This window comes from Biomphalaria glabrata, chromosome 7 (genome assembly GCF_947242115.1).
Source record: "Biomphalaria glabrata chromosome 7, xgBioGlab47.1, whole genome shotgun sequence".
Taxonomy (NCBI): domain Eukaryota; kingdom Metazoa; phylum Mollusca; class Gastropoda; family Planorbidae; genus Biomphalaria; species Biomphalaria glabrata.
The window spans coordinates 18,037,382-18,109,470 of NC_074717.1; the positions used below are offsets into that span (position 1 = coordinate 18,037,382).

The window sequence follows — 72,089 nt, forward strand, 5'->3', positions numbered from 1 at the left end:
GTAAAGAAAAGAAAGTGTGTTTTAGTAAAGAAAAAAGAGTGTTTTAGTAAAGAAAAAAAAGTGTGTTTTAGTAAAGAAAAGAGAGTGTGTTTTAGTAAAAAAAAAAGAGTGTTTTAGTAAAGAAAAAAAAGTGTGTTTTAGTAAAGAAAAGAAAGTGTGTTTTAGTAAACGAAAAACGACAGAGAGTCATTTTGTTTCATGTCTGTCTTTTAACCTAAAAGTTCGTATAGAATCATTTCATTAGAACTAAACAGTGTATATGTATTTACACTCAACGATATTAGTTAATGTGTGTGTGTATGTTTTTGCACGACTGATTGTATTTTGTCGGTAACTTTCTCATCAATCTACTTGCAATGCTACTATTAGTGCTATAGTAACTGTGTTTATTGTTTTCTTATGGCCAAGTAACCTTTGTGAAGAGAATTAGCTGCTACCATACTTTGGAGTTGTACAAGTGGATACATCTCTTGTCTCTCTGGAATTAATGAAAGGAAATAGATTGTGTTTTACATTAACATTTGATTCCATTCATTGTATCCCAATAAAATACATTTCTGATTTCTTCCGCTATTGGTTTTCTTTCTCTGTTTGATAGTAAATATTTTGTGCTGATCTCTTTGTAATCATAAAGAACTGTCTTGCATAAAGATTCAACTGGTACATTGTACTGACAGTTCAACATTTTACATTTAGTTGATCAGACAGTGGGTGGATAGTACCAACACTCATTCATTCGAGTGAAAAAAATGTACTAATATTTCTAATATGTAAAACTTGTGTGTTGTGCATCAGGTGACCGACAACTTGTGTGTTCTGCATCAGGTGACCGACAACTTGTGTGTTGTGCATCAGGTGACCGACAACTTGTGTGTTGTGCATCAGGTGACCGACAACTTGTGTGTTGTGCATCAGGTGACCGACAACTTGTGTGTTGTGCATCAGGTGACCGACAACTTGTGTGTTGTGCATCAGGTGACCGACAACTTGTGTGTTGTGCATCATGTGACCGACAACTTGTGTGTTGTGCATCAGGTGACCGACAACTTTTTGAAAAACAAAGACGAAGTACAAGGGATGCACACAATGCCGGATCTACGAGAGTGACAAACCTCACCCTATTTTATACTTTTATTTGCTTCCATTTGTTAACACACAAGGGAATGTCTAGTCTATATTATATTTCTAAGTAATGCCTAGTCTATATTATATTCCTAAGAAATGTCTAGTCTATATTATATTCCTAAGCGTCCTGATCATGGGCGTAGCCAGGGTTTTTTTGGGGGGTTCAACCCCCCTCCTCGAAATGAAATCTCCCTTTTGTTTTCATTTTATTTATTTTAGGTGAGATTTTAATACTAAATCATCACTTACCACAGCACAGTCGAGGGTGTTTTGAGTTAAAAACCCTCTACCAGGGGGTTTTGAGTTTAAAATTCCCCTACAGAGCGTTTTGAGTTGGAAACCTCTCTCTTCAATATTATTTTAAAGCAAACTACAGTCACCAAATTCTATGATCGTCGCTAAATGGGGTTTTGAATTTTAAAAAAAAAAAAAAAAAAACTCCAAAGATTTTTTAGTTTAAAACCCCTCAACAGATGATTTTGACGATAAAACTTTCCTTTTCGATATAAAATCTAAAGCGAAATACAGGAATGTAATTCCAAGAGTGTATTCAAGAGAGGTTACACATTTCTTCCAGTGGCGGAGCTCCATTAACAAACTGCAGTGAATAGTCATCTGCCAAATTGAAAAACACTAAATATGGCTCAACAAAGATGGCTAAGACAGATTTTAGGAGTCAGTCATAGAGATCGGGTCTAAATCAAATAAATCATTTGCCAAACTGAAAGTCGAACCCTTAGTAAGATTGTGACAGAGCGTCGCATGAGGTTTTGCGGGACATGTTCTCCGACAAAATGAATCCTATACTCTTAAGCGAGCAATTCTTGTATGTATGTATGTATGTATATATATTTATATATATATAAATTTTATTTCGAAAACGGCTCTAACGATTTTCTTTAAAAGTTCACGGTATGTGCATAATAGTGAGAAAAAAATTCTCAACTCATTGGCCACATCGGGAAAACTCGAGGTCGACCGTTATATTGGTTTGAAAATGCCTCATTATCGAAAAATTAATTTTGGCTAGAATGTTTTATGAATGAAAATTTTCCTTGACGTGAACGGGAAAAACGCTGCCTACGTCACTAGGCTTACCGCAGTACACTAAAATATTTCTTTGCAAACAAGAACGAGTTCTCAAGGATCAATAGACCTAATTAAACATTTGCACACCATCTTACTGTAGATTGATTTATTATAGAACTATGAAAGAGAAGTAATGAAATTAAATGTGCCAATGTACGATTAGTTACTGTGTTTTGAAGGCTTTAAAATTGATAACACTTGAATTGCCTAGAGCGGTGTAGATACCTTGTACTTTGTTGTTTATTTTGCTGGTGACCTTCAGCTGTTCTATTTCAGCTAAAGCAAGTTGGCGCCTAAACTGGCCTTTTAAGCGTTTCGGTATTACGTCGTCCACTTTTTTAGCTCACCAAAAAAAGACTGCCTTTGGCATGTGTTCGTCTGAGATTGGTCTTCCATACAGGATACCGCTCTGTCCAGCGTAACTGACGGACTTAAAGAATTACCTCTATTCAAAGCCCCGGATACACATTTGAGACCAAAGAAAATCTGCTGCCGAGAACAGAGGCAGACGCGAAAAGAAAATCTTAATCGACCACTGTTTGACAATGGTTATGCTTGCCCTGGATGTGGCAAAATTTGTAGGTCACAGCAGGGGCTGCGTAGCCACGGGAAATACTGCAATCCTCATTAATCTTAGGAATCGAAGACAAGCCTTATTATTATTTTTTTTGCTGTTGAATTATTACCATAAGTTCGTGCTTTGTGTCTACTGTCCCGTACCAAAACAAAGGAAATGATCATAACAAAGCTTCTCTACGCCTGACGTGCTCACACTGAACATGATATCTAGCCAGCGGCCAACGAGTTTGCGTACGCTGCAGCCTCTTTTTATTTAACTATACACCTCGGTAAAAAGCTTGGGGTTAGGGCTTGGAGATGGAAGGCCCAGTTGAGATCTGAATGGAGGGATGTGTATAAGCAGGCTATATCCCTCCACGGGCTGTAGCACCACTGGGATGGATGGATGGTATGAACTTCTTATAGTCCAACAGTCAGGCTGGGCAGGGCACGTATCCCGTATGGGTAACGAGCATATTGTTTGGCGTAACAGAGGTGTCCCATGGAAACGTTTCTTTAGAAAACTAATGCAATGATTTAAGTCTATTAAGAAAAAATGCGCCATTTTACTTTGTCACAAAGTGCCTGTTTTACCCTATAACGTAGAGATTTGCGTCACTTGATGTTTCGTACTAAAGACATAATGAATATACTAGGGGTGCACCGGATAGTACTTTTTGATATCCGGCCGGAGCCGGATATAACCGGATAGTACAATTAGATATTCGGCCGGAGCCGGAGCCGGATACCTACATGACTCAAACAGCTCGTTTTACTGAAGTTTTTGCAAATCTTCTATATAACATACATATTATTTTGTTATTTACTTTCTTACTTTAAACTCTATCACTGATTGATAAATTAAAATGAACAGCATTTTTTTTTACAGATATGCTTATCATAAACTAATCTTTGTAACATGAGATGGTGTGTGCGTATGTATTGTAAAGTAGAATGTGGGATAACTCATGCAGAATATATAAACATATATGTAACTAATGTAAATCTTTCAAAGGTAAAGTTCACTCTTGGTTTTATAGCGTAAATCTTTCTTAAGTACAATCTAAGTTGTATAGTGGGTAGATGTTTGTGTTCATGTATTTGACACCATCAACTTGTCATTAGGCTCGTGTTTTAAAGGCCACAAACCGCTTCTTGTTTGTATCTAATACTGATAATGGCTTAGTAAATATCTTAAGTACAGCAAATTTGCAGCCGTATGCTGGCCATTAAATTTTGTACAATGCAAAACATAGCTGCTTCGGTCAAATGACTCATTCAAATGACTAAACAAACAAAAGGAGGTGGGGGTGCTCATCTCTACCTCTGGAGATATACTCGCACATCTAGACAGATTATCAGCGTGACGTAGTTAAGGAATATTACGTGTTTACAAGACCACTCAAAGGTCAAGACAAGCTTTTAAAATGTGCCAGACATCGCTGCTACGTATGTAATACGAATTTATAATGTAAAGTCTAGTCCACCCCCCACCCAATAACAAACCTAGTTCCCTCGTGTGACCTCTAGAGAGTGCTTACGTCCATCGTATCTGACTTGGGGTCACCTGTCAATCAATGAACTCAATGTGATAGGCTAAACAAATAAAAGGGGAAGGGAGTTGTTCATCTAGAAATATACCTGGTTACATTAGAGGTGTGGCTCTTGTAGTCCAGCCCCCCCCCCCAATAAAGATTAACTACTAAGTAAACAAACTCAGTTCCCTCGAAAGGTGTGACCACTAGAGAGTGTCAATACGCTGACATTAAACCTACGTCCATCGTATTTAACTTGTGGTTACCCACCCATAAAAAACTCAATGTGATGGACTAAACAAATAAAAGGGGATGGGAGTTGTTCATCTCTACCTCTGGAGATATACCCGCACAGCTAGACAGACGTCTGGTCAGCATGACGTAGTCAAGGAATGTAGCATTTTAACATGTTAACTAACTTACTCAAAGGTCAAGACAAATTGAAAAAAGTGCCAGCCATTGCTGCTCTGTATGTAAAGCGCATTTATGATGTAAAGTTTCATCTCTATTTATATTAAGTTATTAACACGCCTTGTCTTTATAATAAACGAAGTTTGGTGCATATTCATAATGGCTCTATTTTTAAGCACATTATTTTGTTTTCATATAAGCATTAATACATTCTATAACAGACAGTAATGGAACGAGGTCCACTTTATGCATATTAAATAGGTGTATTTTTTACTATCCGGTTTACTATCCGGTAGTGATATCCGACCGGAGCCGAAGGCACCGGATAGTAAAAAATGCCGGATATTCGGCAGAAGCCGGAGCCGAGGGACTATCCGGTGCACCCCTAGAATATACTAATTCCATAATTAAATGTTTGAACGCAACCATCTAAGAAGTAACACTGCAAAGACTTTCTTCTAAGCCAATAATAGTAGACCTACAATAGTTTTACACAAAAAATGGATTGTAAAACTATAAGACGAATGTGAGCTGTGGTTTGTCTAGACTATAGAAGGACTTAAGAGACTTTATATTTAATCGCCATGTTTAATTACATTTAGAACTAACAGAACACTAAATGTAACTCTTCAGATTAGTAGTATTTATATGATCGTTCATTTTCGTAATTACAAAAATATTCCCAAAATGACTTAGGAAATTATTTAACCGAGCTAGGATCGGTCATCCAGGTACTTACGCATAATAAGAGTTGCGGAAAATGCGCCGTACGGCACGAGAGAGGTCTAAGCCAGTAAGAAAAGCACACTAGGTTTTTGAAATAAAACTTTTTAATAGCAAGATAATGCACTGTAGATACCTCAGAATATGCATTTTGTTGGCTTTCAATACCAGAAATAGTGCTCGGCGGCGGGGCTTCGCCCCGCGCTGGGCAAGCTCTCAGCGCTCCCCCAGACCCCCCTGCTAGCAAGGACGGGGAGTCTACAAGTTTTCCATTAATTCCAGGAAGAACCTATTCTAGGGTACAATAAACGTCTTCCGAAAGGGTCAGAATGTAATAAAGATTAATTATGTACACACATATATAAATATATAAATTTTTCCGCAGGTGCCCCCCCCCCCGAAAAAAATCCTGAAGGAGGCCATAGAATTACTGTGTGCCTAGGACCACTAAGAAACTTTTACAATCGAAAACAAAAGATTGACTAAAGGGGAAAAAAAAAGATTCGGGTTCAAATCTCATGTCATTTGATCAACGCATATTTAAGTTTCATTATGAATTCTAAATTTGATCAAATAAAGGTTTTTTCTTTGACTAATTCAACTTCGAGAAATAGAATTACGCAATAGCCTAATTGTTGCAATATTGAACATTGAGGTAGCTGTTTAAAAAAAAAAACAGGTTTACGGCGTAGGTTTGGGGCACAGTAAAGTGAAAATTCTATATCGGTTACTGCAACCCCTCACCATTTTATTGTATTCATGTTTGAATATTCCAGAGACTGGAGGAAACTATCCTAAACAAGGTAGATAAGTAACACTTTTTTTTTAAAATACAAAGTCTCGCTACAAACACTTTCCACCTCTCCCGTCTCTCTGAATGTCATCTGAGAGGAGGGGATTGCTAGTTGAATGTTTACTTCTGAACACACCAAAAGTAACGAAGTTACACATCTCAAGCATTGAGACGCTTTACTATTAGTAGTTATAGTTACAACTGTCTAGAACACTCAATACGCTGGCCAAATCTGAGGGTGATCTGGAAAACGTAACGTTATTCACACTTCTTCTCATGTTCTGCATCTTTTTTAAATTCTACCTGTTATTTATTAAACATAAGTCACGTGACTGTTCACTTCAGTGGAGCAAATCACTCCCTCCTTCCCCTCCCACATCCCTACTGAACATTGCAGACGACATTACTTGCCGGTCTTGTTCAGCGTGTGGACTGCTTGTGGGGATCTCACTGGTTGAGTCTTTCTGCTGGTCATTAGCGGCAAACTGCAAGAGAGTTCAGGCCTCATTGGAGTGTGTGTGTGTGTGCTGGAGCGCGTGCTAATACAGATTACATTAAAGGATAGAATTCGGGATTCTAGTATGACTTCTACACATGTGAGTATCTAGATATGTGTGTGTTTGAATGTTACATTTAGATCCAACAAAGCTTTGTATCTACAATAGTTTTACTTTACCACATTATAGGTGTTCAATGTTGATTCTTTCCTGTTGTTCTCCAATGCACTTACAGCACATAGGTGCTTATTGAATGAATTAATGAAACTCTTACATTGCTTACTGAGTGGATTAGTCTTTGACATTCATACTGACATCATACACATGAAGCTAAGGGTTCATTCATTAGCCTTTATACAGGACCGCATTTAGACTTGATAAGGGCCTAACCCATGGGCATAGCCAGGGGGGGGGGGGGTTGGGGTTCAACCCCACCAAATGAAATCCCCCCTCAGGGGGGGGGGGGTATCGAAGTTTAGTGACTGATCTTTTGCTTTAATTTTGTTTATTTTAGGTGAAATTTTAATACTAAACCATCACTTGCTCTAGCACAGCCAAGGGGGTTTGATTTTAAAACCCCCTACCAGGGGGTTTTGATGTGTTTTGAGTTTGAAAACCCCTACCAGGGGGTTGTAAGTTTAAAACCCCCTAGCAGGGTTTTTTAGGGGTTTTGAGTTTGAAACCCCCTACCAAGGGGGCTTTGAGATTTAAACCTCCTACCAGGGGGTTTGAGTTTAAAACCCCCTACCAGGCGTTTTGAGTTTGAAAACCCTACCAGGGGGTTTTGCATTTAAATCCCCCTCTCTATAAAACAAAAACAAATGCAAACGACAATCCCAAAATTCCAAGAGCACATCTAAGGAAGATTTTGATTTTTAACCCCTTTCCAAAATTTACGATAAACCTCTCTTCAATATAAAAAAGCAAATTACACATTCAAAATTGTATGAGCGTAGCCAAAGGGAGTTTTGAGTTTAAACCCCTCTTCAGCTGGGTTTGAAGAAAATTACCAATTCAATATAAAAAAAGCAAATTACGCACTCAAAATGCTATGAGCAAAGCCAAAGGTTGTTTTTTTTTTAGTTTAAACCCCCCGCCAGTGGGGTTTGAAGCTAAAAAATAAATCTTCAAAATAAAAATAAAAAAATTTCGTAATCAAAATGCTATGAGCGTAGCCAAGCCGATTGGGTGTTTTGAGTTTAAATTTCCCTTCAGAGGGGTTTGATGCTAAAAAATACCTCTTCAATAAAAATATTTTAAAAAAAGCAAATTACGCACTAAAATTCTTTGAGCTGAGCGTAGCCAAGCCAATGGGGGGGGGGTTGAGTTTCAACCCCTCTCCTCCATATGGCTTTTTATTAATTTAAAACCCCTCAAGATAGTTTTGAGGTTTAAAACCCCCAAACAGATTATTTTGACTATAAAACTTCCCTTTTCGATATAACATCTAAAGTAACATAGTCACCTAATTTCAAGATCGTAGTCAAGGCAAGCTACACATGTCTACCAGTGGCTGGGCTCCAATAATAAAGTGCAATGAAATTGAAAAGCACTAAATGTGGCTCTACAAAGATGGCTAAGACGGATTTTAGGAGTCAGAAATCCTATGCCGAAATGGGAGTCGATCCCTTAGTAATGTTGTGACAGAGCGTCGCATGAGGTTTGCGAGACATGTTCTCCGACAAAATGAATTACGCATAATAAGAGTTGCGATGACATCCTAGTACAACTTGGCGCCTAACTTTCATAGAGGTCCTCAGAGCAGGTGGGAAGAGGCTTCAGATATTGCCAGCGACAGAATTTTGTGGAAACAGCTTGCCAGCAAATGCGCCGAAATGCGCTGAAATAAAACATAGCTAAATAATGCACTGTAGGTACCTCAGAATATGCATTTAGTTGGCTTTCAATACCAGAAATAGTGCTCTCAGCGCTCCCCCAGACCCCTTGCTGGCAAGGACGAGGAGTCTACAATTTTTTCACTCCAAGAAGAACCTATTCTAGGGCACAATAAACGTCTTCCAAAGGGATGAAGGGTCAGAATGTAATAGAGATTAATTATGTACACACACACACACATTTATCCATACAAACATATAAATATATATATATAATTTTTTTCGGGGGGGGGAGGCGGAAAATCCCCCCACCCCCCCCCCCCCGAAAAAAATCCTGGCTACGCCCATGGCCTAACCTATATGAGGTATATGGTGACCCTTGTAATCAACATAAGGCAATTTATTCTACTATAGCTTAGGTCAATCCATCACTGGCTTAAAGTTCAATTTCTTTGTTTTATTTATTAAGTTTTGTGCATTACTTCATCCCTTAATCCAGAGCAGGCGATGGAAGCGAGTAGGGTTGAAGTTCTGGACCGTCGTGACCGCAGGCCGAATGGCTCAGGACCAGATAGCCATTCGTTGTATGATATCTCTTCAAAACCATACAGGTCGCCATACTTTGAAGTTTAAGAACTTGCAATAATTTATTTCCCATGACTGTAGTAGATCAAGTAGTCTACCTTTCATGCAATCGTATAATGTCTTTTTGGCATCGGCCTTGCTCAATTCTAAAAGCTACTAGTGTGCTACCGTGAGTAGTCTAGTTGTGTATCGATTCAATTAATTATCGTAATGTCGAGCTCCCGACGATTACCTTGTCCAGCTAGAACATAATGGTTTGTTTCTACAATAGGTATCGATCTCGTTTATTACCAGACCCTCAGTCTGGGTCTTGAGCAAGATGAGTGTTCCATTGTGAAATCAGCAAAGCAATGCAAGTTTTTTTTTTAAACGGGGATTGGAGGGGGGGGGGGGGGAATAATCAGCGAAACAAAAGGTGAGGTTAAAAAGTAGATGAGTAGATAGAGGTGGTGAACGGGAGATAGAGAGAGAGGGGGGAGAGAGAGAGAGGGAGAGAGAGTCATAAGGAACTATAATGGGTTGCTAAACATAACTTCTGTTGGAATGTCTCAGTCGATACACGCAAAATAAACATGTATTTATTTGACGTGATACGTTGTCAGAAAGGATGCATGTCATTTTAAGAGCATTAGTTCGGTATACGAATAGACTGTCATAGATTGTGTACATTTGACATTTCGAACATGAAATGTCTTTACATTAGCAGACAGCTAGATAGACATCACAGAAAAAGACACACACACAACGAAAGTTTGAATAACTGTCTTTGTGGCAGAGATGTAATTAAACCTCTTCATCTGTCTGTCTGTCTCTCTCTCTCTGTCTGTCTGTTTGTCTGTCTCTCTCTCTATCTTCATATATATACTTCTCTGTTACGAATCTTTCTTGGTTTATATCTCTCTTAAATGAGAATAATTTTATGGCCGTGAGGCTATGGCACATCGACATTGTAGACATTTATCTATTATAAGATAAGATAATCTGTATTGGTTCAATCAAATGGAATTTCAGTTTGACTACAATTGACCACCTCAGCGTCATGTACATTTATTTATATCATGGGCGAAAAAAAATCCCCCCAACGGGGGGGGGGGTCGAAATTTAGTGACTGAGTTTTTGGTTTGATTTTGTTTATTTTAGGTGAGATTTTAATACTAAACCATCACTTGCCCCAGCACAGCTTAAGGGGGTTTGCAGTTAAATCCCCCTCTAACATAAAACAAAACAAAAAAAATGCAAACAATAATCCCCAAATTCCAAGAGCACAGTTAAGGAAGGTTTTTATTTTAAAACCCCCTCCAAAATTTAGGATAAACCCCCTCTTCAATACAAAAAAAAATTACACACTCAAAATCCCCCCCCCCCCCGAAAAAAAAATCCTGGCTACGCCCATGATTTATATAATGATATAATGTATAGTAATAATTTCTTAAGAAAGGTTTTATACCCGAAGTCATTTTGGGAATTTTTTTTTTGTAATGACGAAAAGGAATGATCGTGTAAAGAGTACCAATCTAAAGAGTTGCTTTAGTGTTCTGTTAGTTCTAGATGTAAGTGTAGGCTACAAGGCGAATAAATATATAGTCTCTTAAGTCCATATGTAATCTAGACAAACCAAAGCTCATGTCTTGTCGTATTACATTGCATCTTTTGCTTAGAACTATTGGATTATTATTGGCTTGGAAGAAAGTCTTTGTAGTATAACTTCTCAAATGGTTAAGTTCAGACATTTAATATTGCTACTAGTATATTCCTTATGGCTTTAGTACGAAATATTAAGTGACGCTAGATCTCCACGTTATAGGGTAAAACAGGCACAGGAAGTAAAATGGCACATTTTTCCTAAGAGACTTAAAAACATAGCGTTAGTATTGTAAAGAAGCGTCTACAGCGAACTATCCAATTAAAAAGGGGAAGTCCAATTAAGTGAAATAAATGAAGGTGGGCACACGAGCTGCTACTGCTAAACAATCGGGAGACATGTAGTGTGAGTATGTTTTTATTTCAAATATTCATCGTAAGGTTATCTTCATATTATGTGATACCTTTTGTAGTAAGCCTTTAGTGGTCAGCTGATGACCTCAGCAAAACGATGGTTCAACGCTCTCGGAAAATTTGACCGCTTCAAAGCGCGAAAAAAAAATTGTAGAATCTAATTTATCAAAAATCTTTTGAATGTTTTTACGTGATAAATATTCAAATATTCCAATGAGAATGTCTAGTTCCTAATTACATTCCAAATGAGAATGTCTAGTTGCTAACTACATTCCAAATGAGAATGTCTAATTGCTAACTACATTCCAAATGAGAATGTCTAGTTGCTAACTACATTCCAAATGAGAATGTCTAGTTGCTAACTACATTCCAAATGAGAATGTCTAGTTGCTAACTACATTCCAAATGAGAATGTCTAGTTGCTAACTACATTCCAAATGAGAATGTCTAGTTGCTAACTACATTCCAAATGAGAATGTCTAGTTGCTAACTACATTCCAAATGAGAATGTCTAGTTGCTAACTACATTCCAAATGAGAATGTCTAGTTGCTAACTACATTCCAAATGAGAATGTCTAGTTGCTAACTACATCCCAAATGAGAATGTCTAGTTGCTAACTACATTCCAAATGAGAATGTCTAGTTACTAACTACATTCCAAATGAGAATGTCTAGTTGCTAACTACATCCCAAATGAGAATGTCTAGTTGCTAACTACATTCCAAATGAGAATGTCTAGTTGCTAACTACATTCCAAATGCAACCTTTTTTTCCCGAGAGAAAAAACAAATAGTAACGTTTCCCTTTCTGACCTTACGATCTCTAGGGAAGATCTCTAGGGAAGATCTCTAGGGAAGATCTCTAGGGAAGATCTCTAGGGAAGATGATGTTAAGCTCATATGTTGTTGTTTTTTGTGCCAACGGTTAAAAATACCATTAACTTTCGTCAGCAAAACACGCTCCACAAGTTAAGAAAAGTTGATTGAAATTAAGAGTAGTTTAAGTGTCGTCCTTGAAACAAAACAAATTGTCTTAAATCATATTTTAAAGAAGACGTCCATATTTTAGTAATTAATTTTGTTCAATCTGTCTGTCTACAACTACTTTTTGTTAACAGGAATATAATTACAAAGCTATGAAACAATAATCGGGGAGAGGTATCATACACAAAATTGGCCTGTTACTCTTTTAATTGTCTCTATTTGAAGCAGTCTAAAAATAAAGTTGAGGACTTATTTCTACTATAAAAACATCTGAGAAAAGTTTGGGAAAAAGATGATAAGAAAAAAAAAATTTTGGCTCAAAACTTTTTTTTTATTGTATTTGACATAAGCGAGGGGTGGACTATTCCCCCCCCCCACTCCCGATTGGCCATTGAGATGTGGTGGCCAGTGAGATGTGGTGGCCATTGAGATGTGGTGGCCATTGAATTTAAAGAATGACGTAAGAAGATAAAAGAAGTGGAGAGATTGTCTCTCTCTTGTTGTCCTTCTGTCTCTCTCTTGTTGTCCTTCTGTCTCTCTCTTGTTGTCCTTCTGTCTCTTATTGTCCTTCTGTCTCTCTCTTGTCCTTCTGTCTCTCTCTTGTCCTTCTGTCTCTCTCTTGTTGTCCTTCTGTCTCTCTTTTGTTGTCCTTCTCTGTCTCTCTTGTTGTCCTTCTCTGTGTTTCTTGTTGTCCTTCTGTCTCTCTCTTGTTGTCCTTCTGTCTCTCTCTTGTTGTCCTTCTCTGTCTCTCTCTCTTGTTGTCCTTCTCTATCTCTCTTGTTGTCCTTCTGTCTCTCTCTTGTTGTCCTTCTCTGTCTCTCTTTTGTTGTCCTTCTCTGTCTCTCTTGTTGTCCTTCTCTGTCTCTCTTGTTGTCCTTCTCTGTCTCTCTTGTTGTCCTTCTCTGTCTCTCTTGTTGTCCTTCTGTCTCTCTCTTGTTGTCCTTCTGTCTCTCTCTTGTTGTCCTTCTGTCTCTCTCTTGTTGTCCTTCTCTGTTTTGTTGTCCTTCTCTGTCTCTCTTGTTGTCCTTCTCAGTCTCTCTTGTTGTCCTTCTCTGTCTCTCTTGTTGTCCTTCTGTCTCTCTCTTGTTGTCCTTCTCTGTCTCTCTCTCTTGTTGTCCTTCTCTATCTCTCTTGTTGTCCTTCTGTCTCTCTCTTGTTGTCCTTCTCTGTCTCTCTTTTGTTGTCCTTCTCTGTCTCTCTTGTTGTCCTTCTCTGTCTCTCTTGTTGTCCTTCTCTGTCTCTCTTGTTGTCCTTCTCTGTCTCTCTTGTTGTCCTTCTCTGTCTCTCTTGTTGTCCTTCTGTCTCTCTCTTGTTGTCCTTCTGTCTCTCTCTTGTTGTCCTTCTGTCTCTCTCTTGTTGTCCTTCTCTGTCTCTCTTTTTTTGTCCTTCTCTGTCTCTCTTGTTGTCCTTCTCAGTCTCTCTTGTTGTCCTTCTCTGTCTCTCTTGTTGTCCTTCTGTCTCTCTCTTGTTGTCCTTCTGTCTCTCTCTTGTTGTCCTTCTGTCTCTCTCTTGTTGTCCTTCTTTGTCTCTCTTGTTGTCCTTCTGTCTCTCTCTTGTTGTCCTTCTCTGTCTCTCTCTCTTGTTGTCCTTCTGTCTCTCTCGTTTTTCTTCTGTCTGTCTGTCTGTCTCTCTCTCTCTCTCTCTCTCTCGTTGTTCTTCTTTCTCTTCTTTGAGACTCTCTTCCTTTCTTTTTCTTCTCTATTTTAAGAGGTACAGAAAAAGAAAGTGGAAATATTAAACATGTATGTCTGGAGGTCAATCAAAGTCAAGGAACAAGTCTGTCTTATCATCGCTAATAATCAATCGGTCTCTGGGAACTGGACACATGGTCAGTAGTTCTAATGCCGAAATTGTAAGTCAATAGCTGACCATATATGACGTAATTCATCGATGTGACTTCAGAGGCGCTGCCAATGTTGGTGAGGTTTACATTCTTTCTCCCTTTCCAATAGTTTGAATGTTTACTTCTGAACTACATTCCGTGAACAAGGAAACACTTTCTTTGTATTTATTGAAACACAGACAAGGAAACACTTACTTTGTATTTATTGAAACACAGACAAGGAAACACTTACTTTGTATTTATTGAAACACAGACAAGGAACACTTACTTTGTATTTATTAAAACACAGACAAGGAAACACTTACTTTGTATTTATTGAAACACAGACAAGGAACACTTACTTTGTATTTATTGAAACACAGACAAGGAACACTTACTTTGTATTTATTGAACCACAAACAAGGAAACACTTACTTTGTATTTATTGAACCACAGACAAGGAACACTTACTTTGTATTTATTGAAACACAGACAAGAAACACTTTCTTTGTATTATTGAAACACAGACAAGGAAACACTTACTTTGTATTTATTGAACCACAGACAAGGAACACTTACTTTGTATTTATTGAAACACAGACAAGGAACACTTTCTTTGTATTATTGAAACACAGACAAGGAAACACTTACTTTGTATTTATTGAACCACAGACAAGGAACACTTACTTTGTATTTATTGAAACACAGACAAGGAACACTTTCTTTGTATTATTGAAACACAGACAGGAAACAAATTCTTTGTATTTACTACAAAATCAATTGATAACATTCTGACAGCTGAAATATTCACTGTCAACAAAATGAAATTGTTAAAGCCTCCTTTATTTGCCCAAGCCTCCTGCCTAAACCTCCTGTACTTGCCCAAGCCTCCTGCCTAAACCTCCTGTACTTGCCCAAGCCTCCTGCCTAAACCTCCTGTACTTGCCCAAGCCTCCTGCCCAAGCCTCCTGTACTTGCCCTAACCTCCTGTACTTGCCCAAGCCTACTGTACTTGACCAAGCCTACTGTACTTGACCAAGCCTCCTATACTTGCCCTAACCTCCTGTACTTGCCCAAGCCTCCTGCCCAAGCCTCCTGCCTAAACCTCCTGTACTAGCCCAAACCTCCTGTACTTGCCATATTCCATTGATAACATTCTGACAGCTGAAATATTCACTGTCAACAAAATGAAATTGTTAAAGCCTCCTTTATTTGCCCAAGCCTCCTGCCTAAACCTCCTGTACTTGCCCAAGCCTCCTGCCTAAACCTCCTGTACTTGCCCAAGCCTCCTGCCTAAACCTCCTGTACTTGCCCAAGCCTCCTGCCTAAACCTCCTGTACTTGCCCAAGCCTCCTGCCCAAGCCTCCTGTACTTGCCCTAACCTCCTGTACTTGCCCAAGCCTACTGTACTTGACCAAGCCCCCTGTACTTGCCCAAGCCTCCTGCCCAAGCCTCCTGCCTAAACCTCCTGTACTTGCCCAAACCTCCTGTACTTGCCATATTCCATTGGTAAATATTCAAAGAGAGTTTTAGAATAGATGTTCTAGCAATAAACCCTTCTGTGTTTACTGAGCAAGTCTATCTCATAATTATTTAAACATTTCTGGAAGGTTTTCCTAAACAGAGGCAAATGTATAAACAGATAGGCTTTCGGCGATGTCTAGAATACATATGCCTTAAAAATCACTCAATTAATAATTCCAATTCATTGAAATCATCCATACAAAAATCAATTTGTGATCATTCCAAAAAACAAAGTTCACTAATGTAATATACTAAGTCAATTCATAACCTTAGAAACAAGGCTTTATTTCAATAAAACACGACTGATACACACAATAACACAGTACAGACTGGTCACGATTCACAGACTACGATAATGCGAACACGATTACAAATACTAGCACGATTACAAGCACGGGTAACACACAAGTTCATTTAACGATCACTCCATTCACCCCTCCTTTATTTCTTTCTGGGTCTTAGGTTATAACCATGCGTATGAAGGGAAGGATCCGGAGGTATCTCTGGCGTAGACTTTTCTCCTTGCAAGTCGTAACTGTCCTGTACGGGACTCGAGTCAATATTGGCCTCTGGCATTGGGTGGCTCACCTGTGAGTCACTGATGACTTCTGGCTGGTTGTACATCATTGGGGTGGGACTCTGTGAATTACTGATAGTTTCAGGCACGTAGCGACTCCCTGGTGAGAGATCCAAAGAGTCACCGACCTCTTGAGGCAGAATACCGTTCTCTGGTTCGAAATAGTCGTTCGTGGAACTTTCCTTTGGCGCCAGGTGCCTAAGCGACACTGTCTCCTCCCGGCCGTTTGGAAATCGTATATGGGCGTACTGTGGGTTGCAGCTAATAAGTTCAACTTCTTGTACCAATGGGTCAAATTTTGAAGATCTTACAGGGGATTTTAGTAATACTTTGCCTGGGTTCTGTAGCCAAGTAGGCAAGGATGTTCCCGTTGGTGATCTTCTGTTGAATTTGAAAATCCGTTCGTGTGGAGTTTCATTAGTAGAAGTACACAGTAATGATCGAATTGAGTGAAGTGCCTGGGGCAACACAGATTCCCACTGTGATAGTTCCAACTTCCCTGAGTCCAATGCTAATAAAATAGCCTGCCACAATGTTTTATTCAGCTTTTCAATTTGCCCATTTCCTTTGGCATTATAGGGCGTTGTCCTGCTAGTGGCTATGCCCTTAGAATGTAGATATTCTGTAGTTTCTGTGGACATAAATGATGTGCCACGATCAGAGTGGATGTAACTGGGTGTTCCAAAGAGGAAAAATAACTGGTCGAAGCACTTTATTACTGTCTTAGATGTCATATCAGGACAGGGAAAAGCGAATGGAAACCGCGAATATTCGTCAATCATTGTTAACAAATACTTGTTGCGAGTAGCTGATGGCAAAGGACCTTTAAAGTCAACACTTATTCTTTCAAACGGCTGTGTGGCCTTGATGAGCGTACCTGCAAATTCCTTATAGAATTGCGGTTTAATTCTATTGCAGGTTCTGCATTGTTGAATGGTCTGTCTGACCTCTTCAACCGAGAAGGGTAAGTTCTTTGACCTGACATAATGTAGAAGTCTAGTGACACCTGGATGACACAGGTAGTCATGGTACGTCTTCAGGCTACTTTGTTTCGTCATGGTTGCACAGTGCCCTCTAGACAAGGTGTCTGCTGCTGTGTTGGCATTCCCAGGTCTATACTGTATATCAAACTTGAAGCTTGCCAGTTCCAATTTCCACCTTTGTATCTTATCGTTTTTAATTTTCTTGTCATGAGTGTCTTTAAATATGTATGAAATAGACCGCTGGTCCGTAATAAGGGTAAAATGATTGCCACACAAATAATGCTTCCATTTGCGTATGGCTTCAATTATTGCAGTGGCTTCTTTCTCTATGGCAGATTGATGCCTTTCAGTAGGTGAAAGAGTTCTAGAGAAGAATGCAATAGGTCTTCCCTCCTGATTTAAAGTGGCAGCTACTGCGATGTCAGAAGCGTCAGTTTCCACAATTAGAGGATGGTCATACTTTATGGTGAAAATTGCTGCTTTCTGCAATTCTTCTTTCAAGTCTTCCAACGCTGTTTTTACTTCTGTAGGTACAGGAAAAATTTGATTTTTCATTATAGGATACATTTTGTCGGAGAAATTTGGTATCCAGTGAGCATAATATGCCAAAAGTCCTACAATCCTTTTCTGAGACTTCAGATCTTTTGGAGGTGGCAAATCTCGCAGAGCTTGAAATCTATCAGGGTCCGGCTTCAAATGCCCTTTGGATATTTCATATCCAAGCAGCTTTACCTTCTTAGTAGCAAATACACTTTTACTTTCGTTGAAAGTTATTCCGTATTCCAGAGCTACCTTCTGAAAATGCAACAGATTTTTGTTATGGGAGTCTACATCTGTACCACATATTGTTACATTGTCGACATAGGCAAACGTGTCAGACAACTTTTCTTTTTCTATAATAGTGTCTATGGTTTTCTGGAAGCAAGCTACACCGTTAGTGACCCCAAAGGGTATTCTGCAAAACTGGTAGAGTTTACCACAAGCTTCGAAGGCTGTGTATTTCTTTTCGCTCTGTTGGATAGGTATTTGGTGATAAGCACTCTCCAGATCCAATGTGCTAAAGATTTCATACCTGGAAATTTTCTCCACCATTTCATCCACTCTAGGCATGGGGTAAGCGTCCAGGTAAGTAAATCTATTTATAGTTTGGCTATAATCAACGACCATTCGCTTTTTGTGCCGCTCATTGGTCGTGACAAGGACTTGAGCTCTCCAAGGTGATTTGGAAGGTTCAATGATACCGTTTCGTATCAATTTCTCAACTTCAGCTTTAATAAATTGTGTGTCTTGGAAGGAGTAACGACGAGATTTAGTAGCAATAGGTCTGCAATCAGGGGATAAATTTGCAAACAATTGTGGTGCCTCTACCTTAACAGCATTGAGCGAGCAGACATGAAATGCAGGTCGACCACCGTTGAATGGAATTATCAGTTCTTTGTGTAATGCGAGGAAATCTAACCCAAGCACTACATCAGTGCAAAGTTCATCTAGTAACGAAAGTTTGAATTGATTGTAAACTTCCCCTTTGTATTTTAGCGATGCAAACGTGTGGCCTCTTGTGACGCTTGACAGTTGAGATGACGCCATAGAAATTTTGTGCTTTGAACGTGTCACTGACCAATCGTACTCTCTTGGTATGTTTGAAGAAATGTAGCTTTCCCCGCTACCTGTATCAATTAGGGCTTTTAGGTTCACGCCATTTACAGAGATGTGTACTGTTGATTTAGTTAAACCAGGTACAGACGAAGTAGCAATTAGTGATGTTAGATGTGTAGAGTCCTTAATGCAGCTACAATATTTACAAGATTGTCTTTTAATCTTGTGGCTAGGAGATGTTTTGACTTTTGTTTTGGTTATAGGAGTGTTGCGAGACCTGCAAACCTTCGAAAAATGTCCATTTTTCCCGCACGAATGACACATGCAGTCTTTGGCAGGGCATTTCGCTCTGAGATGCCGACTACCTCCGCAAAAGAAACATTTAGTATTCACTGTTGCGATTGTTTCTGAGTCCACCATTTCTTCGGTTGAGATTGCCGATGACGAAAGAGATGACTCTACCAATTGCGACGGAGTACTAAACGAACTGGATTCTTTTTGGGCCATGTCGAGAGTCTTAGCAATATCTAAAGCCATTTTCAAGTCAAGGGATCTTTTCTCAAGTAGCCTCTGTCTAATTACACTCGAACGCATGCCGCTAACAAAGGCATCGCGAATGGCGTCCTCTTCATTTTTGTCAGCACTGACAGCTTGGAACTGACAATCTCTGGCCATCACTTTCAGCTTGTGTACAAATTGATCAAGACTTTGATCGACTTCTTGTTTGCAAGTTGCAAGCAAATGTCTGGCCAATGTTTCATTAGGGGCCTTCACAAATAAATTCTCAAGAATAGATTTTGCTTCTGAGTATTTAGAACAGGTAGAAATATACTGATATAAGGATGGAGACACAAAGTTGCATAGCAGGTCAAACTGTTCGCTTTCACTAGCCCCTACCTTCGTTGCGAATCTGTCAAAACAAGAAATCCAATGTTTCCATGTAACTGAAGCATTAGTTGAACTAGGATCAGCATCCAGTCTATTGGGACGCAAAAACTTGTCCATTTAAGAATGGTTTTATTGAAATAAATTGTAATATACTAAGTCAATTCATAACCTTAGAAACAAGGCTTTATTTCAATAAAACACGACTGATACACACAATAACACAGTACAGACTGGTCACGATTCACAGACTACGATAATGCGAACACGATTACAAATACTAGCACGATTACAAGCACGGGTAACACACAAGTTCATTTAACGATCACTCCAACTAACAAAGATAAACTCTACAATACTATGATTATTGCTTTTTTATTTCTCTCCCTTTCTGGCTTCACCTATACGTTATGATCTTCACCTAGCAGATTTACGTTGGTCAATACTTTGACAGGTTCTAGTCTTGTCTATTGACAGTCAGTCGATTTTATTGTTACATTACTTGATTGCACTGCCATTTATTAGTTTTGTAATAGAATAATAGCAATCGAATGGCTTATGTTATATAATCGTTTTATGTTAGAGAATCGCTACTCGCATTTAGTGTGTAGCGCATGCTAACATGATTTCTCAGACGAGTATTGTCAGTTATTGATTTTAATCTTCGAGTGGCCCGGGTGACGTCATTAAACGTAATATTTGATAGATGGCAGTGCCCGTATCGATCCTGTGCCAATGCATGGACATATTAAATTAAACAGCTTCCAGTAGCTTGTTCACTGAACGAGTCTGTTGTCACGTGACAATTCCACTGAATTTAAACAGTCCTTCTCTATGATAGTACGGTGATTTGAATGAGAAATGTGTTATCTTATTAGGAAAATATCTTTTAATTCTGTACATATGAAGGGTGTAATAAATTAGAGGCTGTAACAATGATGACAGATGAGACCTTTAAGAGGCTAGTTGATATGTAACAGTGTTGAGAGATGTGAGGCTTGTTGAAATGTAAGTGTTGAGAGATGTGAGGCTTGTTGATATGTAACAGTGTTGAGAGATGTGAGGCTTGTTGAAATGTAAGTGTTGAGAGATATGAGGCTTGTTGATATGTAACAGTGTTGAGAGATGTGAGGCTTGTTGAAATGTAAGTGTTGAGAGATGTGAGGCTTGTTGAAATGTAAGTGTTTAGAGATTTGAGGATTGTTGAAATGTAAGACCTACTAGTAACGTGGTTTAATCCTATCAGTCCATTTTTATTTTGCCTTGCATCTTGGATGTCTGATGGTTTATGCATTAAGGGCTGGATTGATGGCTGGCATTATTACAAGATGGCACAATATGTTCATTTGTTATTAAGGTGTCTGGCGACATCGTTTCTTACGTCATCCATCGTCAGGAGATTTCATCGTCTGCTGGTCTTTTACATATTAAAGTTTGACGCCGATTGTAACGTAAGACTAAAATTGAAAACTTGCTAATGAAGCTAGTTATTTGTAACTTTTAAAAGGCGCATTATCCATTAAAGTTCTCTCTCTCTTTCTCACTCTCTCTCTATCTCTCTCTCTCTCTTTCTCACTCTCTCTCTATCTCTCTCTCTCTCTTTCTCTCTCTCCTTTTTTCTCTCTCTCTCTCTCTCTTTCTCTCTCTTTCTCTCTCACTCTCTCTCACGTGCAAAAATCAGAGCTACAGAAGTGAACCATCAAGGGAAAAGCTGTAAATTTGATATTAAATTGTAAAAGAAATGACACAATTAAGTTGCTATGGTAACCTCTTGTAAAACGGTTATATATCTAATTGCATGTCATCTTCGAGGCTCGTATACATTGTGGAGTTAGTTGTTAATGATAAGTGTTCACCTGCACTGAAACGTCGATTTAGTCTTCATATGGGAAATAAGTCACGATATTTTTCAGGTCTTTGCACATATCGGTTGTCTTCCCCTGCCTAAACCTCCTGTACTTGCCCAAGCAATGTCTTTAAACGGGCTAAAACGGGTACAGTGTAAATCATTGCACAAAATGAATGGATATTGAAACCAAAAGCAGTTTGTTAGATACATCTTGTTTGTTCTCAAGACAGACGTGAGTCCTTGAATTACAAAGTCGTGTCAGATTGAAGCAGGGACGTTGCTAGGAATTTTCCATCATTTGGGGGCCCGGGGGCTAAACCTCTTTGCGTTTTGCGTAATCTTTAATATAAAATGTAAAAAAAAACACTCATTTGGTTGGGCCCGGGGAATATTCAAATTCTCCCCCCTACTCCCCCACCCTAGCTACGTCACTGGATTGAATGGTAACTGCATAAGTTTGATAAATATAGTGAAGTAAATATCATTAGTGATACAACATTTTACTTCAGGGTTATAGCACGTTACTTGAGGGATATAGCACGTTACTTGAGGGATATAGCACGTTACTTGAGGGATATAGCACGTTACTTGAGGGATATACCACGTTACTTGAGGGATATATCACGTTACTTGAGGGATGTATCACGTTACTTGAGGGATGTATCACGTTACTTGAGGGATGTATCACGTTACTTCAGGGATATACCACGTTACTTGGGGGATATATAACTGGAGTGCTAAGACAATTGACTTAATCAGAAAAACATTTTTTAAAAGGCTATAAATATTTTAAACATTAAATTAACACTCTGTTGGTCAAGATTTAAATATTTTACCATCATTTAGAAGATACAACTGACCGATTTCAAAAACAGAGACAAGAATTTGATTGTTCCCTTGACTGTTGAATCGTTTTTAGAACCATGCTGTAGGCTGTGTTAGACAAGTTTACTAAAACAAGATGTGTTTATTTTGTTTTCAGAACCATGCTGTAAGCTGTGTTAGACAAGTTTACTAAAACAAGATGTGTTTATTTTGTTTTCAGAACCATGCTGTAGGCTGTGTTAGACAAGTTTACTAAAACAAGATGTGTTTATTTTGTTTTCAGAACCATGCTGTAACTGTGTTGGACAAATTTACTAAAACAAGATGTGTTTATTTTGTTTTCAGAACCATGCTGTAACTGTGTTGGACAAGTTTACTAAAACAAGATGTGTTTATTTTGTTTTCAGAACCATGCTGTAACTGTGTTGGACAAGTTTACTGTTTCTCAGATCAGAGGTGAGTCACCTGATGGTGTTTTGTTGTTCTACTGTTTTCAGTACGTGTAAGTTTTTAATGTCTGTCATAGTCTGTAGAACAAAAGTACAGGCATTTGTTATAGAAAAACAATTATTTTCTTCTAATTAAAGTATTTATCATTTTAACTTCCTAAGCCATTAAGGAGTATAAATAGCATTTGATAAACGAATCTATCAAGTGGTCTTTTCTTACGGACAGATGTAATGATAAATGAGCTAGGTGCAGATGAAGCTCGTCGTCCTAATGAGGCAGTAGATCTAGGAGAGAGAACTTCTTTTTCATATCCACGCTACTTTGGGTTGTCAAAGTTTCAGCAGTCAACGTTGAGAAAAAAATCAGGTGTGATGACCCTTACGGGTTGTGACTATCAACTATGGTGTTAATTCTGACAACTTGAACTACATTGGTGTCAAAGAGTACTTATTACAAGGGATTTCTAGGGACCATGACGCACGCGCATATTTTGTACTGCTTCAGCAGGAACATCTGTTCGTCAGGTGCATCCATTATCTCTCGAGACCAAGGGGGCATTAGAATCTAGACCTCCTTAGTAGTCGTGATTTGAGTGATCTACTAACTTTTCAATGTATTTAGCTCATTCTTTCAAGTCCTCATGAGTAGAACAAGAAGTTTAAATAGCTTTAATCAATACATTACAAAGGAAGATACATTTTAAGAGTTTGGCATTAAAAAGTTTCTTATTTTAGAAATGAACTAATATGACCCGTTAACTAATGTTTATTTATTTAAAAAGTAGGCAAAATTGAGAAATCTCTCGAGACTTAGATTCAGTTAAAATAACAGATAAGAAAATACTAAATTCCACACATTCTACAACACATTCTTCCTTCCAAACCCTGGTTACACATTCTTGCTACAGTTGATTTCTTACAACTACAAATGTGGTTGAATTGTTAGGAACTGTTGGTTTCTGTGTGTGCTTCGTACCAAGATGTTACCTAAAATTCTTAACAAGACTTGTCGTACCTAAACTTCTCTTGACAAGTCTTCTCTTATCTACACATCTCTAAGTAAGACTTCTCTACCTAAACTTCTCTTGACAAGACTTCTCTTATTTACACATCTCTAAGCAAAACTTCTCTACCTAAACTTCTCTTGACAAGACTTCTCTAATCGAGTCACCTTAAACTACATCTTCTCAAGTCTGCTGTAGTAGCTCTCTGACAATGATATTTCAACTCTACAGTCTTCTAATTATAATTTTTAGTTAAAGGCAAGAAAGTAAAGGCAACTAACATTCGTGGTAAGTATTCCATTGGTCAGGTAGTCGTGTGTGCATGCAGCAGCAGCAGAGAGAATCACATGATGCCCAGATTGACAGTCGGATCCTAGGGTTGATAAAAGTATACTATCACATTGGTACCGGACGCCTTCAGCTAATTGAACATTTACTAGCAAAAGTAGGGCCTGCTAATTTTAGTGCTAAATATCCATCAGAAGACAAGTCAACGAAAGACAATGTGCCACGAGACTGTCTCGTTGTAGATCTAGGTCACGTGAGCAATGACATCATCAATAAAACAGGTCAAACCTGCTGCATGTACCACGAGCTCTACCAAAATGCTTCTAACATCTACACAGCCTTTTATACCTTTTTGAACACAGGTTTACAATTTTACTAATTCTTTTTTTTCTGTGTAGCTTCTTTGTTTTCTCCAAACAAATCCAAGTCTACAATTCCTGTTTATTTTTAAAAACGTAGGCCTAATTGTGTGTGTGTGTTTGTATAACCTAAAAAGCTTTGGGGGTTGTTACAGGTCAAAGTGACTCCTAACATTGTGAGTGTTACAGGTCAAAGTGACTCGTAACATTGTGAGTGTTACAGGTCAAAGTGACTCCTAACATTGTGAGTGTTGCAGGTCAAAGTGACTCCTAACATTGTGAGTGTTGCAGGTCAAAGTGACTCCTAACATTGTGAGTGTTACAGGTCAAAGTGACTCCTAACATTGTGAGTGTTGCAGGACTGTGGGCATCATTAGGAAATAACGACATATATTACTCGGTGGCCGAGTCTTTAAGCTCTTGGCTTTCGAACCTGGGATCCTGGGTTCAAATCTCGGTAAAGACTGAGATTTTGAATTTCGGGATTTTTAGGGCGCTCCAGAGTCTACCCAGTTCTAATGGTTACCTGACTTTAGTTGGGGAAAGTAAAGGTTGATCTGGGCACATAACACCCTGCTTGTCAACTGTTGAGCCACAAAAACAGATGACCTTAACATCATCTGCCCTATAGATCGCAAGAGGAACTTTACTTTTACATTCATAACCATCATTAGTTGGGCCTGGTTGAATTAGATTCAATCTAGAAGTACGTTGGTCAGTTAGAGTTTCAGTTAGTTTATATCAATCTCCAACGTACATTACAAGACTCTGTTCTTTCTTGTGCTTGTGAAATATTTTTATATTCATGCCAAGAATTTCAATAGAAATGTAATGCAAAAGAAGAGACTACAATAAACCTAGATTAAAAACACATATGATTTGTATTGTTAGTGCTGATAAAGTCATATCTAGAAACATGTTTTTTTCTTTATTATATTAATGTAGATGTTCTTCTTTCTTATGACTATATTGCAACAAATATAGACAACAAACTCGTTTTGAAAGTAAGTCCTTAGTACCTGGGAGACGATGCAAAGTCTTGGTCACTGACACAAATTCAGGGTCACTGACACGAATTCGGGGTCACTGACACGAATTCAGGGTCACTGATACGAATTCAGGGTCACTGATACGAATTCAGGGTCACTGACACGAATTCAGGGTCACTGACACAAATTCAGGGTCACTGACACAAATTCAGGGTCACTGACACGAGGCCTGGTTCAATGAGTTCTTACAGTTTATGTCAATTTTAATACAGTAACATAGTGACTAAGAGCTTGGTCAAATTCTTCTCTGTATAATGTTTGGTCACACGTCCTCTGTCCAGTATTAAGTTGAAATTCTTCTCTGTATAATGTTTGGTCAAACTTCCAGGGTAGGTCGAAAATCTTTTTTTTTTTAATAGAAAAGTGCTAGAATGAAAATTCTGATTTTAATTTAAGGAACAAATTCGTTAGCGCTTCTGTTAATTAACTATTTAACTCTGCATTGTCTGTCACTTAACCACTCATTGGTCTAACGTTTTAAATAGTTCGAACTGTTGAAATTGTACTGTAAACTGTCAATCACCAACTTTGATTGTATAAAAAATCTTTTACAGTTCAACCTCAATGCTTTGTTTCAGCGAGTTATCGGCCAAACCTTCAAGTGCCTTCAGTGTATTATCTCCCCTGCCTTGAGTTTATAATCTCCCCTGTCTTCATTTCCTGCTCCAATATTTTGTATAGCTTGTCTGATATAATTTGTATGCGTTACCTGGCAACAAGGGTACGTTTAAATCATCGATACCTCAACGCTGGCTTACTCAATTCTTTGGGCTGATTCGATTACAGCAAGAAGAGTAGCGTCGGCCTATAAGATCAGGTACGTCCAACATTGGATGGAGATCCGATTTATAGACACAGCAAGAACAAACTTTTCACAATTATTATTCTGACGTTGTTTATTCGATTTTATACACAAATGTCTAAATATAGTTCTGTAAAAAAAAAAGGGGGGGGGCAATATCAGAGCCGTAAAATAACACTTTAAATTATTCCAATTTTAACTGTAATACATAGATGAATTTATCCTTAGGATTCGTACAAGTATCTTTGTAGCGTAGTGTTCTGCACAATCAATCAATCAGTCAATCAATTAATCGGTCAATCTCTTCGTGTTTTCAGAATAAAAGTCTGCAATTGTTCACTGTACATTGAAATAAATAAAGGACTCTCTGTCCAATGTTAGATCAACGTTTTGTTTGATCAATGTATTCATTGTTCCTGCTAGTTTACATGTCGTCATCTACCCAGTAGATCTGGACAGATTCAGCGTAATCATTTTTTTCCATTGTACCCGTAACATAAACTTTATATACACACGCACTCTCTGTCTCTGATGCAGTGGCGACTCAGTTTCTCCAATCCTTCCGTCAAAAAACAGTTTATATGAATCTGTATTAGACTTCTGGTGTACTGGACAATCAGTTATCTCCTCACTTGTAAAAATAATAATGTCCTTTCAGTAGGCTAGTAGCAGGCCTTGAGAGAGGAACAAGTGGCAATCAAAGGATCGTGCATGCAAGAATTTTTATTTCCTTTGACGTCAGACACCCAACTGTCCAGTCATTCATTGAAATATTGGCTTCTACTTTACTTTGAATTGTATTCAACGACTTCGATACCAACTCTGATGTACACTAAGTAATGTCACTGGTATCGTTTTTTTGTTTCCTCTATTTGTGTGCAATGTAATCGTGATTTCAACAGTTTCGCCCATATGAATCCTCACCCAAATATCAATAAATCTAGCGAGGTAGATCAAGAGTAAACACAGAAGGATGTCACTCTTGCTGTAGACTTGCCTGCATTCAAAGTGACACACCTGTGCAGTGATCAGTTCTATGTCAAATATTGTGATACCACTTTTATTGATGTTTCCATTTTAAAGTTATGTTCTTTTTTTTCTCCTTTCAATATATTTTATTCTCTAACTAGGCTTCAAAAAGTCTCATTTTTTTTATACATTATTATGCATGTTTCATTTAATTTCTTCATCATTTCCTTGTTTTTTGACTGGATCTGTGTTGGCTTTCAATATTTTTTTTCTAAATAAGTAGGCGCCTAATTTTTTGTATTTTTGTGTGCACTAGAAGATTATTGGGATGATAGTAAGAGAGCAATAATCTTCCTTGCATAAATAATACATGTAAAGAATTTAACATTGACAGTAGTTTGAAAAAAAATGTCCATCTTTCTATAAATTCTTATTTAATTTTATATTTAGGCTTTTTAGCAGTGTCGACATTAGTAATATCATTACATTTAACCTTGAGATTGAACAATTTTAGCTCTAAATGAAGTCCAACTAGAGAGCATTGACTGTATCAATGACACGTTTTTAAAATCGATTTTATTGGCAGAACGTAGGCCTGAACACATTTATTGGCGACATTTCTAGAGGGATAAAAGACATTTCTAGAGGGATAAAAGACATTTCTTCAATAAATAAAATTGAGCCATTTATAAAAACGTGGCAGACATTAAGTGCCCTCATGGCGAAATACATTCCACCGGCCCTTCTCTTGGCTCCGCCGTCACCAAGATCCCCAAAGAAACGCAAAGATCCACTTCTGTCCCCAGAATTACGACAAGCTTTTCAACTCTTCGACAAAGATGGCGATGGATCTATCTCGACGGAAGAGCTGGGCACTGTCATGCGCAATCTGGGACAGTTTCCGTCAATGGATGAATTGAATCTTATGTTAAGAGAAATTGATATTGATGGTAAGTTAACAATATCTGGAATTAAAATTTCTCTTTCTCCCATCTCTCTCTCACTCCTCTCTCTCTCTCACTTCTCTTTCTCGTTCTTTATTGACAATTCCGAGCTCTGAAATCTTGCCCATACTTCTCTCTATATCTTTCTCACATTTCTCTTTTCCATCATGAGTTCAAATTTCCCCTCTATCCAAATCAGATTAAAGTTCCCCTCTATCCATTATGAGGTCATAGTTATCCCCTGTCCATCATGAGGTCAAAGTTCTCCTCTGTCCATCATGAGGTCAAAGTTCTCCTCTGTCCATCATGAGGTCAAAGTTCTCCTCTGTCCATCATGAGGTCAAAGTTCTCCTCTGTCCATCATGAGGTCATAGTTCTCCCCTGTCCATCATGAGGTCAAAGTTCTCCTCTGTCCATCATAAGGTCAAAGTTCTCCTCTGTCCATCATAAGGTCAAAGTTCTCCTCTGTTCATCATGAGGTCAAAGTTCACCTCTGTCCATCATGAGGTCAAAGTTCTCCTCTGTCCATCATGAGGTCATAGTTCTCCCCTGTCCATCATGAGGTCAAAGTTCTCCTCTGTCCATCATAAGGTCAAAGTTCTCCTCTGTCCATTATAAGGTCAAAGTTCTCTTCTGTCCATCATGAGGTCAAAGTTCTCCTCTGTCCATCATGAGGTCAAAGTTCCCCTCTGTCCATCATGAGGTCAAAGTTCCCCTCTGTCCATCATGAGGTCAAAGTTCCCCTCTGTTTATCATGAGGTCAAAGTTCCCCTCTGTCCATCATAAGGTCAAAGTTCCCCTCTGTCCATCATGAGGTCAAAGTTCCCCTCTGTCCATCATGAGGTCAAAGTTCTCCTTTGTCCATCATGAGGTCCATGTTCTCCTCTGTCCATCATGAGGTCATAGTTCTCCCCTGTCCATCATGAGGTCAAAGTTCTCCTCTGTCCATCATAAGGTCAAAGTTCTCCTCTGTCCATTATAAGGTCAAAGTTCTCCTCTGTCCATCATAAGGTCAAAGTTCCCCTCTGTCCATCATGAGGTCAAAGTTCCCCTCTGTCCATCATAAGGTCAAAGTTCCCCTCTGTCCATCATGAGGTCAAAGTTCCCCTCTGTCCATCATGAGGTCAAAGTTCCCCTATGTCCAACATGAGAAAGTTCCCCTGTGTACATATGTTAGGAGAAATACATTTTCTCTATGTTTATTGTTATTCTCTCTGTCTAGTGTTAGAATAAAATTTCTTTCCAATGCGGGGTAGACAACTCGTACTGTCCAATGCTATAACTTAAATGTTCACTGTACCGGTACATTGAAAGAATTGACTCCATCTCTGTCCATTATTAGATCAACAGTTTGATCAATGTATTTGTTGTTCGTGCTACTTTCAACTCTACAAGTCACAAATAGTTTCGTTCTCGTACTGAGCTCCCTACACAAACAAGTTTCCAGCCGGTGGCTATCAAAGTTATAGAAAACAAAAATAGTTTCGTTCTCGTACTGAGCTCCCTACACAAACAAGTTTCCAGCCGGTGGCTATCAAAGTTATAGAAAACAAAAATAGTTTCGTTCTCGTACTGAGCTCCCTACACAAACAAGTTTCCAGCCGGTGGCTATCAAAGTTATAGAAAACACAAATAGTTTCGTTCTCGTACTGAGCTCCCTACACAAACAAGTTTCCAGCCGGTGGCTATCAAAGTTATAGAAAACACAAATAGTTTCGTTCTCGTACTGAGCTCCCTACACAAACAAGTTTCCAGCCGGTGGCTATCAAAGTTATAGAAAACACAAATAGTTTCGTTCTCGTACTGAGCTCCCTACACAAACAAGTTTCCAGCCGGTGGCTATCAAAGTTATAGAAAACAAAAATAGACAAATTACTTTTTTGTTAAAAAAAAAAGCCAATCTTAAATGTAATTGTGTCAATTATTCTTGAATCAATAATGTAATTAATTTGTAATAGAACTAGACTTACAATAATAAATCTGTGCATTGGAACTATTTTTACCAAGTGATATTATTAAGCGCAACTTCTTGCCTTATCATGCGATCTGGTCCATTCACTTGTGTGCAACTGTTGGGGAGGAGGGGGTATCTGGGAGAAGTTTTTGTGCTGACTTTTAAAAGTAATTTCAAATTTTTAAAAAATAATAATCTTTGTTCGACTTGACTTTGAACCCGAGGGTTGAAGCCTCCACTGAGCCAGAGAGGTGAAGGTATCTCTTGGTAGTTTCACATTAGTAGGCTACGACCTCTACACAAGGCTTATCTCCCCTTAGCTAGCACTGTCTCTATACGAAACGAAACTAAATTAATGATTCACGTTTTGTTTGGGGGCAATGAATAATTGCAAAATTTCAACTTGATCAACGATTGGGAAGTGGAAGAAATAATGAATAGAAAATTGGTACCAGACAGACAGTGAGTTAATATAAGCTTTGTACAAAAATATGTATTTAATGCAGTAAACGAAATATGATTAGCCCTGCAACAAAACCTAGGACACTAAACTATGACGTGAGATAAACAAAAATGCAAAGCCAAGAATATCATTAATTTGAAGTGCATGTCGACTACAACAACATTGGCTCAATGGAAGGTGTTCCAATCTCTACAAAAACATCTACTGTCTCCCTGGTTTAGCCTAGTTAAAATCAAAGGAATATAAAAACATAAACTTCCTTTCAACTTAAAACCTAGTTTCTACTAACTATACAATCATCACGTTTCTGTCAAATACTGTTCAATCGGTGACTATTTAGCCATACTTAACAGATTAACTTTGTTTCAAACCAAACATTCTCTACATCTATACCCAACAGGAGATGGCACTTTCTCGTTTGAAGAATTCGTTCAGGTCATGGCCAATGTGGGCGGGATCAGTGAAAACAGCGAGGAGGATGAGGAAGAAGAACTGAGGCAAGCATTCAGGGTAGGTGCTGGAAAGGTGCATCCAACTTTGGAGCATGAAGGGAGAGAATTGGGTGTGGTGGAAAGTTGTAAACATGTCAATACAATATATAGAGATCCATAAAATGTGCCCATAGAATTACTTGTATTGGTGCTATAAAAACATAGACCTAGTTGTAGCGATATTTAGTCATAAATAAATTGGTTTTAGCTAGTAGACCTAAGGCATAGACATAAATAAATTGGTTTTAGCTAGTAGACCTAAGGCATAGACATAAATAAATTGGTTTTAGCTAGTAGACCTAAGGATTCTGCATCACAACTGACAAACATAAAGAATAAAGAAGTTTTAGGCTAGGTTTTTGTTTGTAGCAATATTCTTGATATCAAAAAATGTTATATTTGAAAGCTTCTTATTAGAACCATGTCTCTCCTGAGATCTTTTAAGACTCTATTTAAATTATTGGAAGTATTTTGACTAGAAAATGTAAGAAGTGTTGAAAATTGTTTCAACAAAATGTATAGGTCAGACATTTGTAGAGCAGTTGACATGTTCTTTGAACTATGTTCTAAATGTCTATAAGGAGGGCTATAGATCCAGCCACATCATCTACAAAGTTGCCTCATCTCGCATTACATTGAAGAAATTGCTGCTTAATAATGGAAATAACTCTAAAGAGATGTGTAGACCGTGAAGATAATATAGAGATCTGTTAGACTTCAGCACCTTGACTTTTGTCCTAGGGCTGCTGTGACAGTTCAAGTAATCAAATCCCTCCACTTTTCTCCATCAAAAGCTGTTCTAAGTAGGATAGCAAGAGTTGTTTTTTTACGTTGTCCAGATTGCTTAAAAATATGTAAAATATAATGTAGGCCTAAAAATACAAAGTGATAATCTAAATAGTTTTTTGTTTTACTTTTGGGTCAATTGAAGAACACAGGGGTTCCATCATACCACATATCCATTGTCTCTCGCCCTTCATAAAACTTTTAAGCTCATAACTTTGATACGTCTGTTCTGTTAGCTCATAACTTAGATATGTCTGTTAACTTGTAACTTAGATAAGTCTTTTAGCTCATAACGTAGATACGTCTCATAGCTCATAAATTAGATGTGTTTGTTAGCTCATTACTTAGATACGTCTAATAGCTCATAAATTAGATATGCCTGTTAGCTCATAACTTAGATAGGTCTAATAACTTTGGGGAATTCCTTCCTATACCTAGATACACATTTCATAAAATCCCTTCCTATACTTATTACCAGAAGATTCAATTGAAGGGCTGCCATTTTGTTGATAGCCACTATTTTTGGCATAGTAGAAAAGCATGATGTGTTTTCAGACTGGGCTAGTTGGCTTTGTAAGTCCCTCTTCCCACTTAACAAAAAAAACTGGTTAGGTCTTTCAAGGTCTCGTGAGTCAGCTTTACTTTCAAGGTCTAGTGTTTACCCACTTTGAGTCAGCTTTACTTTCAAGGTCTAGTGTTTACCCACTGTGAGTCAGCTTTACTTTCAAGGTCTAGTGTTTACCCACTGTGAGTCAGCTTTACTTTCAAGGTCTAGTGTTTACCCACTGTGAGTCAGCTTTACTTTCAAGGTCTAGTGTTTACCCACTGTGAGTCAGCTTTACTTTCAAGGTCTGGTGTTTACCCACTGTGAGTCAGCTTTACTTTCAAGGTCTGGTGTTTACCCACTGTGAGTCAGCTTTACTTTCAAGGTCTGGTGTTTACCCACTGAGTCAGCTTTACTTTCAAAGTCTGGTGTTTACCCACTGTGAGTCAGCTTTACTTTCAAGGTCTAGTGTTTACCCACTGTGAGTCAGCTTTACTTTCAAGGTCTAGTGTTTACCCACTGTGAGTCAGCTTTACTTTCAAGGTCTGGTGTTTACCCACTGTGAGTCAGCTTTACTTTCAAGGCCTAGTGTTTACCCACTGTGAGTCAGCTTTACTTTCAAGGTCTAGTGTTTACCCACTGAGAGTCAGCTTTACTTTCAAGGTCTAGTGTTTACCCACTGAGAGTCAGCTTTACTTTCAAGGTCTAGTGTTTACCCACTGTGAGTCAGCTTTACTTTCAAGGTCTAGTGTTTACTCACTGAAAGTCAGCTTTCCTTTACTTATTAAGTTTGCCAATCCATGGACATTTCTACCAGGGCAGAAAAGTATTACTCCAGGAAAACTTGTATCATTCTCATATTATCTAGAGCCTTCCTGAGTAATTGTGTGCACTAATTATTGTATTATGTATACGTATACACAAGTCTGAGATATACATTCTAATTACAAAACCCAAAATTATACTTTTGAAGAATATAAAATGGTAGGTTGACACTTTTATAGAAATCTTCACCCTTTTTTTCTACCCTTGCTGATTTCTTGCTTATATTGTAATGTTCCTGTAATATTTGTGAATCCAGGTTTTTGATAAGTCTGGCTGTGGTTATATCACACCATCAGATCTTAGAGCTGTTCTTCAATGTATGGGAGAGGAACTAACAGAGGAAGAAAGTAAGTTAGACAACTCTTCTTTTCTTGTGTATTAATTAATTCCAACTCTTGCCATGCTCAATTCAGCCTGCCAACAAATGTTCAAAATATAATTAGAGATAGCAATTACACTCAGCTCAAAGTTTTCAAACACTTTAGTTAGTTAAGAAATTAAGCTTTGGAATTATGAAGCTAGCTTGGGAAAACTTCATGACCTATATAATTTCAAGACATCAATGCAATTTAAAAAGCTTGACATGTAACCTTGAAGTAAATCTTACATTTGATTAATAAGATGTTGAAATTCAATTTATAAATATATTTTTAAGGTATTTCCTGTAATTACATTTATATTTCTGAAGAAATTGAGTGCAGCTTCTTTTCTTTCGTAATGAAACATAAAAACCAAGTCAAAAGTAGACAGGCTAACGTCCACATTATTGTTCATAATTTGTGTTCCAATTTAGACAAAATTATGTTTATGTCAAACTGTTATCAAAAACTTTGACAGCATTATTTAAATTTTAAACAAAAATGTATTTTTTAATCAAATAATTTATCCAATACTGGACTAAATAAATGTACAATTATTATCTCCCTTCTTTTATATAACATTTTAAAAATTCCTTTTTTTTTCTTCAACTGTTTGTGTTTAGTTGATGAAATGATAGCAGAAGTAGATATTGATGGGGATGGCAGGATTGATTTTGAAGGTAAACATTTGAAGTATTTCTATTCTTAACATTACTTGGATTTGGAATTGAATATTTAAAAAATCTGACCTTTCTTTGGATGGATGTGGTATCTAATTTAGATGTATTATTGAATTCAGTAATGAAATAGTTACGGTCTATTGAGTTTAAAAATGAAATAGTTGTGTATAATTGCATTTGGATATGAAATAGTTACTGTCTATAATTGAATGTAAGACCATTATTTCAGTCTCATGTTTTTGAGTTTCTTTTTCTTGATCAGAGTTTATTACATGCATGAGAAGTGACGATGAGGAATCAACAGATGAAGAAGATGATGAGCAAGAAAAAGAAACTGATCTTCATGAATCAAATCTTGAAAATGATGAATGAATTCAATGAAAATAATAAAACAAGCAAAAGATCAAGTCTTAAAGTGTTCAACCTTCCTGGGTTTTTAAGAACTTCCATTTTGTTTCTATTTTCTAAAATGACAGAAATGGAAGCAGAATATTCTAGTAGTCGCTGAGTCATTATGAAATGTAAAAGTTGAATGTTTCAATTAAAATTTTAATTAGTTATATTATACTCAACCACTACATGATTTGAAACTTTAAATTTTGACTGAACAATTCAGAAATTGTAGAAGCCAGCTAATTAACATGTTGACTATATATTGTATTTAATGTTTGCTTTTACAAATTATGTCAGTTGATTGACAAGTCTTGTTTCCCAAAATGGTTGTTTGAATGAGCATGCTCCCAGCTTCTATCATTCAAAGTCACTTTACTACTGGCATCAGTTTCTTTTCTGTAATGCCAGAATCTGTGTCCTAATAGTCTCAACTTCTTGTTTCTTTCTGTTAGAAAGCTAAACAAATATTGACTTCAATGTTTTCATTTGTCATTTTTTTATTGAGCCTTGAATCTAGCAGCTTTATTTTGCTAATGCAACCTCAAAGATTTTACATTCAATTCTCTACTGGGCTCTTAGATTAGCATATGTAACCCAATGTCCTTAGTGAGCCCTATTAATAACAAATTAATTTTTCATTTCTGTACAAGACCCTTGTGACATGTTATTTGTGAGATAATAAATGTAAACACACATACCATAAATCATTTGTTCCCTTTTATTTATGTTAACACAGTTGTATAAATGCAATGTTTATGTATTTTTCATTTCAATTGTGCCCAGTTAAATTTGATTGTTAAAATGCTTATTATAAGATAGTTAGCTGAGGTAACTATGTTGATATCAATTATAAATATTAAGTTTAAGTAGAAAATGATGCAATATGACTAAATAGTTTTTGAGATTGAGAACAATCAGAAATTATTAAAACATTATAGAACTCAAAATGTACATCATAATGTTTCTCATATTTTTGTGCCTAACAATTTTAATTTTAGTTCAGCATTACAATAGTAAGTAAAATATAAATTGATCTGGACATAGTCCTACTAATGCAATATATTATTTCACAATGCACATCCAGTCCTACTAAAGCAATATATTATTTCACAATGCACACATAGTCCTACCAATGCAAAATATTATCTCTCCAATGAACTCTCATGTTTAGGTTTTCTATTGGCAGAAAACAAACTTTCTGCTGGGTCAGTTACAACTTGAGGGCCACAACCAACCTAAATACAGTTCAAAGAAAAACAATCAAAAATAAAAGTTTGGATCAGTTATGTAATTACATTTGTAATAAATCTAGACTAACAACAATAAATCTGTGCAATTAGAAATATTTTTACCAATTTTTTTTATTAATGCTATATCATGCTTTTAGCATTCTCAATAAGCTATGATCCTATCACTTATCTGTACCAGTTGGAAACACTGGAAAGGGGGATGGGGGAGAGTTCTGGGTGAATTTTACTGCAATCACTTTTTAAAAAACATTTAAAGGAGTGGGAAAGACCCGAATTCGAAATCATGGCTCACACCTACTCAAGCAGACATACTAACCACTGCTAGTGGGGTGAAAATGAAAACAGAATATTATACTGTATAGTTATCTATTGTTTGTTTCAATCTTACTTCATAAACTAATTGATTATTTTTTTTAATTGAATATTGTATTGTCAGGTAAAATAAAAATAAAATAATTGTGCAAAATTTCAAAATTTAAGTTTGATCTGAGATTAATAATAATCTTTATTATCCGTAAGGAAATTTGTCTTACAATTTGTGCATTACACCAAACAAAAAAACATTATAACTATAAGAAACCAAAGTGTACATTCACACCAGACTCACTCATAATTTACATGTGACAAAGTTTATACCAGATTGTTCTTATTTAATGATTTGATTGCCAGGGGAACAAAAGAGTGTTTGTGTCTGTTTGTCTTTGCTATCGGTGTCTTGTATCTCTTTTGTGATGGTAAAATCACAAAATCCTGACACAAAGGGTGATTCTTTATTTTGAGGATCTTGTTAGCTTTTTTATAGATGTTTGTCTCAAACAACTGCCCAAATGGGGTTTGTTTTTTGCCAATGATTTTGCCAGCAGCATTTAGGATTCTATTAAGTTTATTTTTATTTTTAATGCTCAGATTGCCATACCAGGCAGTGATATTGAAACTTAAAATATTGCAGATGTGAGCGTGATAAAACATAGCCAAGGCCTTTTCGCTAACATTAAACGAGGACAGTTTTCTTAGTAGTCGTAATCTTTGCTGCCCTTTTTTGCTGATATAATCAGTATTTGCAGTAAAATTTAGTTTATTGTCTAGGATAGTACCAAGGTATTTAAAGGTTTGCACAATTTCAATAGTCTCTCCAGCTACAGAAACAATATCATTTCCCTTCTTGTCCCTACGAAAATCGATTATCATTTCTTTGGTTTTTTTTACATTTAATAATAAAACATTATCTTTACAGTATCTGTTAGAGAAAGATGTCCCTCTTGTTGTGAGTTTTGTCCAACATTATTTTCCTTCAAGGTACAGATTGGGTGTTGGAGAAATAATGTGTACAAACTTTATTTGTAAAAAAAAAAAAAAAAAATACAATTGTTCCTCAATGTTTTCTAGTAACAAATGACATTATAATCAAATAAGTCAACTTTTTTTTTGTTCTTGTTTCCATTAAAAATAACATTAAGACCATGTGACCACTTGTAACAAATTAGTGTTTTAAAATGTAGCAGATTTTTTTCCAATCGTTTGAAAATAGTCATACATCTCTGTCTATAGTAACACAATATAAGTTGTCCGACTGTAGAGATCAATTGCTTCATACTGTTGTTATAGAGAGAAAGTGATTCATTGTTAACAATAATTGTGTTTTACTGTAATGTTTGAAAGAAGATATGATTACTTGTAGAACTTGTATAAAAGTGTGAATTTTCACACTGTGAAAATATAAGGGTTATTGTTAGTCTTTGAAAGTAGTAGAAAACATTACAGATAGTAAAATTCAAACCAACCACATTTTTGAAAAACATTTTTAAAATACCATAGTATTTTTCATCCCTTTGTAAATTACATTTTATTTCTTTTTAAATTACCTTTGTATGAATGATATACTTGACAGCTCCTGGATTAGGCTGAACTTTGACCTTCTCCAGATCATCCTGTAATGAAATCAGTACATAGGTAAAAGTTCCTTCATACAATGATGTTTTGATAACTGGATATATTTTAAGGAAATTAATAGCTCAAACTATATATTACAATGCTCTAAAAAGAAATACAAAGTTTAGTTTTGTATGTTGAAGTCTATCTAATATTTAGTAATTGCCAGTTGCACTAGAAACTTCATATTTGAATTTGCTATCAAGGCAAACTTGACAGCTAAATAAAATGTACATTCAATACATGAGTCCCTCTTGAAAGACTGATCAGTACTTACACTAGTGAGTGTGTATTCGGAAACTGCTGGACCAGTGATGTGCATTGTACTTGAAGGAAAATAATGTTGGACAAAACTCACAACAAGAGGGACATCTTTCTCTAACAGATACAGACATGCATTAGGGCCTGCATCAAAAGTGTAAGCCACCTGAGGAGCAAAGAGAAAATCTGGTGACATCAACTTTGTGTGACTACATCAAGATAGAAAATGTATTCTAAACAAGACGTTCAGGTTTAGTTCATAGTGAACATCAGTCCACACTTTGCAAAATTGGAGTAGAAAAAAAAATGACAGGGAATTTGTTTGTAAACTGAAATATTTGTATTTTTCTGAGTTACTAAAAGTAGGTTTTAAATTTCTTTGAAACATTTTTTTTTACATATTCAATGAAATCTTTAAAGTATTTCCAAAATTTTTTTATTTTCTGGAACTAGCCGTGTGGTGAAATAGTTACTATTTGTTTATGTTTGTGTAACGTCGTGAGAATGTGTTCACAACATTGATTTAGTGTGCTACTGTCCAAGTCTCTTTCGTCAGTTCATGTGTCGTTCTAGTTTAATAAAGCCTTGTTTTAGGTTATTCTTCAGTGTTCCTTTATTTCTTATTACAATTTATTAAACTAGAAATTTTCAATTCCATGGATCTATGTGCCTCACGTATCTTTTTTGGATTTTCGTTCAACACTATTCTCAGTCTGTAAGTAAAAGTAGTAATACAAATGGAACGTCTATTTAGGCCAAAAGAGCTGGACATAGAGCCTAGCTCGCCATCGGCTGCCGAGAAGTGGCTGCACTGGCTCAGAACATTTGAGAATTTCATCTCCTCAGTCTCTCATTGCGAGATTGACAAAAAGAAATTACTGGAAAACTACGTTTCTTCGAGCGTATTTCAGTACATAAGTGAGTGTACCACGTTCGATGAATCAATCAAAGTTCTACAAAATGTCTACGTGAAGCCTAAAAGCGAAATTTTTGCACGGCACATGATAACTTTTTGTCGACAAGAGAACGGACAAACCGTTGACTCCTTCCTACTTAAGCTTAAAAGTATGGCCAAAGACTGTGACTTCAAAGCTGTCACCGCTGAAGAACACAGAGATATCTTCGTAAGAGACGCCTTCATTACTGGACTGGCTTCAAACAGCATAAGGCTGCGACTCTTAGAGAAATCTACGCTAACTCTACAGTGCGCCTATGAAGAGGCAAGACAACTTGAATATGCCCATAACCATGCCATGGCGTATAACATCCACTCTGAAACTCCCTGTGGAGCTAGCGCCGACGAGGAGAGCCTTTCTCCAACGACAAAAGTAGAACACGAGGTGAGTGCGGCGACTAGTAAAAGATGTTTCTTTTGTGGAAACAGCCCACATCAACGCTTTAGATGTCCGGCCCGTGACGCTACATGCAACCTGTGCGGTAAGAGGGGCCATTTCCAGAAAGTCTGTAGATCGACCAGACGGACACTCAAATCTATAACCTCAGCCATAGTGAAAGCAGATGATGAGACGTCTCAGACTACAACCGTTGGATCTTCCTGGGCATCAACACCAGCGTCCGGTCTTACTAAATCTACTATTTCAATACTCGTCAATGGAGTACCATTGAAGGCTCTCGTAGATACGGGGAGCAGTGAAAGCTATATATCTTCTTCAATTGCTAAAAGGTACAAATGGAAATTAGAAACGTCCAGAAACAGAATCTACATGGCCTCTACACATCTTTCTCGCACTACTCACGGCCATATTTTCGCTAAAATAAAGTACAAAGATGAACAATATGAAAGTGTTAAGCTCTCACTACTAGATGGACTAGTATCTGATGTAATCTTAGGGCTAGATTTCATCAGCCAGCACGAAAAACTGATGATCCCATTTGAAGGAAAACGAAGCACTCTCCAGGTCTGTACGCTGAAAGCTGCACGAGTTGAAGCCCCTCGCCTCTTCGCTAATCTGGCTCCTAACTGCCATCCCATAGCCACTAAATCTAGAAAATATTCTATGCCTGACTCCAAATTCATTCAAACTGAAATCAAGAGACTTCTATCTGACAAAATTATTGAGCCTTCCACGTCCCCGTGGCGAGCCCAGATAATTGTAACAACGAATGAAAGGCACAAAAAGAGAATGGTTATCGACTATAGCCAAACCATCAATCGATTCACTTACCTCGACGCGTATCCCGTGCCAAAAGTTGATGAACTGGTGCAGGAAATATCTAAATACTCAATGTACAGTACATTTGACCTCAAAAGCGCTTACCACCAGATACCTATCAGGGATGATGAAAAGCAGTACACGGCGTTCGAGGCTGGCGGAAAGCTTTATCAGTTTTGCCGCATTCCTTTTGGAGTGACAAACGGAGTCGCCGCATTTCAAAGGACGATCAACACAATAATTGAGGAGGCAGGGCTACAGGACACGTTCGCTTACGTGGATACCATCTGCGGACTTGACTCCATTAGCCACGACCAGAATCTACAGAGATTTCTCAATGCCGCTAAAAAGTACGGTATCACCTTCAACAATGATAAAAGTGCTATTGCGACTAATAAAGTATGCCTCCTAGGCTACGAAATCTCACAAGGGCAATTAAGACCAGACCCCGAAAGATTTCAAGCATTGAGAAACCTACCTCCACCACAAGACATGAAATCACAAAAGCGGGTGATTGGACTACTGTCCTATTATTCTCAATGGATCCCAAATTTCTCCAACAAGATCCATTTATTGGTGAACAACAAAGCCTTTCCTCCCCCTGAACAAGTACAACAAGCTTTTAAACAGCTAAAACACGAACTTGAAAACGCTGCTGTGTCGACGATAGACTACAATCGACCACTAACAGTCGAAACAGATGCCTCTGACATCGCGATTGCCGCCACTCTTAATCAAGACGGCCGTCCTGTCGCCTTCTTTTCAAGAACACTCACTAATAGTGAACGCAGACACTCAGCAGTGGAAAAGGAAGCATACGCTATCGTAGAAGCCCTGAGAAAATGGCAACATTACCTTATCAGTAGACCCTTCACATTGGTTACAGATCAACGCTCAGTGTCTTTTATGTTTGACCAGCAGAACAAGGGCAAGATCAAAAACGAAAAGATTCAAAGATGGCGACTGGAGCTTAGTTGTTTCCAATATGACGTCGTATATCGACCCGGGAAACAAAACGCTGCGGCGGATACCTTTTCAAGGAACCACTTTGCGTCAGCAATGACTGGAGAAGACCTCAAACTGTTACACAACAACCTCTGTCACCCAGGGGTCACGAGACTCCTCCATTTCGTTCGGACTAAGAACTTACCTTTTTCCTGCGAGGACGTCCGCAAAGTGGTAAACCAATGTAAAACTTGCGCTGAACTGAAGCCTAGATTCTTCAAACAGTTTTCAGGCACCCTCATCAAGGCTACCCAACCATTTCAGAGAGTAAGCATTGATTTTAAGGGGCCACTCCCATCTGCTACTCACAACAAATACTTATTAACAATGGTGGATGAGTACTCACGCTTCCCATTTGCCTACCCATGTCCCGATATGTCATCATCTACTGTCATAAAGTGTTTAAATCAGCTGTTTTCCTTAGTTGGGATGCCAGAGTACGTCCATTCTGACAGAGGTACGTCCTTTATGTCGAGGGAGGTGCAATCCTTTCTGCACGAGAGGGGAATAGCTACAAGTAGAACAACCGCTTTTAATCCCTCAGGCAACGGACAAATTGAACGACTAAACAAAACTCTATGGAACGCTGTTACTTTAGCACTGAAAGACCTCGATCTCCCGATCTCAAGATGGGAGCTTGTCTTGAACCAGGCCCTATACTCGATTAGATCATTACTATCTACGGCAACAAACGAAACTCCACATGAGAGAGTTTTCCGGTTCAACCGGAAATCCTCCTTCGGGATATCTATCCCCACTTGGCTATCTAGCCCAGGTCGAGTGTTGCTCAGAAGAGAGAACCGATCTTCAAAGTATGATCCTCTCTCGGAGGAAGTCGAATTGCTGATGTGTAACCCCCAATATGCCGTCGTACGGTTGCCCAGCGGTAAAGAGGAGACAGTCTCTCTAAGACGCTTGGCTCCCACCCCCTCCCCATCCACAACAACAAGTGAACCTTCGTTCTTCCCTCAGACTGAGGATAATGAATATCCTCCAGAAACTCAAAACACGGAAGTACCAGCCAACACCCCTACGGTGATACAAGAAAGGAAAAAACCCCTGGTAGGCTCTGAGGACCTCCGAGCGCTTCCTCTTGAAAATACCCCACTTGACGCACAGGAACTCACTAGTGACTCCCAAACTGTAGAACAGGATAGTCAACCCCGTTACAACTTAAGAGAGAGAAGAACCAGACCGAACTATAGAGTCTAGAGTTGTTTCTTTATTGCACTACCTATGTTCTACATAAACTGGCATTGTTTATCTCTTGCTACCGATACTAGAGTTTACTTTTCACTTACTTACGTACATGTTTACTTACTACACTATTTGTTAATACTTAAAACAGAAACTAGTAATTGTTTATAAGTCATACAACAGATACTGGTTTTTAGGTTTCTTTGTATCACCATTTATTAATGTTTACAAGAGAAATTAATATTTCGACACTGTTTATTGATCTATTATATTACATGCACTGGCATTCTCTTTTTGTTTATGCTATGGCCTACTATATTACTATACTTGCTATTTTAATTCTAGGCGGGGTGAATGTGGTGAAATAGTTACTATTTGTTTATGTTTGTGTAACGTCTTGAGAATGTGTTCACAACATTGATTTAGTGTGCTACTGTCCAAGTCTCTTTCGTCAGTTCATGTGTCGTTCTAGTTTAATAAAGCCTTGTTTTAGGTTACTCTTCAGTGTTCCTTTATTTCTTATTACAAGCCGTAAAATTATATCTGTCATACTAAGAAGTTTTTGAGGTACTAAATTATGCTATGAAAACACATTTTAATGTTTCGTTGCTTCATTTATAGCTCCCTTCTAAGGGAAAAAGTGTTATTTATCTATGCTCTCTGTTCATCTGTCTAATTATTACATTGTCTCAAAAAATTAAAGCACTATTAAAAATACAATGTGCCTTGTTTTCCACGTACTCAAAAGTATGTAAGCACCAGTTTAAAAACAAAATGTAGAAAGCAGTTACATGAGTTAACTCAAAGCAAAACCTGTACTACAGGCTTTGCAAAGTCCTAGACCATGGCCCCCCAATATCAACACTGTCATCATAGCCTCACACAACATAAAGCAACACTATGGCACCCCTGTAATAATGCAGTGGGTACCGAGTCATTGATGACTCCTTGGCCTCCAGGGAGAGCAAACACCACCCACCGAACAGGCCGTGAGTCTTCATCATGCTCTGGCTATAATTTAAAAAAAAAACAGAAGTGGAAAAGTGCTTGGAGAAGTCCCAAAAAGCCAGTGGAGTCTGGGAGCACATGAGGCGCCTTGACGCACTTCCCCGTGGTGGAGGCTGTCCAGGCCTGAGCAAGCTATTATAGCACAGTGCAGGACAAGCCACTGTCCTGTTGGCTCATGTTTCTCATGGCTATGGCCAAATTTTGATTCACGGTGCCCCGCTTGCTGATCTCAGTTTCAGCAGGTCTGGGAAACCCAAAATTCTCGACCTGTATGGTGACATGTATGCACTACGCAAAACAGGAGGGTTTCTGTCCAGGACCTTTTGCAAGAGAGGATTTGAGCCTCTCAAGACCTCACTCAAATGGAGTTTGATGATGATGATGATGATGAACTTAAAGCAAAAGTAGCCATTATGTAATTTTAATATTGATTTCATCACACACATATAATAATAATAATTTTATTTATAAAGGACTGTTAACAAACAAAATGTAGATTCATAAGATTACAAACATAAACACAAGAGCTAAAATGACAAATTAATCAAAAAAGGTTTAAACAGGTAGGTCTCAATGTTTTTCTTGAATGTAGTGTAGCAGTTACTTTTTTTTTAATAGTATCCATTTGTTTTTAAACTTAAAGTTGGTGCTTATACACAATAACTGATTTAAAAATCAATTGAAAAATTCAGTCTTAGCTTGGTAATGAAATATGATGCTAAAAAATCTGATTCAATTTTTTTCTTTTTGATGACCCAAAAGAGATGAACTTGATACTTAAACCTTTTATTAATAAAATGAAGTCAACAAAAATGTTTTTTTTCTCCAACAAAGTCAAAGTCTCCTAACAGTGTCTTAGTTTTCTATTACTCTAGTGTATTTGATACATTTGTGAATGCAGCAAGGTATATGTTAATCTAACCAGCAGAGGCAGTCTACAACTTTGTTTATCACAAATTATCTTAATAATAATAATATTTGTTGGGTTTTTTTTTGTGATGCTCTAAAATTAAATTTAAAACATTTATATAACCAGATCAATTCCCAGTTCAAATATGTTTTCATACAATCCAAAGTACAAACACATTTGACATTCCATATTCATAATGTATTCTAGTAACAAGCTAAACAAATGCATGAATGAGGCAACCCATTACTACAAATGGTTGTTTCATTGAAGACCATGACTACAGTGCTGTACCTTAATGTGTCCTGTGCTGTCATTAATAGAATGAACTAATTGAATGATTTGCCTGGAGACATCTGTCATGTAGAAAACTGGAGGGTAAGTGTCCAGACAGACTGCATGGAACTGATTACTATCCTGTACAAAAATACACATGATTTTATTTTTTTTTGTGTAAAATATAAATTAGAGTGACATAAAGTGATCCAAAAAAGCATAAATATACAAAAGGTCATTTTAGTAATCGTATTATTTTAACTCTTATAAGAGCATCAACAACCAAGAAAAAATGTGCCAATTTCACAAATGTACTTAATATGAAATACTGAAAACATATTGTCAGCTACTGCACATTGTTTTGTGGTGACAATTTAGGTTGTGTCGTGTAGTTTAGACAAGTGTCTTTTGCTTTGTCCCAAATCTGTTTTGTCTCTGCTCGTATTTCTTGTACGGGGCGAGAGTGCCTTGTATTTTTGTTTTGAATTGTTTTTGCTACGTCACAAAGTCGGGTGACATTTATTGGTCATTTGTTGTCCTGAGACAGTTCACCCTCTGAATTTGGTTGAAACGGACAGTGTGTTAGTCTGTACTAGTTTCTTGGACTTATATTATTCAGTAGGATTTTTGGACCCCTGTTTAGGGGTGCCAGTGTTGGAGCTGCATGTACTGAACTCGAGTCTATGCCCGTGTGGGCATCCCTTGTCGTCTCAAAAATATATATATATTATAGTCTTCAATGTCACTGTCAGAGTGGCGATCATCGACAGCGTTGAGTGTCAGAGCAGTTACACATCAGTTGGTATCAGCTGAGGTCTAACTTTATTATTGCCAAGGTTGGCAGTTTTTGTGATGCCAGTTGGTCAGCGTCTAGTGGACTATGAAACCAGTGTGACAAAATGATAGCAGTAGCAAGGTGTTTATGTCTATCTATCTATATATATATATATATATATATATATATATATATATATATATAATCTATTCATCATTCTATCATTCTCATTGTACATATACATCTATCAGTATCATACAATTAAATTTTTTTTTTTTGTTATTTAAACTATCCACCTAGTTGGTTACTGTATGTACGACTGTGGGTGAGTGATGTTCTTGTCAGGGTGAACCCGGGATCTTAATTGTGTACAGCTAGTTAAGAACACAAATAATTCCTGAACCTGACAGGCTGAAGTAGGAATAGTATTAGTTCAATAGTTTTGAGAGTTCCAGATCAACTAGTCAAGGCATAAAATTGATATTTAGGAAACTTTTACTTTCAACTCCGATACTTTTCAAAAGCTGGCAAGCAGCCATAGTAGTCTAGATGCTCTAGACTCTAGATCTAGAATAGATAACAACTAGAGATGGATTTCTCTCTCAACTTTATTCTACAATAAAAAAGAATATTTAAATGTATGAACATAAAGAGATTTAAACATGTCATGATACCTGCATAGTTAACTTGGCAAATGTTGGGAAGTCTTTCTCTTTTATTGCTTGTGTCATTAGTTTCATTTTCTTGTCAATGCCCTGGATGCGTTGCTGCATGAGTTCACTTGTTGATATGGTTGTCTGCATGCCCTCTGTACTGCCCACATCTTTTTTCTGATCACTCACCTACAGATAATATATACATAGTAACTTAAGAATGAGTGAGATCTCTTGACTAGGAGGGGGGGGGGGGTATCTTGAGATCTCTTGACTGGGTGGGGGATCTTGTGATCTCTGGACTAGGGGGGGATATTGAGATCTCTTGACTGGGGGGATCTTGAGATCTCTTGACTAGTTTGATCAAGTGAAAAAGACTCACCACAAGAATGAGTGCTCTCATTTCAGGCCAGTGAGTCTCAGGAGCTATTTGAACAGCGTAAGAATCAGTGCCATCATCAGCTTTGCCTTTTTCCCAGGCTACATATCCTCCATAAATACTTCGACAGGCACTACCAGAGCCCTGTCTAGATTTTTAAATTAAAAAAGAAAGCTGAATGTATTACTATGATAATGCTGAACTTATGACTATAATTATAATCTGTGATAAAAACAAACTGAAAGTTAAAAAAGCATTAATGTATATAGAATAATATACACTTGAAAAAATATGGAGAAACAGTGTACATTGTTCTGCAGATCCATGGGCCAAATAGAATATCTGGCCTCACTCATTATAGTCATGTATTACATTATACTTCTGCTAGAAAGGGCAAAAGTGTAAAGTTTAGTTTCAATAACTTCTAGTACATCAGATTAAGCTAGACATTAGATTAGGCAATGTGTGTTAATTTGTATCCGAAGGTAATTTAAATATATTGGTTCCAGTTTCATCCATATATTTTGCAACATAATCAAGTATGAATAATAGATAACATTAACAGGTTTTTGAGTGAGCAATCAGCAGCATTTCAATTTACAGACAATGTATTTTTAAGAATTTGTACCCTTAGACAATGTTTGAGAATTGAGTGTTTCTAGGTTCTGTCCTTTTAAGTGCCACAAACAGTTTCTTGTAAATTTTGACTATAATCAAACAGACTGTCTATATATTTGTTTTTTTTTTCTATAGTCTGTTAAAAACAACACATAAAGTACTATACAAGTATTAATGACATATTCATATCTAGCATTGTTTTTCACATGCTTAACATTACACCAAGCACAACAACAAGTTCAATAGACTCATTATTTTAAAATTTATGGATTAAAAAATAACACACACAAGACAAAAGACAAATTCTAAACATGGTATGCACATATCAAAAGCTTATATCCTTTAGATATTTTCAACTTTTTAAAACTATTTTGTTTTATTGATTCTACTTTAATGGCATAATTTAAACCATTTTTATGCACTAACAATTGATTACAACTTATTAGACTTTTCTTAAAACAATACTTAAGTGCTTCAACATCTGTGATACAAAAATCACACGAAAGATGTGCAATTTTATAATTGATTTATAGATAATATCAATATATTATTTAACAAACAATTATATTTATTCTTTGATTCATTTTGGCAACAGGTGGATTTGTCTATTTGACTTTGATAAAGCTATTCTATTATTTCCATTTTTAGTACATAATAATGCAACACTTTTTAAGACTGGGAAAAGATAAACTTCATTTCTCAATGCAGCCTTACTTACTACTACTACAGTGTGTGTTCAGTAATGCTATTTTAGAAAGCTTCTTGAATCCAAGGATGTCAAAGGAATGGCACACCTACCTTGCTATATCAGAGATTTCTCCTTGCACTCCATACAGTTTAGCTAAGGAGTAAACTGGGAACAGAGAGATCACTTTAGAACATACTAATAGCAAATATTTACAACATTTTGTGACTTATGAGAAAACCAGCAATATATTTTGACTTAGTAATTACTATTTACCCCTTATGATTGAAATCATATTCATACTTTATATTAGGGATCTGATATTATAATGCCACCAACCTAAACATGCATAGCCAGCAGCCGAGGAGGCCAATCCAGCAGCTGTAGGGAAATTATTTTCTGAAACAATATGGACATGTTTCAGTAACAGATCTGCTTCATTTTCACTGTCAGACAATCTCTTACGAGCACGCCTCTTAACTGAAACATTAGACAAATATAATTGAGAAAAACTATCATAATGTAGACATACAAAAGAAAAAAAAATTCTAAATTAGAAAGAGATCCTACTGGTGAAAAATATCAGAGAGAAAAAAAAGGGCATAGTCATGAGGATCACTTGTGGCTCTAAATGGTTCATGCATTGGGTGAAAAGGAAGTTCTTAACTGTCAATAAAAAAAAACATTTCAAATCTACACAATTTATTTCACGTTTTAGCTTTATTGCAACATACTTTCTTTAAGAACATTTTGTATTCTGGGATTTTCTATAGACTGCTCTCTGTGGAGGAACAAAATGAGTGTATTATAGAACAATGTCAACATTAAACCAAAAACACTTAATTTATATATTTTTTAAAACATTTAAAATAATAAACAGAACAATATAACCTTAACTTTTATAGTCCATAAGCCCCATCATTAAAAATGAGTTTTTGAGTTTTGAATTTTTTGGCAAATCGGCACACTATAGGCCAAGTCATGCCCCCATCACTTAAAATTAATTTATAAAAAAGCATTTTTGACAAATTTGTAACAATCAGTAACTTACTTTCCATTTAACCACATTTTGTCCTCATTGAAATCAGAGCTAACGGCCACTGAGGTTTTGGCTCGGAGCTAAAAAGAAAAGATTAATAATTACATTTTTAAAAACAAAATAAGTCAGTTTAAAAAAATCTTATAAAGTAGAAACATTTAATGATAATGATTTAAAAAAACTCACTTCATCTTGTCCTAAGGTAACACTCAAAGAAGAATTTGTTGGCAAAATTAACTTTTCGTTTCTTTTACCCCCTAAGATAATGGAAAAGCAAATATAGAAGTAATTAAATCATTTTAAAAAAAAGAGCAACAAAATGTAAAAAAAAAAAAGAAAAAGATTAAGTAGACAGTTGTACATTTTAGAGTAGATCTAAATGTGTTGCACTGACACTGAAATCGTGCAAACAGGACTCATTATTGTTAACCAATTATATTTTATTTTGATGGTTTGTATCTTAACTATTATAATATTTATGTCCATGCTCCATTTGTTTACATTTCCGACACATTTAGATTTTGTTTTTCTTTAAGCAGCAATAAATTTAAGGATCATCTCATGGAAATGAGATGAATAACTGGGCATTAGCTGTGGTGGAAACGATGTCACTCACACATCAGTTCCCCCCTCTCCCCACAGCTGATGTATCCAAATGAACGGCAGTGCCGATACAGTTTGGGGTCAGCGGCATTACAGGTTCTGCCAGGGTGTAGCATTGGGTGCTGCAAACTACCTTAGGGTTGCCAGCTCCTTATTTTTCCTCAGGGTTGACTCCACTACCTATAGTCTATAGTATAAAATGCTTCCTAATGGCATGCATCTCAAATAGTCTCTTGACAACCAGTTCAACTCCTAGCCTTCACACTAACAGGAGAAGGGGCAAAGGCGAGTAACTGGCGCTTTAACCTGTAAGCTTCGGGCAGGAGGGGCTTGTTAGCCATGGCTCATTTGGCTGGCTAGCCACCAAGGAGAAGGAACACTCTGAATTCAAACCTCTGTTGCCTTGCACTACAGCTGCCTATTATAATTAATATGGGATCTTAGTCTTAGAATTTAGAACAAACTAACAAACAAATTCAAAGTAATCAAAGACAGTAGGCCAGTGACTGAGACTGACAGTAACTTACGTTTATCGAACAAGTTAAGCTCATTCGCCGACATTTTTTATGTTTGAATTTGTGTATCTCCGTAAAAATTAGACCTAGAAAAAAACTGATTGTATCTGTGAACTCCTCATCCATTTTTCTTAAAAAGTAGACATGTTTTATTCTATTACTACTCATAGTTAAACTTATATTTGATGTTAAAATGGGTCAGGTTGATGATTTCAAAAGCTTAAATTATCGAACACTTTTTTACCTTTATCTTATCTTATCGAACATATTAAGAACTTATCGAACACACGAGAAGTATGGTGTTTTAAAAGTGTTATAATCTTAAAATTTTGTGAAAAGTATGGTGTTTCAAAAGTGTTATAATCTATATATTTTTTTTATTTATATCATTTTCTTTTTACGCCATGTCAAGAAAGACAGATTTTTAGTCATTTTCAAATGGTCCACATCGAAGGAATCTATCACTGATCAGCTCTGCTTAGAAACTGACGGTGCTAAGCCAGTTACGCATTACCGTAGTACTTATTTAGGTCTAAGCTATTTTGAGACATAAGGCCATTAATAAATTAAATCCAGATATTATTTATTTGAGGGAGAGCCTAATAAGCTTTGGTAGCCAATAGATAATCCCGCCCTCCCCAAGTCATTGCAGGACACAACAGTTTACTTGGTTGACCTAAAAACAAAACATACGGTACGCGGCCCTACGTAACTAGCCGCCGATCTAGCACGCTCAGTGTATGTAACAGCCCAAAAGTCAGTGCTAGATATTGTTACGTATTTCTGATTTTCTGGCTAAATGTACTAGGCACACAAATAAAAGAAACACTGCAAAGAACTTGACGACTCAACTTTCAGCTTTATATAACTTTATTGAATTATAACTATAACAATTCGTCACTGTAACATGTAGCGTATACGTCTTACATCGACTGTATCGACTGTAACGGCTCAAGTCCACTCTCTTCTACTGTCTCGCACAGTAGAGAACAGTATCGACGACTGTACTGACTCTTTTCACATGAACTCTCTGGTTTATAAAGAGTCCCTAATCGCTTGTCTATTGTTGCAAAAACACTGCTAGTATCCTCTGGAACAACATGGGAGGAAACATCACATCCTGTTGTTGTTTATACATGTCGATTCCAGATAACACTCGGTGCTGTGTCATCTCACCGGGGTCACACATAGTGACCTCTACCTGTCACTGTTCATTCGTAACAATATTTTTCGATCTGGGCGGGGAAGGGGGGGGGTGCTGAAAAGCTATGGTAGCTTGCAAGCTGTGTTACCTATAGTTGTAGATAAATCCGCCCTCCCTAAACCACCTGGTTGACCAAAAAAAAAAAAAAACACCGTATTTTAGAGCACGGTTAGTATTTGTCACACACACACACAAACAACATATCTATATATACTACGTATCTATCATGCCTAGTGTTTGTGACCTAATTAGCGGCTTGACCGTAGGTACTCGACTGATGGCTCCTCCCCCTTTCCCCTCAACATTGTTCTTACTACAACTTGAACAATGTTTTGGGGCCGTGTTGATGGCCTGGTTTACACCTGTGTGTTACGCTATCACTGACCATTTTTTTTTGTTGTGTGTTAGTCTGGTGGCTGCGTTTGGATTGAGTCTTGATATTTACGTTGTTACTTTGCACTGAAAAAGTGTGAATGTTGGAGAGTGGAAGCGCGCGTAAGGGGGTGTAGGCAGAATAAGAGAGTGGTTAAATGTGTTATTGATATTATTTTGTGTATTTGTGATGTTTGTGAAGGAGTGTCTTTGTAGCGCATTATGAGCTTTATCATACTTTATGACAAATATATATATATATATATATAATTTTATAGACCCGGCGCCACACGTCTAGATCGAGAAGCACAACTGACTCTTGTATTTGAGGCTGACGTCAAATTCTAATGGTCGATCAATTATTGATGATCTCTGGATACAGTGTCTTGACTGTTTCTCTCCCCCACCCCCCGACCTTTTCTTTTTTTACCTGCCCAAGACATTTTTATTTCAAAATACCATATCTTCATTCTATACCTCCCCCTTTGCCCTTTCGTTTTATTAATATCTCTTCACATCAAGCACATGCGCTAGGTATTGGTTTATAACACATAATTCAGAAGTTAATAGAATGGGGCAAATTCAGAAGTTAATAGAATGGGGCATCTGAAAAAGAAACAATAACTGAATACATTCCACTCTGTTCCTTCCGGTGATTACGTGATTACGCATAGTTGCTATTAGCATCAAGCTATAATATATGTGTCATAAAATCAAGCTTTTAAAATGGGTACAATTAGTGCATATCGATGTAAATCTATTTACTTAAAAAAATATAGCACATTTACGGTAAACCAAAAATAGCTGATACAAATTGTAACATATGATTAATTTATATCTGTACTTTGCATTACATTATTTTAAAAAATAACAATTAAAAAATATATAATTTAAATATTTTGTCTTCTTTGGGTTATATCCCTTTGATGTTTATTTTTAACATTAAAATGGCGTTCGATATCTTACGAAGCTGAGATTGCTTATATAAAAACTGCTATTATTGAACACCCCCTTTTTAAACCTCAATTTTCATGTTTAGGTAACAAAGGACACTTTCAAATAAATAGTTGTAAATATTTCTCAGCCTAATTAGAAGCGTATTATATAGTTTTTTTTGAGCTGAAGCATCATTAGCATTAAAAAATACCCTTAACCTGAGACTCACTCCACTCTTCCCAAGAGTTCAAAAAATGTGAAATTTTTATACCAATATTACCAATGCACTTTGAATATAAGTAAAAAAATGATCCTCGTGTGAAAATGAAACTAATTATAACTTAACTATAAAGAAATGGACGATGCACAATAAGAATGGACTAGTTTCTTTATAATCATCGAAATAAAGGAGAATTTAAAAAATACAATGGAGTGTTCGATAAGTACCTTAAAATGAAGGTGTTCGATAGATGTAAGTTACTCTAGACTAAGTCTCACTCTCACTTAAGTCAAGTCTAGTCTTAGTTTAGTCTTAAGTAAGAGTCTAAGAGTAATAACTTACTTATACATATTGTAACATAGTGACATAGTCACTCAGATAGTCACACTATAACTTATATATTATTATATAGATGATAAAAAAAAATAGATCTAGAATCAAGATCTAATTATAATATAATATTAATAATAATGATAATAATATAATATTTAAAATATTATTATAATTAATTTAATATAATAATTATAATTATATAAATAAGACTTAGACTTAGTCTTAGACTGATAACCATCTTATTACTTAGACTTAATTAATAACTTATTATAATCTTATAATTTATTTATAATTTATACATACAGTACTTTATGACAGCTATATTTACAGGAGCAGTGCATGTAACACAAAGAAAGCCATCATTGTTTGGATCTTGCATTTTACTTTGATTTGAATTCTAGACTATATTAGTAGAGATAGATCTAGATCTAGATTCTATATTATATATAGACTATCAATAGTTACAGTGACACTAGATCTTCAAATAAAAAGTTTCGTAAACATTAAAGGTGTTGCCAACCTAAAAATTTAATTTAGCTAAAAAAAATTAATCACTTTCACATTACTTATAGAATTACCAAAAAAAAAAAAAAGTTTTACCAAAAATAAGAGAGGCAGGCCTTAGCGGTGCATGATACCCATGGCGAGTGTTAAAATGCATGCGGGGCCTACGATGCCTAGGGCTAAACCTAACCCAAAATATCATGCTTCGAGCCTTAGATCTGAGCTTTCATGGTTATTGATATTGCAGGAAAATCTTCAAATAAAAAAACAAAATTTAATAAAATACTCTGAAAGACACAAAGATAAAGGCACATTCCTCGTCCCATATGCTAGGACAAATTTGTACAAATACTCCTTCTTCCCTAGTGCTATTAGAGCATGGAATGGGTTGCCTGAGCTAGCCAGGAAAACCAGTGACTTGGCAGAATTTAAGTCATTGGTTAATAGGCATGACTAAATGCATGACGCGTAGGACGTAATTTAATCATCTTCTTCTTTGAAGTATCGTCTGTATTATATAAGATAAGATAAGAAGGAAAGCTATTTCCATTTTGAGTTCCTAAACCTTCTTAAAATTGTAGAAAAATCCACCACACTGTATTTTAGTCTATAACGCATTGGTACGAGACATGGTACAGTACATTAGAATGCGCGATAGCAAGAACTGTATAACGGGGTCATGGTGGGAAAAAATATTTTGGTGCGGGGTCTTGGGTGGTTCGCCCTGTTTGCCATCCCCTAAAGGTCTCTGCTGTGCTTGAATTGTGTTGGTGTTGAGACCATTTAGAGATATTTTGAAATGACGTGATAATAGTTTCTGAATGTCTGTGTGTGATAGGCCCACCTAAAGTTCTTAGGAAGAAACTGCTTCTGTTGTTTTTGTTGTTTCGACAAAATTATAGTTTTTTCGCAGTTAATTTATATTTTTCTATTTTATTTGGGTCCACCAAGATTTTAGATTCGGAAGATATATAATATATATATAATATATATCATGACCCAAAACTCCCTCAGGACGACTGTGGTTCATGTTCGAACCCGGGTTCAGTGATTCTGAACGACAGGTTAAGAGACAAACCACCCGACTAATCAGATATCCATATTCTCAATAAGACTATCGATATATCTATACGTGTAGGCCTATAATATGTGTATTGAGAACAGTGGCGTAGCTAGAGTATATGATGCCTGGTGCGGTACCTCATCGTGATGCCCCCCCCTTCCAAAAAAAAAACAACTAAATAATTAATAACGTTGCAAAACCTTACTTTTTTGTTCAAAATAATATGTATTCATTAATCAAATATTGTTAATTCTTTCATGGCCTTAATGATCTTTCATGACCACAGCATTATCATAGCCTTGACCCCTGCAGTCCATTATGTCTAAGCCACCCGAACGCAATTTCTCTAGAATCATCTCAGTGATTCCAGCAGCATGCTTGTCCTTTGTGTCGATGAAGTCAATAAAAGACTCACAAACCTGCACCCGTCATTATCCATGACAACATACCGTAAAATTTGGGAAATTTTATCCAGCTTTGAGATGTCAGGTGTACTGTCAAAAATAATAGAGAAATATTTGGCTTGTTTTACTTGCTGTATGATTTGTTTTTTAGTGTGATTCCCCCAATATTGTAGTTCGAAGCACATGCTCCCTCAAGAGTGGATCGTACTTTGATAGTAATTTTACTAACTCTCCAGGTTTTCGTCTCTTGTATAATCAAATCTTGGGCCTTGTTGTCAATATTGTTCCCTACTCTCAGGCGAACTTCAAGTTCCCTCCAAGCAAGCGATGACTAAATGTGAGCTCTGCTGGTCTCATGTTTTTCTATTTTCGGGGATAACCTCCACCACTCATTGAATCCATCTTTGGATTTAAATGAAGATTTGGTACTTGATCTTGTTGAGAAGAGTATGCAGGGGAAGCAAAATAAGGATTCTTTTTTTTTTTTTTTGGCGAATAACACATCCACTTTCAAAGAACTTTCTCGCCGTTTGACATTTGCCAGAAAAAAAAACCTTTGAAAGCTTTCTTGCCTTTCCTTTTGCTGATTCTTGATTTCTATACGCCTCTCTGAATTGACTGTCCATACGCTGAACTGTTCAGATCCTTGAGTGACAAGGTGTATGCGAATATTATCTGTGACATCAGGCAAATCTCCAATGTCGTTCAGTCTAGAGTTTATTATCCTGCTTTCTGTATTGTTTACACTGTCTGATGGTTCAGCTTCTTCAGTATGAATTTTTGAGGAGTGTACTAAAGACATGCTTGTGTGCTGTCCTTTAGTCTCTAGAAACTGCGATATTGAAGTATTTTCTTCTTTTCAGGATGTCGGCCTCATCATTTTTTTCTGGATTCAATGATAACCGTCTCATCTTGCTTTGTTGCTTTTAATTGTTCAGTTAATTCATACCCAATAACAGCTCGCGTATAGTCGGTGGACTCTGGCAATGGTGTGACTTCAAATTGTCTCGATGCTTCTTTAGACTTAAGAAATTTAAGAAACGCACCTCAACTCGGTGGGCTGCGACTCCAACGTGAAAACACGCCAAAATATCTAGGGGTGACCCTGGATAGAAAGTTGTCAATGTTCCAGCACGTCCAGGACGTTGAAAGAAAAGCATCGGAGAAGTTAGAGTTACTAAGAAAGCTGGCCAGCACAAAGTGGGGTGCCAAAGCTGACATGCTACGCACATTGTACTTAGGGGCAGTCAGATCACAAATTGAGTACAGCTATACAGTTCAAGTATATGCTAGTAAAACTGCCCTCGAATCACTCGACCGATTACAATCACAGGCACTAAGGTTCATTTGTGGCACCTCTCGGACAAGCCCAACAAACGCAGCTGAAATCTTAACAAACGTGGCCCCTTTACATTTAAGGAGGGAGAGGGCGTAATCCCAATTAGAAGAATTAGTACTTGCCCTCCGTGGAGGAGAATGCCGGCCCGACAAATAAGCATGTCCCTTATAGGGCAAGAGGGAGCCACCAAGAGGCGATTAACACCTGCCATACTCCAAAACTTGGCATCAGCTACACTAAAGTCCTATCCATCAGATGCCATTTTCTGTTATACCGATGGGTCGGTAAAGAGGGACTCCGATAGATGTGGGTATGGAGCCCTTATAGTCTACCCAGACCGGACAGAACCAGAGATGCCGATTTCTCCGTCTGAGTTTAAAAGGGTTTTGAGGCGCCAGCCAGACTAGTCAGTCTTGAGCACTGTTCATCATTTTGTTTACGTTACAGTATTACAATTAACTAGTTAGTTTAAAAAAACTCGTACAAAACAAAGGTTAGCTTATTTAAAAATATTGACATTACAATAGAATTATTTCCAAAATTAAACTATAAAGAATCATAAAGAAATGAATAAACTAAGACAATTGTTTAGAGCTAGAGTTTAGAAATATATTTGTAAACTCAATATCTAGATTAAACCCTTGGACTAAACAATGAAGTAAAAAAAGGTTGGCCTATCTTCTTCTTTTTTATATTACAGAGCATTGATCAGTGTAGTAACAACATACACCGTGTGTCCGAAATAAATCTAGTAAATTAGATACAAACTGTTCTATAGCTTACATTGTATGGAAGAAATAGTCAAGGAGATAAACAAAATAGCGACATGACTAGTTTATAAATCGTTAGTTCATGTTTAAAATACAGTAGTTTAAGTTTGTTCGTGTCCATACAATTAGTAGTTTTTACTGAAAAGCTCACGGAAATAGGAAATTAATACACACTGGGGGAAATTTGGTGCCCCTCTCCAATTGGTGCCCTGTGCGGCCCGCACCACCCGCACAATGGTAGCTACGCCACTGATTGAGAATCTAGTTTACAGACTCACCCAAATCTGTGTAAAGATAAACACAAAGATTAATAGATCTAATAATGTTCAGGCCGTAATCTTTAATTCCATCTTGGCCTCGACTGATGTTCCGTTCAATACCATGCGCACCATATATTGTGTGCATTATCTACATATCAACACTATCTGCAAACTTTGTCAAGGCTGTTACTGGTTAGGCCTGCTAGAGCAGTTTTACAGTAAAAAGAGCACATTTTTAGTGCCTTTTTATCTATGTTTTTTTTTTTTTTTTTTTTTGCTTTCTTTTTATATTCGTTTGACTAGCTGCCTAGAAGCATAAGTAGACTGTTTAGAGATGGCAATGTTTGTGGCACCTTTTGCAAACTGTTTTCTTCTTATGATGATATCACGATGAATGGTGCACAACTAAATCCTAGGTATAACATGCACTACTAAATAGTAGGTAGGCCCTATAACATGCACTACTAAATATTAGGTATAACATGTATCTAGGGCTAGCTGCAGGTCTCATTTGATGTTTTTTTTTATCGGAGTTCACAATAGTCCTGATAGACACCTATGTGTGAATTAGTTGCAATGAAATTAAGCGGGCTTATGGTTTATTATGGCCGGATCATGCTCTCCTTTTAGTTTCATTTTTGAAAGTTCAATAAACGAGCTACATTTTAACAATCTCTAACATATTTTTACGCCCATGAATTGATGTATGCTACAATGAAATGAAACGGCCCGCTCACTTTCTCTTTCCTTCTCTTGCTCTTCGGAAAAAAACATTTTTTGTTATTTTTTTGAACCCACGTGTCATATTTTTCCGACATAGACCTTTCACTTGATTTGAAAAGAAAAATTAGCAAAATATATTTAAAAAAAAAAGAAGCTAATATTGAGTGTAATTGTATCAATTACTTAGCAGCCATGCAATTAAATTTGTAATAGATATAGACTAACAATTATAATCTGTTTGATTAGAAATATTTTACCAATTGTTTTTGTTTAGCGCAATTTCATGCTTTTCGCGTTCTCAATGTGCTATAATTCTATCACTTGTTTGGCTTTTGAAAATAAAAGGTTTCTTTTCATCAATTTCAGGCCTATAGGAGGGAAATGCCTTTTCCGAAGGCACCAATTGAATGTCCTATTTACATTCCCTTTTCTACATTTATTTTGGATTTCTGTCTTTTAGATATAAGGAAATATCAATTTGGTTGTATTAATTGAAATCGTTTAGTTGATTCCTTTTGAATGTAGTCTATATGGCAGTGCTATAAAGTATCATAACCATTTATACAAAGACGAAGACATTAGCCAGAAAATGGTACATTTGGCAGAACAACTGACTGGTGCTATGGCCTGATTAACACGCCATCGTGAAATCAAAGAAGATGCAAACATTGCAAACATCAACATTGCTGACCTTACCATTTAAAAAAAAAAACCTGGCTAGGAAAAAATATATAGATTCTACATACTTTATAACAATACCTCTATTCAATTCGTAACTTCGTGAAAACCTAAAACCCAAAACATTGGTGGGTGGACGCGATTCTCAATAAACAACAACAAAAAAAAAAAAACGGCTCGTTAACATTTTTTTCTAGAAATTTAACACTTGATGTAAGATCTATTTCGCTGAGAAAAAAAAATTAGCCTACTAGAACTAGCTCGTTGGTCGCAAGGGAAAAACTCTTGTTTGACCGTTATAATTATTCAAAGTAAAAAAAAATAATAATTAAATTTGGCTAGAGAAATATTTATAAATCGAACGGACTATATATAGGCCTACGGCATTTGTTCAAGATTTCAATAAATTAAATTTCAGGAACATTTCGCTTATTATATTGTCTTCTAATTAATCTATATCTAAAGGACTATCATTGGAATATTATAAAGTGTTGCTTATAGTAGATGATAGATCTATAGGCTATCAGGGGTGGACAAATTACGATCCTCGGCCCGGGCCACATGCGGTCCGCCGAAGTGTTTTATGCGGCCCGCGGACACCTAAAGAAATCACATTACACATATACAAATGCAAATATATTACAAATAAATAATTGTAAATATCTATAGAAATTATTGAATCTTTTTATTCGTATCACTTATAATGAAGAAGCTATTATAAAGTAACAGTGTCTCTATTAAACGTCATTCTAAAAAGTTCAAAGTAAACGAAGTTTATTTTAAACGGCTATATTTCGAAAATTCAGTCAAAGACACAAGCCCAGGCCAGTAGGCCTATTTACTCAGTGCTATGAAGAATTGTGTTGAAAGTATTGGGTTGGCTTGCAGGCCTACAAGATGTCAGGGTAACAACAGATGGAACCCTGCTTTGACTACGAAAAAGAAACAGGCTTTGTAATAAAATACTGGCAAACCAGTAACACAGAATAAAAACGCAAAATACCTAGGTGTTATAATAAATGAAAAACTGTCATGGAATCCACATATTGATGAAACTATAAAAAAATCAAACAAAGCATTAGGATTTATTAAAAGAAATTTCTATAAATCAAATCAAATTAAAATGTTATTTAACCTTGGTTAGGCCAATAATAGACTATGCATCCTCCGTTTGGGACCCCTCAACTCAAGAAAACATTAAGAAACTGGAACAGACACAAAATAGAGCAGTGAGATTCATAACAAACGAACATTCACATTTGACTAGAGTAACACCTTTAGAAAAATAACTAAATTTAGAAAGCCTTCAGGACAGAAGACTCAAAAGTAAAGTAGCAATTATACATAAAACACTGAACCATAATCTTCAAATACAAAAACAAAATTTAATAAAATACTCTGAAAGACACAAAGATAAAGACACATTCCTCGTCCCATATGCTGGGACAAATTTGTACAAATACTCCTTCTTCCCTAGTGCTATTAGAGCATGGAATGGGTTGCCTGAGCTAGCTAGGAAAACCAGTGACTTGGCAGAATTTAAGTCATTGGTTAATATGCATAACTAAATGCATGACGCGTGGGACGTATTATAATCATCTTCTTTTTTGAAGTAACGTCTGTATTATATAAGATAAGATAAGAAATAAAGAGCAATATCCCAAATATAAACTCATTACGGGAAAGTTAACATAAATCTGCATTGAATACCATTCATATCAATATTGTACAATACAAATCTTCTTAAAGTAGGCACAGGGCGGCATTAAGCATAGGTAAACTATACAGCCGTGTAATGCTCACCATTGTTGAGAGCCCCGCACAGGATATATATTTTAAACATTTTAGAGAAGAAATAGCGAAACCTGTCCTCGCAGTTATTGTTGAAATACACTAGATTTTTAATAAGCTGCAAAATTATATTTTTTTCGCAGTTAATTTATATTTTTCTATTTTATTTGGGGCCACCAAATTCACTTCGCTTAGCGCATCCAACTATCCGACCCTGACTGGCAGTTCCGAAAAGCACTTTAAGATTTGGAAACAAAACATTCCGGTAACACAGTAGTATCCGCTGGCCTAGCAATAGAAGAATATGGAATCTCATGGAAATTGTTAGGTTCTTCGAAAGACATAAACTTGACCTTGTTACTAATATTTCTAATGAAGAGTTGAAGACAGACTTCATGTTTATCTTCGAAAACATTGCAATTTGTTGTTTGCACATGAAATGTATGTGCATCTTAATTCTTTTTAAACAAATGCCTGCTAATGAAATTAGGCTTTATCATTTTTCTTAGCTGAAAAGTAAAACTATTGTAATGAAATGGTTGAAAAGAACAAGTCTTATATATATTCCTTGATTGTGGAATTCGAAAGCAAATTTTAAGACGTCAGCAATTTGGAACCAGTTTTCAATACCCTCAGCTCTCCATTTAATGCAGAAGCTGACATACCTCTAGATGACATACCCCCAAGCAAATTATGACCTGAAAGAGAAGTTCCAGTCAGTTCTTTCGTGGGAGTTTCATGGGTGCCAGAAGCTGTATATCCACACTTGAAAAAAATTTGCTGCTAAACTTTCACTTTATATGGAACCATATATATCTGTGAACAAGCTTTTTTCTTTTGATTATTTGAAAATTACCAAGTGTTAGAACAGGTCGATGCTTATTGACTGTAATTTTGCTGCAGTCACAAGGATAACAATAAGTAAGCTAGTTCCGTGGTTCCGAACATTATGCGCGAGAGTAAACAGTAAACTTCATATTAAGTACAACTATATATTTGTGGGGAAAATGTGTGATGTAAAAAGAGCATAATAATTTTTTTTTTAAATTCGTAAAATTTGTTAAGAAATTATCTTATAATTCTTCAATTGGGAATGCAAATATATATATATATATATATATATATATATATATATATATATATATATATATATATATATATATATATATATATATATATATATATGTACGCGCCCCCCCCCAGTCCCCAAATTTTTTTTAATGCGGCCCTCGGCAGAAAAAGGTAGCCCACCCTTGATCTATATACATTCACTTAACAATGATTCTCTCTCTCTCTCTCTCTCTCTCTCTCTCTCTCGGGGAGGGAGGGAGAGGTAAAAATGTTCCATGGCTTTTTAATCTAAGATTCTTTTGTTATATAGAGAAAAGCCATCGTTCTATAAGGTGTAGGATATAAAAGAGGTATTGTCTTTAAAAAAAAAAAAGAAGTATTTTAAATGTTTTTCTTGTTACAATACCTCTATTCAATTCTGCATCTGCTAGAATGTAAAGCAGTGATTAAATTGGTTTTACATGTCCGATGATATCTTCTGAGCTAGGATGTAGAATGTAAGATGAATGTTTGTATGTCTTCCATAGAAATCAAAAACCGTTTGACCAATCGAGATGAAACTTGGCATATGAATGTTCCTTACAGCATTGCTATGACAGTCAGGGCGCGATGGAAGTATGGGGAGGCAACATTTGTGTGGAGCCCCACGGTACGCACTCTCGAAAGCTCTAATAAAGATCCACTAATGAATAGAAATACTTATATCTAACACCATGCTATATTTTAAAAGAAATAGAATACTTACTTATTGGTATCACTTTCCTTTTTTTTAAAAAAATATTTATGTGTAGGGGCCTATATGTTTAGGGGCCTATATGTTTAGGGGCCTATATGTTTGAGTTCGTGGAGGGTAAGGCTCTTGGCAGACGCACTACCGTAAATCCGGAGCTGTATCGGTATTTACATATTCCGAGCAGCATGTTACAACTACAAGCGGACATTTCTTAAACACAACATTGTTACTACCCGACGTAAGATTTATAGTGTTAGTGTAAAAATGAGGGGGAAAAAAATTTCTGACCCGTCGAAATTCCAAAATATTTTTCTCTTTTGTGGAGGCTCCTTTTTTGTGGAGTCTTCGCCCTCCCTCCGGTCCTGTTACCTTAGTATATGTTAAATGTCTCTCACACGACGAAGGGTCCTTAATTTAAAAAGAAAAATCTCTATGGAAGAAAACCATAGGTTTATACTACAAATCAGGTAAATCCATTTTCCCTACTTTCTGACACATTAAGGAACATCTCGCCACGTCAAGCATAAACTAGAGCCCACAAGTCATGTCCTGCTTGTATTTGGATTTTTTTATAAGGTCTAATGAGAGCTTTCACTGTGTGACCAATTAGCTAGCAATTTTTTTCCCTAAGATATAAACATAATTGTCAAATTTCTAGGAAAATCGTTAGAGCCGTTTTCGAGATCGTGTCCAGTTATTTTAGCCAATGAAGATTTTGCAAGTTATCAAGATAAACATTTAAAAAAATAACTCCTTGTAGTTTATAGCTCTTAATAATTTAGTTAATTAATGAATGTTAGATTTAAAGATCAATTTCCCCACCCATCCCCCATAGAAAGAATCCTGGTGAAGCGAATGTATAGATCTACTACACTTTGTAATATTCCAATGATATGCCTTTAGACTTAGAATTTATAAGATAAGTTGCGTACATTTTTTCTAAACATTAATTTATTAAACTCTCGAATCAGTAATGCTTTCTCGGCGATATACATCAACTGTTAAATTTCAAGGAAAATTGTTAAAACCATTTTTTAAATTCGCGTCCAGGTTCCATGATTAATTGAATACAGGTATTGTAAAAAAGGAATTGTAAAAAACGTTTTCAATGTTAATTTGTTGTTCTCTCTCACTTCTGATGGGACTCAAGCACATGAAATGTTGGAACAAAACAAATGACTGTGTAAACATTGGGTTCGAACTACAAAAGTTTGTGCAGCTTGTTTACATTTCAATTCGGATTTGTGGAAACCAGTTAAGGCACTATATCAAATGTTTTTTTTTCCAAGTTTTGGCTATGGATAAAAAAAAAAAGTTTATTTTGGCTTATGTCCTTCAAACAGTAACAAGGTGCATTCGAGTCACTAGTATTGGAGATTTTCAAGACAAATTGAAATTGAACTTTACTGGTGCCAACTAAATGTTATCTAGTTTGAACAAAATCTCATAGCGTGGCAGCTGATCTTTGTATCAAGTCTCCTCTATTACCTCTAGTTAGATGCCCATTATGTCAAAGAGTGATGATCAATTCCCCCGCATTGAGACTTTGTGTGTCCCAAAAGAAAGAGCTCACACAATGTGCAGTGCTAAACTGTCTCTTCAACACAAAACCAATCCAGCTGATCTTTGCATCAAATCTGCTCTATTACCTCTAGTTAGATGCCCATTATGTCAAAGAGTGATGATCAATTCCCCCGCAATGAGACTTTGTGTGTCCCAAAAGAAAGAGCTCAAATAATGTGCAGTGCTAAACTGTCTCTTCAACACAAAACCAATCAAGCTGATCTTTGCATCAAGTCAGCTCTATTACCTCTAGTTAGATGTCCATTATTTCAGCATTGAGACTTTGCGTGACCTTAGCCAATGTGCAGTGCTAAACTGTCTCTTCAACAACAAAACAAATCCAACTGATCTTTGCATCAAGTCTTCTCTATTACCTCTAGTTAGATGCCCATTATGTCAGCATTGAGACTTTGCGTGACCTTAGCCAATGTGCAGTGCTCTCTTCAACACAAAACCAAACCAGCTGAGCAACACTTCCTTAAGTCTGTACACCAGATACACCAAAACCAAAACCAGCTGAGCCACACTTCCTTGAGTCTGTACACCAGATACACCAAAACCAAACCAGATGAGCCACACTTCCTTGAGTCTGTACACCAGATACACCAAAACCAAACCAGCTGAGCCACACTTCCTTGAGTCTGTACACCAGATACACCAAAACCAAACCAGCTGAGCCACACTTCCTTGAGTCTGTAAACCAGATACACCAAAACCAGCTGAGCCACACTTCCTTGAGTGTGTACACCAGATACACCAAAACCAGCTGAGCCACACTTCCTTGAGTCTGTACACCAGATACACCAAAACCAAACCAGCTGAGCCACACTTCCTTGAGTCTGTACACCAGATACACCAAAACCAGCTGAGCCACACTTCCTTGAGTCTGTACACCAATCCAGCTGTGTAACACTTCCTTGAGTCAGTACACCAGATACAACAAAACCAATCCAGCTGAGCGACACTTCCTTGAGTCTGTACACCAGATACACCAAAACCAGCTGAGCCACACTTCCTTGAGTCTGTACACCAGATACACCAAAACCAAACCAGCTGAGCCACACTTCCTTGAGTCTGTACACCAGATACACCAAACCAGCTGAGCCACACTTCCTTGAGTCTGTACATCAGATACACCAAACAAGCTGAGCCACACTTCCTTGAGTCTGTACACCAGATACAACAAAACCAATCCAACTGAGCGACACTTCCTTGAGTCTGTACACCAGATACACCAAACCAGCTGAGCCACAATTCCTTAAGTCTGTACACCAGATACACCAAAACCAGCTGAGCCACACTTCCTTGAGTGTGTACACCAGATACACCAAAACCAGCTGAGCCACACTTCCTTGAGTCTGTACACCAGATACACCAAAACCAAACCAGCTGAGCCACACTTCCTTGAGTCTGTACACCAGATACACCAAAACCAGCTGAGCCACACTTCCTTGAGTCTGTACACCAATCCAGCTGTGTAACACTTCCTTGAGTCAGTACACCAGATACAACAAAACCAATCCAGCTGAGCGACACTTCCTTGAGTCTGTACACCAGATACACCAAAACCAGCTGAGCCACACTTCCTTGAGTCTGTACACCAGATACACCAAAACCAAACCAGCTGAGCCACACTTCCTTGAGTCTGTACACCAGATACACCAAACCAGCTGAGCCACACTTCCTTGAGTCTGTACATCAGATACACCAAACAAGCTGAGCCACACTTCCTTGAGTCTGTACACCAGATACAACAAAACCAATCCAACTGAGCGACACTTCCTTGAGTCTGTACACCAGATACACCAAACCAGCTGAGCCACAATTCCTTAAGTCTGTACACCAGATACACCAAAACCAGCTGAGCCACACTTCCTTGAGTCTGTACACCAGATACACCAAACCAGCTGAGCCACACTTCGTTGAGTCTGTACACCAGGTACACCAAAACCAATCCAGCTGAGCCACACTTCCTTGAGTCTGTACACCAGATACACCAATCCAGCTGAGCCACACTTCCTTGAGTCTGTACACCAAAACCAAACCAGCTGAGCCACACTTCCTTGAGTCTGTACACCAGATACACCAAACCAGCTGAGTAAAACTTCCTTGAGTCTGTACACCAGATACACCAAAACCAGCTGAGCCACACTTCCTTGAGTCTGTACACCAGATACACCAAACCAAACCAGCTGAGCCACACTTCCTTGAGTCTGTACACCAGATACACCAAAACCAGCTGAGCCACACTTCCTTGAGTCTGTACACCAGATACACCAAACCAGCTGAGCCACACTTCCTTGATTCTGTACACCAGGTACACCAAAACCAATCCAGCTGAGCCACACTTCCATGAGTCTGTACACCAGATACACCAATCCAGCTGAGACACACTTCCTTGAGTCTGTACACCAGATACACCAATCCAGCTGAGCCACACTTCCTTGAGTCTGTACACCAGATACACCAAAACCAGCTGAGCCACACTTCCTTGAGTCTGTACACCAGATACACCAATCCAGCTGAGCCACACTTCCTTGAGTCTGTACACCAAAACAAGCTGAGCCACACTTCCTTGAGTCTGTACACCAGATACACCAAAACCAGCTGAGCAACACTTCCTTGAGTCTGTACACCAAAACCAGCTGAGCCACACTTCCTTGAGTCTGTACACCAGATACACCAATCCAGCTGAGCCACACTTCCTTGAGTCTGTACACCAAAACCAGCTGAGCCACACTTCCTTGAGTCTGTACACCAGATACACCAAAACCAGCTGAGCAACACTTCCTTGAGTCTGTACACCAAAACCAGCTGAGCCACACTTCCTTGAGTCTGTACACCAGATACACCAATCCAGCTGAGCCACACTTCCTTGAGTCTGTACACCAAAACCAGCTGAGCCACACTTCCTTGAGTCTGTACACCAGATACACCAAAACCAGCTGAGCCACACTTCCTTGAGTCTGTACACCAGATACACCAAACCAGCTGAGCCACACTTCCTTGAGTCTGTACACCAGATGCACCAAAACCAAACCAGCTGAGCCACACTTCCTTGAGTCTGTACACCAGATACACCAAACCAGCTGAGCCACACTTCCTTGAGTCTGTAAACCAGATACACCAAACCAGCTGAGCCACTTTTCCTTGAGTCTGTACACCAGATACACCAAATCCAATCCAGCTAAGCCACACTTCCTTGAGTCTGTACACCAGATACACCAAACCAGCTGAGCCACACTTCCTTGAGTCTGTACACCAGATACACCAAAACCAAACCAGCTGAGCAACACTTCCTTGAGTCTGTACACCAGATACACAAAAACCAGCTGAGCCACACTTCCTTGAGTCTGTTCACCAGATACACCAAAACCAAACCAGCTGAGCGACACTTCCTTAAGTCTGTACACCAGATACACCAAAACAAGCTGAGCCACACTTCCTTGAGTCTGTACACAAGATACACCAAAACCAATCCAGCTGAGCCACACTTCCTTGAGTCTGTACACTAGATACACCAAACCAGCTAAGCCACACTTCCTTGAGTCTGTACACCAGATACACCAAAACCAAACCAGCTGAGCCACACTTCCTTGAGTCTGTACACCAGATACACCAATCCAGCTGAGCCACACTTCCTTGAGTCTGTACACCAGATACACCAAACAAGCTGAGCCACACTTCCTTGAGTCTGTACACCAGATACAACCAAACCAGCTGAGCCATACTTCCTTGAGTCTGTACACCAGATACACCAAACCAGCTGAGCCACACTTCCTTGAGTCTGTACACCAGATACACCAAAACCAATCCAGCTGAGCCACACTTCCTTGAGTCTGTACACCAGATACACCAAAACCAGCTGAGCCACACTTCCTTGAGTCTGTACACCAGATACACCAAATTCAGCTGAGCCACACTTCCTTGAGTCTGTACACCAGATACACCAAACCAGCTGAGCCACACTTCCTTGAGTCTGTACACCAGATACACCAAACCAGCTGAGCCACACTTCCTTGAGTCTGTACACCAGATACACAAAAACCAGCTGAGCCACACTTCCTTGAGTCTGTGCACCAGATACACCAAACCAGCTGAGCCACACTTCCTTGAGTCTGTACACCAGATACACAAAAACCAAACCAGCTGAGCCACACTTCCTTGAGTCTGTACACCAGATACACCAAACCAGCTGAGCCACACTTCCTTGAGTCTGTACACCAGATACACCAAAACCAGCTGAGCCACACTTCCTTGAGTCTGTACACCAGATACACCAATCCAGCTGAGCCACACTTCCTTGAGTCTGTACACCAAAACCAGCTGAGCCACACTTCCTTGAGTCTGTACACCAGATACACATAAACCAGCTGAGCCACACTTCCTTGAGTCTGTACACCAAAACCAGCTGAGCCACACTTCCTTGAGTCTGTACACCAGATACACCAAACCAGCTGAGCAACACTTCCTTGAGTCTGTACACCAGATACATCAAACCAGCTGAGCCACACTTCCTTGAGTCTGTACACCAGATGCACCAAAACAAACCAGCTGAGCCACACTTCCTTGAGTCTGTACACCAGATACACCAAACCAGCTGAGCCACACTTCCTTGAGTCTGTAAACCAGATACACCAAACCAGCTGAGCCACACTTCCTTGAGTCTGTACAGAAGATACACCAATCCAGCTGAGCCACACTTCATTGAGTCTGTACACCAGATACAACAAAACCAGCTGAGCAACACTTCCTTGATTCTGTACACCAGATACACCAAAACCAGCTGAGCCACACTTCCTTGAGTCTGTACACCAGATACACCAATCCAGCTGAGCCACACTTCCTTGAGTCTGTACACGAGATACACCAATCCAGCTGAGCCACACTTCCTTGAGTCTGTACACCAGATACACCAAACCAGCTGAGCCACACTTCCTTGAGTCTGTACACCAGATACATCAAAACCAGCTGAGCCACACTTCCTTTAGTCTGTACACCAGATACACCAAAACCAAAAACAGCTTAGCCACACTTCCTTGAGTCTGAACACCAGATACACCAAAACCAAACCAGCTGAGACACACTTCCTTGAGTCTGTACACCAGATACACCAAAACCAAACCAGCCGAGCCACACTTCCTTCAGTCTGTACACCAATCCAGCTGTGTAACACTTCCTTGAGTCTGTACACCAGATACACCAATCCAGCTGAGCAACACCTCCTTGAGTCTGTACACCAGATACACCAAAACCAGCTGAGCAACACTTCCTTGAGTCTGTACACCAGATACACCAAACCAGCTGAGCCACACTTCCTTGATTCTGTACACCAGGTACACCAAAACCAATTCAGCTGAGCCACACTTCCTTGAGTCTGTACACCAGATACACCAATCCAGCTGAGCCACACTTCCTTGAGTCTGTACACCAGATACACCAAAACCAGCTGAGAAACACTTCCTTGAGTCTGTACACCAGATACACCAAAACCAGCTGAGCCACACTTCCTTGAGTCTGTACACCAGATACACCAATCCAGCTGAGCCACACTTCCTTGAGTCTGTACACCAAAACCAGCTGAGCCACACTTCCTTGAGTCTGTACACCAGATACACCAAAACCAGCTGAGCAACACTTCCTTGAGTCTGTACATCAAAACCAGCTGAGCCACACTTCCTTGAGTCTGTACACCAGATACACCAAAACCAGCTGAGCCACACTTCCTTGAGTCTGTACACGAGATACACCAATCCAGCTGAGCCACACTTCCTTGAGTCTGTACACCAGATACACCAAACCAGCTGAGCCACACTTCCTTGAGTCTGTACACCAGATACATCAAAACCAGCTGAGCCACACTTCCTTTAGTCTGTACACCAGATACACCAAAACCAAAAACAGCTTAGCCACACTTCCTTGAGTCTGAACACCAGATACACCAAAACATAACCAGCTGAGACACACTTCCTTGAGTCTGTACACCAGATACACCAAAACCAAACCAGCTGAGCCACACTTCCTTCAGTCTGTACACTAATCCAGCTGTGTAACACTTCCTTGAGTCTGTACACCAGATACACCAATCCAGCTGAGCAACACCTCCTTGAGTCTGTACACCAGATACACCAAAACCAGCTGAGCAACACTTCCTTGAGTCTGTACACCAGATACACCAAACCAGCTTAGCCACACTTCCTTGATTCTGTACACCAGGTACACCAAAACCAATTCAGCTGAGCCACACTTCCTTGAGTCTGTACACCAGATACACCAATCCAGCTGAGCCACACTTCCTTGAGTCTGTACACCAGATACACCAAAACCAGCTGAGCAACACTTCCTTGAGTCTGTACACCAGATACACCAAAACCAGCTAAGCCACACTTCCTTGAGTCTGTACACCAGATACACCAATCCAGCTGAGCCACACTTCCTTGAGTCTGTACACCAAAACCAGCTGAGCCACACTTCCTTGAGTCTGTACACCAGATACACCAAAACCAGCTGAGCCACACTTCCTTGAATCTGTACACCAGATACACCAAACCAGCTGAGCCACACTTCCTTGAGTCTGTACACCAGATGCACCAAAACCAAACCAGCTGAGCCACACTTCCTTAAGTCTGTACACCAGATACACCAAACCAGCTGAGCCACACTTCCTTGAGTCTGTAAACCAGATACACCAAACAAGCTGAGCCACACTTCCTTGAGTCTGTACACCAGATACACCAAAACCAATCCAGCTAAGCCACACTTCCTTGAGTCTGTACACCAGATACACCAAACCAGCTGAGCAACACTTCCTTGAGTCTGTACACCAGATACACCAAAACCAAACCAGCTGAGCAACACTTCCTTGAGTCTGTACACCAGATACACAAAAACCAGCTGAGCCACACTTCCTTGAGTCTGTTCACCAGATACACCAAAACCAAACCAGCTGAGCGACACTTCCTTGAGTCTGTACACCAGATACACCAAAACAAGCTGAGCCACACTTCCTTGAGTCTGTACACAAGATACACCAAAACCAATCCAGCTGAGCCACACTTCCTTGAGTCTGTGCACTAGATACACCAAACCAGCTAAGCCACACTTCCTTGAGTCTGTACACCAGATACACCAAAACCAAACCAGCTGAGCCACACTTCCTTGAGTCTGTACACCAGATACATCAAACCAGCTGAGCCACACTTCCTTGAGTCTGTACACCAGATGCACCAAAACCAAACCAGCTGAGCCACACTTCCTTGAGTCTGTACACCAGATACACCAAACCAGCTGAGCCACACTTCCTTGAGTCTGTAAACCAGATACACCAAACCAGCTGAGCCACACTTCCTTGAGTCTGTACAGAAGATACACCAATCCAGCTGAGCCACACTTCATTGAGTCTTTACACCAGATACACCAATCCAGCTGAGCCACACTTCCTTAAGTCTGTACACCAGATACAACAAAACAAGCTGAGCAACACTTCCTTGATTCTGTACACCAGATACACCAAAACCAGCTGAGCCACACTTCCTTGAGTCTGTACACCAGATACACCAATCCAGCTGAGCCACACTTCCTTGAGTCTGTACACGAGATACACCAATCCAGCTGAGCCACACTTCCTTGAGTCTGTACACCAGATACACCAAACCAGCTAAGCCACACTTCCTTGAGTCTGTACACCAGATACATCAAAACCAGCTGAGCCACACTTCCTTTAGTCTGTACACCAGATACACCAAAACCAAAACCAGCTTAGCCACACTTCCTTGAGTCTGTACACCAGATACACCAAAACCAAACCAGCTGAGACACACTTCCTTGAGTCTGTACACCAGATACACCAAAACCAAACCAGCTGAGCCACACTTCCTTGAGTCTGTACACCAATCCAGATGTGTAACACTTCCTTGAGTCTGTACACCAGATACACCAATCCAGCTGAGCAACACCTCCTTGAGTCTGTACACCAGATACACCAAAACCAGCTGAGCAACACTTCCTTGAGTCTGTACACCAGATACACCAAACCAGCTGAGCCACACTTCCTTGATTCTGTACACCAGGTACACCAAAACCAATCCAGCTGAGCCACACTTCCTTAAGTCTGTACACCAGATACACCAATCCAGCTGAGCCACACTTCCTTGAGTCTGTACACCAGATACACCAAAACCAGCTGAGCAACACTTCCTTGAGTCTGTACACCAGATACACCAAAACCAGCTGAGCCACACTTTTTTGAGTCTGTACACCAGATACACCAATCTAGCTGAGCCACACTTCCTTGAGTCTGTAC

The 72,089-nt window shown here is 37.9% G+C and overlaps 3 protein-coding genes across 9 annotated transcripts; 1 reads left to right on the forward strand and 2 right to left on the reverse strand.

Annotated features, from left to right (window-relative positions):
• Positions 1-6,635: 6,635 nt before the first annotated feature.
• On the forward strand, positions 6,636-35,825 carry LOC106061631 (calmodulin-A-like). 6 transcript variants are annotated; one of them, XM_056035312.1, is made up of 9 exons: positions 6,636-6,830; positions 13,838-14,048; positions 22,598-22,646; positions 23,896-23,931; positions 27,917-28,060; positions 30,872-30,981; positions 33,374-33,464; positions 34,100-34,156; positions 34,419-35,825. In XM_056035312.1, exons 2-9 carry the CDS (start codon positions 14,043-14,045, stop codon positions 34,526-34,528), a joined length of 603 nt encoding a protein of 200 aa, XP_055891287.1. In that variant the 5' UTR covers positions 6,636-6,830; positions 13,838-14,042; the 3' UTR covers positions 34,529-35,825. The 6 variants fall into 6 exon arrangements, with proteins under 6 accessions (XP_055891287.1, XP_055891285.1, XP_055891286.1 ...); XM_056035310.1 differs by lacking the exon at positions 13,838-14,048 and having other exon boundaries at positions 22,536-22,646; XM_056035311.1 differs by lacking the exon at positions 13,838-14,048.
• Positions 15,723-19,082, reverse strand: LOC129927249 (uncharacterized). Its single transcript, XM_056035306.1, has 2 exons — positions 17,768-19,082; positions 15,723-16,430 (listed from the first exon to the last, which is right to left on the reverse strand). Exons 1-2 carry the CDS (start codon positions 19,049-19,051, stop codon positions 16,344-16,346), a joined length of 1,371 nt encoding a protein of 456 aa, XP_055891281.1. The 5' UTR covers positions 19,052-19,082; the 3' UTR covers positions 15,723-16,343.
• LOC106069253 (diphosphomevalonate decarboxylase-like) lies at positions 35,252-57,388 on the reverse strand. 2 transcript variants are annotated; one of them, XM_056035307.1, is made up of 12 exons: positions 57,247-57,388; positions 48,892-48,962; positions 48,718-48,785; positions 48,401-48,447; positions 48,006-48,146; positions 47,780-47,834; positions 46,367-46,511; positions 46,006-46,173; positions 44,575-44,697; positions 38,006-38,155; positions 37,662-37,727; positions 35,252-35,784 (listed from the first exon to the last, which is right to left on the reverse strand). In XM_056035307.1, exons 1-12 carry the CDS (start codon positions 57,371-57,373, stop codon positions 35,692-35,694), a joined length of 1,254 nt encoding a protein of 417 aa, XP_055891282.1. In that variant the 5' UTR covers positions 57,374-57,388; the 3' UTR covers positions 35,252-35,691. The 2 variants fall into 2 exon arrangements, with proteins under 2 accessions (XP_055891282.1, XP_055891283.1); XM_056035308.1 differs by lacking the exon at positions 57,247-57,388 and adding an exon at positions 53,192-53,356.
• Positions 57,389-72,089: the final 14,701 nt, after the last annotated feature.

What these genes read in the sequence shown, in the direction of transcription:
- LOC129927249 (XM_056035306.1), bottom strand. Translation starts at nt 19,051, where the DNA reads ATGGTGGACTCAGAAACAATCGCAACAGTGAATACTAAATGTTTCTTT. An exon ending in GTGTATTTGCTACTAAGAAG is followed by an intron (nt 16,431 to 17,767) that starts GTAAAGCTGCTT and finishes ATTCAACAGAAG; the next exon opens with ATCACCAACGGGAACATCCT.
- LOC106061631 (XM_056035310.1), top strand. Translation starts at nt 22,577, where the DNA reads ATGTGTTTATTTTGTTTTCAGAACCATGCTGTAACTGTGTTGGACAAG. An exon ending in TACTGTTTCTCAGATCAGAG is followed by an intron (nt 22,647 to 23,895) that starts GTGAGTCACCTG and finishes TATAATTTTTAG; the next exon opens with TTAAAGGCAAGAAAGTAAAG. An exon ending in GGAACTAACAGAGGAAGAAA is followed by an intron (nt 33,465 to 34,099) that starts GTAAGTTAGACA and finishes GTTTGTGTTTAG; the next exon opens with TTGATGAAATGATAGCAGAA.
- LOC106069253 (XM_056035307.1), bottom strand. Translation starts at nt 57,373, where the DNA reads ATGCACACAATATATGGTGCGCATGGTATTGAACGGAACATCAGTCGA. An exon ending in ACAAAATGTTCTTAAAGAAA is followed by an intron (nt 48,147 to 48,400) that starts GTATGTTGCAAT and finishes CTAATGTTTCAG; the next exon opens with TTAAGAGGCGTGCTCGTAAG. An exon ending in ACAGCACAGGACACATTAAG is followed by an intron (nt 38,156 to 44,574) that starts GTACAGCACTGT and finishes TTTGCTCCTCAG; the next exon opens with GTGGCTTACACTTTTGATGC.